General features: G+C 37.8%; 3 protein-coding genes, 1 non-coding gene and 1 pseudogene across 4 annotated transcripts; 1 reads left to right on the forward strand and 4 right to left on the reverse strand.

The window, feature by feature from the left end:
• LOC122356064 overlaps positions 1-3,213 on the reverse strand; it is a 3,796-nt pseudogene extending 583 nt beyond the window's left edge.
• Positions 3,214-5,233: 2,020 nt separating this feature from the next.
• Positions 5,234-11,601, reverse strand: LOC122356122 (potassium voltage-gated channel subfamily G member 3-like). The gene is given in 3 exon segments (XM_043254600.1): positions 5,234-7,365; positions 10,461-10,910; positions 10,912-11,601. Coding segments are annotated over 3 exon segments (1,251 nt in total). The 5' UTR covers positions 11,067-11,601; the 3' UTR covers positions 5,234-6,719.
• Positions 11,602-41,943: 30,342 nt separating this feature from the next.
• On the reverse strand, positions 41,944-44,614 carry hcar1-3 (hydroxycarboxylic acid receptor 1-3). The gene is given in 6 exon segments (XM_043255866.1): positions 41,944-42,144; positions 42,146-42,339; positions 42,342-42,656; positions 42,659-42,713; positions 42,715-42,935; positions 44,507-44,614. Coding segments are annotated over 5 exon segments (984 nt in total). The 5' UTR covers positions 42,934-42,935; positions 44,507-44,614.
• A 7,058-nt stretch (positions 44,615-51,672) lies between these two features.
• Positions 51,673-56,807, reverse strand: haao (3-hydroxyanthranilate 3,4-dioxygenase). Its single transcript, XM_043256321.1, is given in 13 exon segments — positions 51,673-51,922; positions 52,087-52,169; positions 52,269-52,337; positions 52,720-52,865; positions 53,125-53,168; positions 53,334-53,401; positions 53,403-53,424; positions 53,661-53,725; positions 53,727-53,768; positions 54,407-54,477; positions 54,480-54,489; positions 56,430-56,508; positions 56,596-56,807. Coding segments are annotated over 13 exon segments (864 nt in total). The 5' UTR covers positions 56,685-56,807; the 3' UTR covers positions 51,673-51,846.
• A 4,199-nt stretch (positions 56,808-61,006) lies between these two features.
• trnai-uau lies at positions 61,007-61,100 on the forward strand. The gene is made up of 2 exons: positions 61,007-61,044; positions 61,065-61,100. It is a non-coding gene; the product is annotated as a tRNA-Ile (tRNA).
• The last annotated feature ends 10,989 nt before the right edge of the window (positions 61,101-72,089 follow it).

Below are 72,089 nucleotides of genomic sequence, written 5' to 3' on the forward strand. Positions count from 1 at the left end.
GAGAAAGAAAGAAGTATATACACATATAGCAGTCCATGTTGCAGCAAATACATAAAATGTTTAAAAACAAATCTATCTATGAGGAACAAGTCCTGCAGAAATCCAGAAGCAGACTAGATAAGAAATTTGATTTATTTCAGTCTAGGACTGGGCTGATAATAACGATTAATCAATTGTGATTGAGCTTCTTTTAATGAACAAAAGTCCCTAAACATCACTTGTAGTCTGCCTATTATCCAATAATTGAAGTAAAGTTTGTACTTTTTGATTATGAATGAATTATGGTTCATTTGAAGAATATGAAGAATAACTTCAAGCATTAAATAAGTAAAAAAATATATAATTTTGACAGTCTTTTCATATAGTTTTACAGATCTCCGTTTGATTAGGAGTATGAAGATGAATCAATCATCTTTTCCTGTTTATGACTAGTTATAGTAAAAAAATGAAAGAACACGAAGGTTTATTGAAATGGTACAAATACTGAATGTGTGTTGCATCCATTTCAATCTTGGAAAAACATCAGTAAACTATAGGTAAAAATGTCAAAATGCTACATTTTCCTCAGATGAGGATCTTGCTAAATATATGCACTATATCACATTTATTACACTTTAATTTGATAGTCCACTTTAGACTACTAACGATGAGTAACTACATATCTACTAACTCTCAGACTGTTAGGGTAGGTTTAGGTTTAGTATAATAAGTTGACGTGTTATATGTTGAAGACCCATTCAAATAAAGTATCAGATGTTATTAATTAGACTCATACTCTACAGCTCCATGTCAACTAACAGTCATTAAAGTTAAGGTTAGTAGAATATCTGAAGTATCACCGATATCCATTACGAACACAACCTATGACAACCACCTTTTATTGTTTATACAACAGAATAGAACACAAACAATTGCCATTGTTAATATCAAAATTAATTTGTAAGTTTTCCTACAACTCACTATGAGTTGAGTCGATTTTTCAAATAATAAATATCAGTTGAATCTGAATGTTAATTTTAATATTATTGTAACATGCCAGCTGTATAGTTCTCAGCATTAGATTGGAAATCTAATTAAATCAAATCAAATGATGGAATAAAATTGTAAACAGTGTTAATACTCAACTTTAAATGAACAATATACATTTAGTTCAAATTAATTTATTTTAATTGTTTTTAATTCTAGAGAATCAGTTAAGGACTATGCATCTGCTAATGATCTGTGATGCTAGAAATTTAGGGTAACACTTATTTTATGTTGCACTTGTTACAGACACATTACATAATACTTGCATCATACATTAATACAGGCAAGTAACCTCAAGTCAAACTCTAATTCTATCCCTAATAGGATTGTAAGTGAAAGTAGTTAGTTAACATTGGAGTGTCTATTTACACATTACACAACGTATTGCGATCATGTTTTTACACCATCGACGTAGGTTTGAATCTGCCTTCGACATCATAAAAGCATTTACGCTCAATAATAGCAAATGATCAAAAAGTTGAAAAAGTATTGGGTAGGTGTAGGGAGGGCTTTATTGTCCCAATAAGGGCGTCAACCATAGCATTATTTAATCATTTGAATCAAAATTAACATTTACACTCAAGTTGCATTCTGTTTTATGATGCACTTCAATACTAAGGTGCAGATAATGTGCACCAAGCACTTAAATAATGATGCTCTTTTCAATTGGTCTAAACAGAATCCATTGCTATTTTTACTTGGTGTAAATAACATCTAATTGCTATGTATATAGGGGCAAATAGCCTCGGCGATTTAATATTACGGAGTATTTAAATGTATAATAGCAAGGGCGCCTTAAAACCTGAACGTTTTTCCAATTATAATTTAGAGTTTGCATTTATAACACTGCTTTCAGCCTTTTGTTTTTCTCAGGTGTTGCAACATGTGAAGCCGTTTTAGGACTGATGCCAAAAAACCGTTTTGGTTTGCGTCCAATTCCAAAAAAAAAAAAAAAGTAGACCTTTTCTGTTATGAAACATCTAAATCGCTGACTTGAAAACAAAACAAGAACCAATACCTGGAAAAGCTTCTGCAGATCAGGGATTTTGTTGATTCCCATGTAGTGAACCACTGACTCGGTCTCAGATACGAGCTTGGTCGGTAAAGCAAAGACCATAGGAGGAGCTTGAGAGGGAACCGTGGGCCTCAGCCCCTGTCAGGACAAACACAATGACATAGATGACATTAGGGCACACACAAATGACTACCACCATTATTTATGCATTTTAATAATAATCCAGACCCCTATGCTGGCACTGTCCTCTTCTGAACTCAAAAGGACACAAATACCTAACAAAGGTCACTCGTACCGTATCTCACCGAAAATCACCATAACACTAAATCATCTAAACATGGATACACTAAAACCAGACATCCAAAAAATCATTCTCTTGTAGTGGGTCGTCCTCTTTGGAGGTTGAGATATGGTCAGAGTGAATTGTTTTATTACGGAAAAGTGCTGCATGAAGATTTGCTCAATGTTTCCTTGTCTGTTTGATGGAAGAACAGCCGAATGTAAGGCATCAATGAACGACAAGAGTTCTTTGAGGCAAGTCACAGACTGAATAGACAAGGTCACGGCGGAAGACTGAAGGTAAACATAACCTCTCAGTCATGCTCAGTCTAAAAGAACGGAACGGGAATAAATACAGCTGTCCTTGACATTAAACACACACACACCTTAACTTATCTGGTACATTTTTTTTGCTTCGTTATGCTTCCTTTCAACATCTGGCTTTCGGGAGCTCAGATGAATTGTGATTATCAAGCTATACAACACGGCTGAGGCCATATTACAACTCTAGCGTCGGTTTTAAATCAGTCGGATTCATTACGGTTAATGACGAACTAGCCCGCGTTGCGCTAGTTATAAACAAAGGCCACCTTGATAGTAAATCAAGGGTAGCTGAGAGTTTATCAGCGCAATAAAAGGCAGCCTCGCGCAACGGCTGAGGTGTCTGAAGCGCTTCCTGTGAAGGTCACTTCAGTTTCTCGCTTCTCGTAAAACAGCAACACAAGGCTGAGTACCTGCGGGCTGTAAGCGGACGCTGCTGTGGCTCCCGTTAATTTTCCGGTTACTCCGCTGACCTTATAGTACATTTTTGTTGATAATACCGTCAGTCACACCGCAGACAGGATCGTGTCCCACCACCTGCTCTCTGTGCCCGAGACTGAGAGGACCCCGGCGGAAATTACGTCACTTAGCAGCCCGATTCTTGCCCGATTAAAAAACCCGTCACAACCTACTAACTTCAGGTTTTTGTTCAGTATAATATAACATTTCTCCACAATATCGTTTTATTTCAGAAAACGACCTTTCTTTTTCTTATTCTACACTTGTTTGAGATTTATAACTATAATAAGGTCCGATTAACATTATTTAGAAACACAAAAAAGGACTATGATTTAGACATTTTTGTCTTGTAATATATGGCTGCTGAAGAAATGATCAAAAAAAATGTCAGGTTTACATAGCATATGAAATAATGTTTTATGTAATTATTTGGAAGAGCAGTAAATAAGACCACAAAACAGGCATTTATTTTGTACTATTTATTAATATCCAGTGTTCGTGAACTTCAAGACCCGCTTTAGCTAACACAGAGGCAGATTCTAGTTTATTCAAAATAGACTTCTATTTAAAAAATACATTGAAAGCTTACAGTAGCCCTACCAGTGAATGCAGAGAAAAGAGGAAGGAAAAAATTGCCTAACTGTAGTTTACAGCAGGATTTCAAACACTTGTCTATAACTAAACATTACTGGGCTATAAAAATCCCTACAAAAAGCTCAAGTCATGTGTAATAAGCCCAAGCTATTATATCAGTGATACGCAACATATGATCATAATGCACAATTGTTGTTACAGCAATAATAAAATGTTCAATAATAACAATAAAAATCCTAACAGGTTTAAATGGGTTGTGTTAGCGTACAACACAGAGCCATTATTAAAACAGAGAAATATTAAAATAAATACAGTAAGTAAACAAAATATGTCCATTGAGACCACTTTTGTGTCACATGAAGTTGAAGAAGTCATATGATGGTGTATAGTGTCAAATGTGAATTTTCAGTGCGCACATTAAAAATGATAATAATAATAATAAAAAAACTGTTACACATTCCTCCAGGACATCGCTTGCTGCTGTTCTGAGATTTTAGTAGTGAAACGGATCACATCCTACTGACAAACTGAAAGATCTATTGGTTTAAGAGATGTTATAATCCATATGTTAATGGCTGTTAGCTGTCATGAGCTTTTCATTAGAGCACTGATGTATTTGCATGTAAAGCAAACCGGTTCCCTTATGCTTATCATGATTAATGAAGCAGTGGGATGAAAGTGTATTAAGAACAAATGAGTGGCAGCTGACATCTGCGGTCTGCAATTAATTTCAGGGATTTCGCTTATTTTCACTTTCACATTAATTTCGGGGTGTTGTTGTGCGCATATGTGAGCCCAGGGAGCCTGTGTCTGGAGTGATCTGAAGGCACACTGGAGAACACCTCAGCGTGATCTCTTCAGGAGGTTTAATTAATGAGGAGGGAAATCTTAGCACATTTTGGTCTGACACATTTTGCTTCCTGTAACCCAAAACGGAATGCATCTATTTCCAATCACACAAACTTCCGTTTATAAATTCACAAAAGCCATTGCTGCAGTGGGTGACTGCTGGTTTCCATCCATAAACTGCTGTGAGGAATATGAATAAAGATGATGATGATTAGTGAGAATGTGGTAATTACCGAGGAGAGAGGCACTGCACCTTGCACAAGAGGAACTATTCTTAGAAAAGGTGAAAGTTTGATGCTTGCTTTTCTAGTCTGTATTTGGCGATCCTGATTTCAATATTAAGAACTGACATATGTAGCAGATATTTTGGCCAAAAAACCCTAAAAAACGTTTTGCTAATGGGAAGATATTTTGTACACACACACACACAAAAAATAAATAAAATAAATAAATAGATAAAAAAAAAAAAAATAATAATAATAATAATAATAAAAAAAAAAAAAACATATATATATATATTTTTTTTTTTTTAATTATACTGATCCAAACAAAACGAATGACATTATTATTGCACTGTTAAATAGTGTACCATATCATAGTTATAATTTTATTATGTATTATGAGATGTATACATTGACAATAAAATGTTTATCGTAATAAAACGAATCATGTACTCATAACAAAAGTATAAAAATGATGCAGATTTCTAAAATGCAAAATGTTTCAACATGAATCTGTTTTACTTCTGTGCTCTGAATATTTACACGTGTAAAACAACAGCATATTCAGTGAGGAAAATCTAGCATAGGACCTTTTTATATCTGATATTGGGAACCATAATGGACTAGGTGGTTGAAAGGGAGGATTTGAAAGCAAAAGCAAACAAAAAAATCAAATTGGTGGATCAAATTGTTAAGACTTTTTGGGAATCTGGAATAATATGCACAGATGAATGTGCCCCAAGAAAATAAACAGGGTCGATATTCCTAATGACTTTTCCCTAACTACTGGCCTCCATTTAAAAATGTAAACAGGCCAACATTATTTACATGCTTTTTTGACATCAAATAACTCTTTTGTCACAATTTTACACACAGTTTTTTCATTTCCTTTAGCAGCGGCCCTCCCATGATGCACATAAAGAAATGCGTTGAGACAAAAAACCCAGATAACGGCACATTCTCTCTATGTTCCCTTAAGAGCATTAAGGAACATAAGAGCCACAACAACATAGAGACAGCAGTGAGTCGGGGAGAAGTGGGTGTCATGGGTGACTCCATGGGAGGAGATGGCCTTGAGGTAGCTGTGTCACTAAAGATCTCCAGAACCTTGCTTTCTGAGCAGCTCCAAGGGTGCACAAGCCTCAAGGCATCTCAATCCCGTGTGAAAACTGGCAGAGCGGTAGAGGACATTCATAGGTAGAAGATTGGGGAGAACTCTACGCGCTCTGCTTGGTGTCATCCAAAACACCCGACTCTCCATGACAGCACTCTCTCTCCATGGCATGTTATGTTCCTCTCAGCATAGCTGCCCACACAGCTCTCACTTTATCCTTGTAATTCTCAGTCTATTCCGCTCATTATGTCCCACTACCTCTGGAGGTTTGCTGTCACACTGAATTGAGTCTACACAACAATTTAGCCTGGAAAGAGTATGCAGAAAGTGGAACAGATTGATTAAAATTCATGTTTTTGTAATCTATTGTCCTTTAAAAAAAAAAAAAAGAAAAGAAAAAAGAGGCTCTCAATATTTTAAATGCTGGAAAAGTGGTACTGCTTTAAAACTTCATTGCTTATAAATGAAGGCATCATCAAAGAGAAAGGTTCCTGGGCGACAAGATGATTCAATTATTTCTCTCGTATCTTCTTGCCAACACTGTGGGCTGCCTAAGTGGCATTCAAAAGCGAAATCCTTTGGAGGAACGCCACACGTATAAGGTAATGAACAGATCTCTGAGAGAGCCGGGGCTTGAGTCTTTTCAAGGCCTCTGAAAGTTTCCCTCCTGTCAAGGACACCTGGCCTTAGTGATACCGTCACCATGGCAGCCTCCTCCAGCCCCTTGAGTAACAGATACAGCGCATACTGGAGCTCGGCGGCGCTGATCTGGAGACGAACACGGCAGATGGAGACCTTTGCGCCAACCGTTGATTTCTTTAGCGGGAAGCTAGAGAAAGAGTCAGTTGAGGAACTCTGCGGACAGGCTTCGGGTGCAGCGAGCCGAGCGGAACTTGAGTTCGTGGTAGCACTGCACAAAGCTGTGGTAGATGAAGGTGATGGGAAGAGCCAGCAGCACTATTCCGCTCACGACGCACAGGCCACCAAGCACACGTCCCGGCACAGTGATGGGGTACATGTCTCCATAGCCGACAGTGGTCATGGAGATAATAACCCACCAGCAGGCGGCAGGAATGCTAGCGTATTCCTCATTCCCGGACTCCAGATCCAGACCGTGCTCTAGAAGTTGCGCCAGCGCTCCGAATATGGCCATGGCCACGCAAATGAAGACCAGGAGCATGACCATCTCACGGTAGCAGCGCTTCAGCGTTAACCCTAAAGTCTGGAGCCCTAGGAAGTGTCGCGCTAGCTTGATGACCCAGAAGATTCGCATCATGCGTAGCACTCTCAGCGTCACGCCGGCCCTCTGCAGCTGAGAGTTTTCTCCGGTCAGAACCGTCATGGTGACAGAGATGTAATAGGGGGTAATGGCCAGCAGGTCTATGATGTTCAGCGGGCGTCGCACAAACTCACACTTGTCTCGAGACACAATGAAGCGCACGATGCACTCTGCCGTGAACCATCCGATGCACACCGCCTCAATGATCCTGGACAGGTGCGCAGTGATGGGGAAAGAACAGAAAGACAGTTTGAGAGAGAAAGAACGGGATAAGGAACACATTCTCATTAACAGCATCAGATGTTTCATTCAAGGTGCCAAAGTTGGAAATAATTCAAAGCCATTTTAAAGTTTTCACTGAGATTCGTCATCTTGAATGATTTACACATCACTCCTTTGAAAAGCTGACTAAAAATTTCTGAGGCTACGAGGTCAAAAAGCCAGAAATCGCTTTGGGAATGAGCTGGCTTCGTTTAGAATTGCACCTCTGTTCAATAACGCAAGGTTGCGCCTATAACTTTAATGATGGCTTAGAATTCACGAACTGATGAAATTACACAAATAAATAAATGAACAGCTCTTTCGTTGACTTGTGATCCAAACGAGCATTAACTAATTGCTAACTGAAACAAAAGCAGAGTAAATAAGAATTTGTATTATGTGAAACTGAAATACTACTGTCTTGAAGCATTTTGAAGTGCACTCTGCTATTTAATCCATGCAGCCGCTTGGAATCCCATAAGGCCTAGCAACACCGTTTATGGAGTAATGCCAATATTGATCACGGTATTTGTATTCTTCTCAGAGTCTAATGATGACAGTAATGATGTCTGATGAAAGCCAGACAGGAAAAATGGATTGAAGTGCATTCACAGAACGCTAGTAATTGTTGTGACTGAGTAAAAAAAACAAAAGTACACTAATATTAAGAAGATGCGTCAACGCTTATTGTCTTCACGAGTTTTGGCATTTTGTTCAAACGGTTGCTGGGGCTTAAAGGGTTGGATAAATAACTAAAATAAATAAATAAAGGCAAACCATTCCAGTTCAGAGCCCTGTCGATTTCGCTCTGTTTCAAAAACCAAATAAGTGTAATTACAAATTTGATTTTGAAGATTAGAATTTTGAGCTGAGAACTGGTGGAACAGATCTGGCAACAGAGAGCGGAGTTTATTTCTCTTTGGTTCTCTGAAAGAGAAACAAGTTGCTGTTTCAATACCACTTGACAAGTTGGACATAAAAACTGTTTTTCCATTTTAGACGCATTCAGATTTCATTTCTTTAAAAACACGGAAACGACTGGTGTAGCCTATTTCTGTTCCAGCGTTTCATACCCCAAAATAGAAGCGCAAAATGTCCCATTTTACATCAAGTGGAATGAAACCTAGTTTATATTCAACAAAATTGCCTGACGATTTTTTCACGCCAGACGTGTTTTTCTGACAGAAGTCAACTTTGAGCTGGAATAGAAGCGCAGCGGAGGGAAAATGGAGACGTTGAAAGTTGTCCCCAAAGACATAATCACTCATACTAATGACAGCTGAAAAACAAACCTGATTTTTCAGCAACATAGACCATGTTATATTTTGTACACACAAACACACACAGTATGGAAGTTTGCTCCTCAGGTACCAGTACCTTCAGAACAGTCCACGTGGCAGTTATGGATACTGGAACAGACAAACACAGGTTAAAAGGATATTAAAAACAAAGAAATTTGCTAACATTCTAGTTCTTCTAGTGGTTCTTCATAAAACCGTTTCTTGCAGGTTTCTAACCACCGGTATTCGACTCACCTTTTGCTCATTTTTTTTCATTAATTAGCTTTTTGTTTAAAGCGGCTTTAAAGAGGGTCAGAAACAACGGCTTAAATCATTTCAAACAGCTGACATTTTTTGCCGTTTAAGAATCCGTTTCTCCACGTGACCTACAAAACCGCTGCCTCTCAACCTTCGTTCAGCGCCTCGGGAGAGAGACAGCTCTATCTTCCTCAGAATAGTGCGCTTTCCAGCTTCGCTTCGGTTTTAGCTACGCACACTACTACCGAGCTCACAATCAGTGAAAATCGAGGAGCTTTGAGACGCTCGAGTAGGCTATTTGTCGACTAGACTATGAAACCTTATGACTTCTTTTCATGCTGAAAGATAAAAGACAGACATTTAGGAAATATGACAACATGACAAGTATGCACATGATACAGAAGACCGTAGACAAGTGTGGCTGTGGACGTGGGTTTTATATTTACAGGCGTTGCTTTGAGGAATAGGGGCACGTACACGCTCGATGTGTTCTTGTATTAAAACGGCTGGACGAACAGCTTGGATTAAAGCGACTGAGATGTGTTTTTAAAAGCTGAATCGTTTTTGACCGCACATGGCACGAGACACCACGCAACAGACATCGCCCGGCTCCTTTTTAGCCTAGAACAACTAGTGCAACCGACCACATGACAAACTCAATGAAATAAAAGGAATTATATTGTTTTTTTAATAAAATGGAAGAAATTGCACACTGCGTATCATCTCAGCACACAACTAACCACATTTTTATGCAGATTAACTTATGAGAAAACCATATTTGTCAGGTAAATATTAATTATATCCATACAAAGCATAATAGCCTATATAAAACTTCAAATATTTTTTAAATAATAGTTTAGTCGGGGATGTGAGAGCACAAAGTTATAATGAAATTCATGGCATTGTGATGGAAAATAAGAAGGATGAAATGTCCAGGTGCTTAATGGATTATTATAAACAGGTTAGACGGCCATCTCTGGCCTCTTTATTTTCAGTATCTTAACATTTTCAATGCGCTATGTTAGAGTTACAGACACCATCTGTTAATGTATATGCATTGTATTGGTTTATATACAAGACTCCTTTATTTCAGGATCCTTTTCCTCCTTATGAGCTAAAGTAGGCCTATTCAGTAGTAAAGTTATTAGAGGAGATGAGAAGCATTGGGCTGGTCGTGCGGTTTTTAACACGGAGGCACGCGTAAAACAAAACAGCTGTCCGTATGCGCGCGTGAATATTACATTATAATGCCTCGCGTTTTATTAAGAGTTCTAATTGTCAATTGCTCTTTAAAAGACATTCAAAATTTGTGAACTATTCAAGACACCCCACGCAACGTTTCGTCTGCTATGCGCGGCGTCTAGCTGTTTTTGAACACAAGAACGCATCCAGCGTACACGACCCCTGTGAGATGTATCTATTTTTTATATATATAAAAGTTAGGAAGTTTAATCAAGAAAGAAAACATAAATACCCGGATGGATGCTCTAATGAGTCTGTGTACCTGTGCTCTTCCACCATGTTGCTCTCGGCAGTTTTCCAGTCAGGAAGAGTGCTCGCGCAAAGTATCACCATGGACACAATGACAAAAATCACCGACACGGACGCCAAAATTTGCGCGGCCAGGGAGGAGGTGGGCTCCTCGAAAGTCCTGCGCATTCGCTCCAGCCACTTCGAGTCCCGCTTCCCGTTCGAGGACGCGTCCGTCCTCGAGTCGTCGGCCGCTCTGTGGTGCTCCTCGGTGAAGTGAGTGTACGTGTCGGACATACGGTCGTCGAGCCTCCGCTGGCAGCAGAACTCCAGATGAGAGCTCTCCAGCCCCCAGTAGATCATCTCGTTGTAAAACGACAGCTCGCACATATGCGGGACGAAGCGCAGCTTGCCGTACTTCACGTACAGCATGATGAAGCCGAACGCTTCTGAATGCCTGTCAAAGAAGAACTCGTTCCTCTCTATCGTAATCATCGCACACTTCCAGCACTTCTCTCTCCGAGGCGCAACTGTGGAGACGACTCACTCTCCTCAAAGGGAAATCCTTGATTACGTCCTTTGGAAAAGCGTACTTGGTGCCACCCACGTTTAAGATACAGACGCTTTTGCCGAACTTCATTTTTGCGAACTTTGAAATCCTGGAGCGCAGATGAAAGTCATGTTCGGCGGGTCGCGGCAAACGCTCCCCGGCTTCGGCGCTCAAAGTTCACGCTTCCCCCTTCTTCAAGTGTCCACCACGCGGCGTGGGAAGCGGCCGGAGATAACGCCGTTCCTCTCGGCGTCTTCGGTTTGGAGAGAACTCGCGCGCTCGCGGTGCGCCTGTACCTGCGCGTCGGCTGCGCCCCGCCGATCTCCACTCAACGCACGCGGCATCGCGAGGGCACTTTGGTTTCCGCGACGCACCGAATCAATCCCGACCTGCGAGCGATGCACCAGGCGCGAACGGTGATGTTATGCGTGCGCGCACACGCACGCACGCACGGCTCCAGAAGTACTCTCAGGTCTCTCCTCTCGATGTTCTGCCGTCTACCCACAGATTACAGGAGACGCTTGTGATGAGAGTCCACTTTAGCATCTCGCGCAATCTTCATAACGCCACAGCTCTTTAGCAATTATTATTTTTAATACATTTTTGCATTATAAAATACAGTTAATGCATTATGAAAATGTAGATACTTGAAGCGTCACTGGAAAGACCGAACCGTCTGGAGAACTTCAAAGCAAGTCGCCTTAAATAGTGTAACCCTATCGCACTCAACGAACTTCATAATTCATATTTCAAGTGCATTACCAGATTTCACTTATGATACAGTTCCTAGAACTGTTGACAGTCTTTCAGCATGACTCACCATATAATTTATAAGAGTTCCCGCGCGCATCACTCACTCCTGTTACTTTTCTCATCGCTGTTTTTTTTCGCAATGGAACGCTTGCGATGGATTTAACCGCAGTTTATCTACAATTTAATTCTTGCGCATCACGCACAAAACACGGGACGAGTTCTATTTTGCCTTCATGCACGTGCTTTAACTCTTAACTGCCAATTCTAAATGGTTAGGTTTATAGTTGGGTGAAAAAAGGTGAAAAGCCACAGTTGCTAAAGTAACAAAAGTGATCAGAAATCATATTTTCACTAGTACTTGACGTCAGTTTTGTAAGGTTACTTATAGTATAGCATAGTTCATATTTAATATAATCTAGTATGCTGCTCTTTGAGAAAGGAATAAGTTCTAGTGAAGAATGAAAAGGTACAATGGCAGCTAGAGGGCGCCTGTTCACTTTATTTATTGAGTTAGTCCCCCCTTGCATTGTGAGTGACATTTACTCTTGAAGGCCTCAGACCTGTGCGTGAACATGATTATAAGGGATATCATCCCCGACTCGGTTCAGTATTTTGATACAGACATCGGATTATGAACTATGTGCAGAACCCTGTTCAATTTGAAGCAATGATTAAAGACTGATAATTACAGCTCCTGCCACGGGCTTTAATTACCCACAGCAAATAGAAAGTCCTGATTATAAATCTACTTTAATTAAAAAGCGATTTAGTGGGAGAGAGCTTTGAAAAACAGGTTTTAGTACAGTCTTGTGCTAAATGAGGACCTCATCCAAACAGAATAAAGTATCGTGAGAACAATCGACGCCCGGGCAGAAAAAACAACAACAGCATCATCATTGTTTTATTTTCCATAACCCACACGTTACGTAAAAGCTCCTTCCCGGCAACATGAAAAAGGAGTCGGGCTCAAAGCTGAAAATATAATGCATTTTAAAGTTAATTCAAATTCATTCAATCAGCCAAACTGTAATGAAGAAAATAAAAACGTCTGGGGCATAAATAACTCCTTTTACGGAGCGAAATATTTAAGCGAGAGGAGAAAGGCCACAATTCCTCTGAGAGAGAACAAGAGTGGCTTTATAACCTACAAACAGACAAGCTAATTAAGAAATGATAAATCGCCGTCAATCAGAACGGCCACATAATGCTTTAATAAAAAGGCAGAGGAAGATTATTTTAATTATAACTAGAAGCATTACATTTCCTTCAGTAATTGAAATGAAGCTGAAAAACAATTGTGTAAATGTTAACTTAAAAACAAATAATAAAATATAATAAATAATAAATAAAATAAAATATATAAATGTCATCAAGACACACACCTAAATGTTTTCTTATAATCATTTTTGCAAACACGCTCTCTTAATTTAACTAAGGCCTATAGTCCTGGCGTAAGCTTAGCCCTGTTGCGTAATTAATGACATATTTAATAACAACAACAACAAGATACCAGAGGAAGCCAAAATATAAGATTTTTTTGAAATATGACACAAAGCCTTTTCGCCACAGGGAATGTTTTCAGCTCTAAAAATGTTGGTTCCGTCCATGAGAAATCTACTGCAGATGCATGCAATAAAATCAGAGAGCAACTGTGCACAATATGAGAGGATAAGATCAATGAGCCTTCCTTAATTAAAATACCCTTGTATTTTTTTTTTTGTTTATGTCTCTTTCACAGATTGAACGTAATGAAAACAGATCTGGACAGCAGAACTAATGCTTTCACTGCTCACTGTTCTCTGTGTGTCATGTTAGGCCGAGAGAGGGAAAAAAAAAATCCAAGCACACAAACAAATACATCTGGAATAATCACTCTTTTCTATATTAAAGTCCTTTGGTTTCTCAGACCATTGCATCAAAAAGGAATATTCCTTTAGAACAATAAAAGGGTGAGTAAATGATATCAGAAGAGGCGTAGTTGTCCTTTTAAGCCGCCTTTCGTTTTATACAAGCACTTATAGAAGGTCTGTTCTTGAGAGCAGAAGGGTTTGGTTTCCTCCTCATGCATAAATTCTCATAATACAGCAATTATGCTCATGGATGTTCTACACGAATAACCAAAAATATTAAACAACAACAACTAAATACGCCAAGTAAGACCCTGACTGTGTTGTCAGATTTCACAGCTGTATAAAGACAGAAGAAATAGTTACAATTTTCACCCCAATGCTTTTCATACATTTTTGTTGATTTCATCATACAGTAATGCCGATATTACTAATTACCGCTATCATGCGCTCATTAGATTCGAAAAGCGGTTTGGCACGCTCAGCCTGGCCCTCCAGATTACTCTCGGCATGCTCATACCATTTCATAATTAATATTCCAGCCTCATTTATTCACATACGTCTGGGCTTCTCGTGATGAAAGCACTTCGTAATTATTCACGCTGAGTTTCGAAATGGACTTTTTCCTCCAAATCCCTTTTGTGGCTGAGAGAAAAGCGCAGGTCGTCCTGCAGGGGTGTAACCTCCTACAAGTCTGAGCATGGCTTCAAAGCGGAGAGCTCCTCTTCATCTTAGCAATCGGTACCAGGTTTGATAAAAGTGCGAAGTTCGTGCGTATATAAAAACAAAAAAACTTCAGATGTAAGTTTTTATTCAGCGTTTAAACACAGCTGGTGCCAGCAAATACATCAAAACAAGCAGAAGTTAAAACCGTTTCCTCTTCGAGTGCGCGTTAGTTGCATGCCGCGATGGCGTCTCCCGTGTCTTCCACGGATTGTTAGCGGCGGGGTTAAGGGTCTGGCCCTCTCTAGATAACTGCGTGTCCGTCTCCGCAGGGGCAGCTGGAGTGGTGGCGTGTGGTCAGTCAGACCCGGTGCCCTGAACGCTAATTAGACTCGTGGCAGAAATCCGCGAGGATTCGTCATGCCTCTAATTACCTCCTCGCCTGGTGGGTCCATGTCGCGTGCTGTCGCATTAATGAGCTACGCCTCTGTACGAGCTCGCTCCAGATCGAAATAATTAAGACGGTTATACACGATTGCGTCTACTCATCTCTGCCCTGTCTCTAGCCAGGTTGCGTAGGTGGTTGAGAGTCAACCTGACCTGATGGCTCGCCAAAAATATTAACTTGGTTCACGCCCTTCGCTGCTGCTTTGATCACTCGGTTCTTCATTTTTATTTTATGCTTTATTGAGTCAAAGACGTCTCGGTTGCCTGGGGGGAGATTTAAAATGGATGATCCTTAAGCCTTGATTTTTAGGATCAGCGATCAGCATAATACTAGTCCATTTATGGTCATTAAATATACAATATGAAACTGCCATTTTGAGGAAGCCCTGCAGGCACAGGACCCCCTCCTTTGCTAATGTCAAAACCATACACTCACATTGACAAAATATTTCATGACATGCTGAAAGTGAGTTCCAAACTAGTAAATATATTGAGCTGTATAGAATTGTGTGTGTGTGTGTGTGTATATATATATATATATATCAACAGATACCAACAGATCCTCAAAAGGCCACTTTTTAAAATGAATGTCAAAGCAGAAAGCAAATGGTGTTTATGACTTTAAATGCTGGTTATATGCTGTTTGGTTCTTTGCCAACATAAGTTGCAGTAAGGACCTTAAAATAAGATATCTTAAATGTAGGTCTTAGCATGACTTTTTGTTTAAAGTTTATAACTGTGTAAAAACTGTGTATATTAAGTCACAGGGATAAATAATGTCAGTCCGCATTGTAACGTGGCTGTATAACCAATGGATGAAGAGGAGAGAGAACTAGAGACAAACTGCTGGGCCACTAACAACCAAACTCTACTATAACACCACCCAACGTCTAGTTTTCATCTCTTCTGTCATAATTGCTTTTTGATTGAAAGTGTTTTCCAGTTTTTCCCCTCAGTATGTTTGGCTCTCTCCTCTTCCATTCCCTTCCTTTATCTGCTGCTTCTTTAGTTTAAATGCCTCCTCCATCACTTAGGCCCACAAGCAAGCTGCTGCCTCAACTGAAAGTGCAGAGTGCTGAATATGCTCTGGAAAGTCATCAGATAGCACAGAACACAAATAGATGCACTTCCACTAGCTCAACCCATCCTACAAGACTGTGCTGTTTCAATGGTGGAATTATATAAATACGCTCAAGTACTTTCAGCAATTTCAGACATAAAATCACGAATGCAGTTAAATGCACAAACCTAAAGAGAAACATTTTCCGGACAGATGAAGGTCTGACTTACAAGGAATCATTAACACAAACGGAACTTAAGCTCATAAAACATTCAATCAAACACACTACCTTAACTATGAATTTTCCTCAATAAATTTGTGGTATTGCAGGAATAAGGTTAATATTCTAAGTCCAATATGGCTAACATTCTAGTAATACGCATGCTAACAAGCAAATTCATTAATCTTAAAGACCTTTGACTACCCGGAGCAGGTGCAGTGTTACCAATTTCTGCCTCTTTTGAGACTTTCCTTCTTTAAAAGTTCATGACAACAATGAATTTCTTGGACAAATCCTCAAAGTTATCATCTGCTCACTGATTCATCAGCACTTTCAGTGTTTATCTATTTCACCCCAAATACGGATCTAAATAAACATGTAGTTCTTCTTATTGATCATTTAACAGTGTATAGTGCATACCCAGAATCTTCTGTCTAAAAACACATTTGTAAATGAAGCGCGCCAAGAGATGTTGACATGCAAGCCTGGCGTGATCAATTCATTGCAGTTCCTTAAAGAATAAAATCTAGAGTGTGGTAATATTCCACTGTACCCTCTGAAACCTCTTCTCAACCTTTCATTTCTGCTTTCGAGCTATTATGGACAGTCACTAAATCTGTACTTTCTGCAGGAAACTCTCAGTCTGTCTTATGGGCATTGCATCAACTCGCATCTTAACTGTAAACTTGATTCAAAGTCCAAGTCATTTTAGACGATCCGGCTTTTTTCAGAACTGCTGAATAACTTCTAAAATTGGTTGTGCACAAGTGTGGAAATGAATCTTTATGAGGGCCATTTCCATGAATCTTTTTTCTCACTAGGGTGAGCATTTTCTGATTGCTCCTGATTCTACTCTGGAGCAGATTTCAAGCCATCTGGCTAAGGGTATTTCAATCTTCTCGAGGTTGTTCAGAAGCATTTTTATATTTATACTCTAAAATTCTTCTCGATATAGTTCTCAGTTTTATGCTGCTCTTAGATTTTGCCCAGACATCTTAAAAGGCTACTAAAAAGCTGTCTTGCCATCCTATTACAGAGTTGTTGAGATCATCCTAAAAGGGGAGACAAAAGAATTTTGCTTTTGACAAAGGGACTGTGAAATGTATAAAGAACAAAGCTGGCTTCATTTAGTTTGAGATGCCAGAAGCACTTTACTTAGATTCGTGGTGATTTCTTTTCTCATTATAGCGTTTTAATGTTTTTAATGTTCTTACTGCTGTGTTCATTATACAGGCCAAAGCAAATTCATGTTTTCAAAGAGTTTGATCTATAGCTTAATGCACTCTATTTTTCTATTCTGCTTTCTCATTCAGCATGAACCTCTATTTTTGTTCAGTTTGGATACACTGTAAAAATTTTAATTTTCTACTGACTCATTGAATTTACTAGAACATTTTGAGTTGGGAGAGATCAAAAATTACAGTGTATAGGTGCTTCTCAAAAAACAATTAGAATATTGTGAATTTCTTTCTTTTTTCCTCTTTCCTTTAATGTATTCTATATTCAATAAAAGTAAAGAAATATTGCTGCAATCAGCAATTACGAGTGCAAGCGTAACGAAGAAAGCTTCAGATCAACAGGGAAATCAGTTGCCAGAAGCCAATTAAGGCCTCTGGTATGAATTTGTTGCTGATCACGTTTTGGCCAATAGAGTGGCGATGCTAACAAATCGATGTGGTGTATGTGAGTTGACAATGGTACGCGCAAATTTTGATGTCAACGTGCCAAGCCGTTGCAGGGATAGCCTCGAGTGTCTTTTTGGCATCACGCCTCAAATTAATTTTCTGTAATCAACACAAAATCCATAATTTTTACGTCAGTATGATCTAAGATGATATGATTTGATTTTAGTCATATGATGTTATTTTAAAGATAATTAGGTAACACTTTATTTTGATAGTTTCATATGAACATTCTGTTGACAATAAGTAACTTTACACCCACATATCAACTTCTTTCATTGAAGTATAAAGTAGACTGTCTAGTTATTATCTGATAACACTTCTCTCAACAGTCATTCTACTGGCTATAGACAGCTTTTCAAAACATGTCAACATTCTAATCCTAACCCCTACCAGTCTACTAATACTCTCTGTACCACACTTAGAAAATTGACATATGGTGCAAGTACTTATTGTCAACAGAGATGCTCAAATAAAAATTAGCCGTTAATTGAAGTCCAGATGTAACTGCTGACAGGTGCACTGTGACTAGGCAGACCCCATAAGCATAGGAGTTGGTTTAGCATCAGTTCAGAAGCCAGAAAGACATAAACAGAGTTACAGACTTACAGTGCTCTCATATGTATTTGCAGTATATAAGCCACGATTGAAGCTCACTGTGGTATGACCCAGTCTCTCTCACATGCACACACACAACAAAGGTAAAGTCAATGCGAAATCCCTGAAAAGGATTTTGGCTTTTAGTATCAATATATTAATCTTAAGGTTATCTATAGGCCAATGCTCCAAAACAGTGATAAAATTTGATCGATACGCTGAATTGGTCACTTGTTCACACTGTAGTATTATTTTTCAGTCACGTTGAATGACATGTGGTGCCATTTAGGCAGCCAGGCGATTCAGGCAGTAATAAATATACTTTTATTTTCTAGCAAATTGCATTGTATCCTCAAACATTTGAACAACCAATAGTAAATGCTCCAGCAAAAACAACACATACTTATAGTCGGCTGTGTCAGAAATTGCCAGATTGTCAGAGCAATGTCAGGAATTGACTCTTTTCTTTAGAAATAGCCTTTGCTCTCCTGGTTAATATAGGAACATTATTCTCAGTATGACCAAAAAAATCTATTAATACCAGTTTAGTTACAATAGGCAAAAATTCACAGAAACTATTGCTTGTTTATGTACTTTCCAAGTCATGAGTGTCGATGGTACATGAAGGATTCGTAATAGTACACCAATGCATCTGTAAATATAGCGTTCTAAGTTACACAAACCATATAGCAAAACCTGACATTTTTGGTATCACTGGAGCCTCAAAAGGTGACTTCATGTGAAAAATCGACCACATCCACCAGGCCTGAATATTGGATTTTACCGCAGGTAGCTCAAACCATATCAGACTCCTTCAGGACAATCTTTGCTGATGACCGTAGCAAGGTTCATATTGATCGTTACCTATGATATGCGTACCTAAAATATGGCATTTTACTAAATTCAAAATGGCAGGCAGTTTTTGTTTTTTGCCAATGTTTTAGCCTTTCTCATATCTCCCTGACCACTAGGTAGCACCAGCACTGAATCCTGCATGTAGTCTCAGGTCACACGTTTGTTGCTACACACCAGGATTTTGGAATTCATCGCCAAACCATTTTGGAATACAGGCTCAGATCCATTTTAGGGCTGTTCTTTAAATTTGTTCACGCATTATTCAAACGGTTTGAATTATCTTCAATTCCGCAACTTTTTGCAGCAAGATGGCTGAGCCAATTTGTTAAATCAGACAAATCCCTTCCCTTTCAAACATACGGTTCAAGAGATTATGAGTTAGAGACTGTTATAGTTAAATTAAAATTGTGAGACTGCTCTATCAGTGTGCAAAATTTCTAACTTTCACAAGCAGTTCTATGAGCTGCCATAGTCTTAAGAGTAAGAAGAAGCGGAAGAGAGAAAAGAATATCAACAGAATAAATAGTTGCTAATGCACCTTCAATTACTTGACCCCTAAAAATATTTCAAGATATACAAATTAATAAAGAATAGTATTTTTATAAATGAAAAGGACCTAATTATAAATGCCACTGTAAATGTAATGCATTAAATAATGCTAATGAATTGAATCTTTTTGTGTAATGTTACCCAACAATTTCTTTAAAAAATTGATAGTTTCGTATAGAAACTGTAAAAGTTCACTGTTTGTTCCAGTTACTTTGTAGTAGGATATTATTCACGGAGAGATCTTCTGTGTACCGCCTCCCTCCGCACCACCAGAGGATCAAATCAACGAGTTTGAACCTTTTCATTCGATCCTCAGTTTCCCCATCATGCCATATACCTGAGACTGATCGCTTTGGACTGATTAATTATTCGCCCCCTTACTTCCAGCATAAAATGAACTTCCACAGATACTCTTTCTGAAGTCTTGGTTACCTAGGCCATCATTCCTGAGCATTTGATTACTCGTGTTTGATTTCCTTTGTACCAATCTTGGTGACCCTCTCTTTATTCTGAACGTTGCTGCCTGCATTGATTTGCCTTACCCGTGTACGGCTCCGACTCTATTTTAGCCACCAAGTAGCCTGTCTCCCGGTGATTTGACCTGTCCATCATATCATATTTATTAAGATTTATTATCAGCTATATGAATCCAACATCGATATTTCGTAACAGATATGATCTCTCATTCACAGTAATACTATAATACTTCAGCTGATGTATCCCCCTTGCACAATTGTACTAATTTCACACCTATATGAGCTTGAAAGTAGGATTCTTGATTTACTGGTTCTGCCATTTGGTTAGTGCTGTAAATCTCTAACTTCTGAATTTTGGCAGTTCTGCGAGTATTTTCATTGTTGCTTTCAAGGTTACATTTTCGATTATTGTTTTCGAGGAGTTTACATTCCCAGCAAATTATTACCTAAACCAAAAGAAGCCCAAAAAGGCTCTCATGTCTACAAGCGCTTTCATTCATTTCTCAAGTAATTAGGCTTGAAACAAAAGTACATTTTAAGAGAGTTTCAATAGAAAGAAGTACAATATAAAACAACTTCAAAAAAATAGTGATAGCATGCTGCATTATCTGCTAGCACCAGTAGGCAGTCAGGTAAGTGCTTTGGATGGAAGTAAGGTTCAATCGCCCGAGCCCCTCTGGCATTTTCTGAGATGTGCTTCTTCTTTTAATACATATTTTATGTCTTGATAAGCCTTTATTATGTCAGTTGGCTCATGTACAGTATGACTGATGTGATGTGATTTTAGATTAAGGAAGAGACAAAACAAGGAGGGTGAAATGTTATAAATTAGGTTGAGCTTAAGAATTGGCAATTGATCAGTAAGAGTAAGCGATACCTTAACAATATCATTTTTAAAAATATTCACACCATATATTTGTTTCAATCAAGCTAGCGTGGATCAGAGTACAATAGCAAAGTAAGATGAGAATTTTCATAAAGTTAGCTTTAAGATATAAATCTATTCCAATATTGTAGTGAGCTTACAGGTGTTGGGGTCAAGTATTTGGCCGTATTTTATCAAATGAGTGAACATATCAGAGCTGAGAGGAAATGAGATTATACTTTATTGCTCTGTCCACTTTGCTCACCTCTCCACAGAGTAATGAACTTTAAATAGAAAAATACCTGATGTTTTAGTTGCATGAGTGAAAGCATTAATATGATACAAACAGTCTGTTCCTTGCAGTCAAACCTCTCAAGTGTTCATCCTGCTTTACATGAGCACTCTTTGGCATGCAATGCGATGAAGATCCTTTCAGATAGATGATTTTCATGATGGCTTTTTCCAGAATTGACAACTCCCAGTTACTGGAAATTATGTACATACTGATTGCATCATCTCCCGGATTTGGTTTATTGGCACAAATTATACAAGAAAAGACCTAGCTTTCCATATGGTATAAAAAGCAATATGTTGTGGTGGCAAATCCAATTTGTAGTATTCATAAGATAGCTGATCAAAGAAAATCTAGTAAAGATTTTCATAGTTCAAGAATTTATGAATGATGCATGCACTTAATATGGTAAGAGGATGCCATTAGAAATAGGTCAAATGACACATTTGGGTGTTTTATTAAGTCATAATTTCCTGAACAAATTGTGGCCAGTGAGAATTGCTGAGTAGCTAGTAAATTTGGAAAACCACTGGCATACGGTAGTTGATGAGCAAAAAGTTAGTCAAACCCTGCCTGCAGCTTGATGAAGAACATCTATGAGAACAGCACACATTTCATATAAATCACTGAACAATTATAGTGAGATAGTTAGAAAAAAATTTATTCTGTCGCTAATAACTCACCCTCACACTGTTTCACACCTGCTTACGACTTTATTCATCTTGGAACACAAATAAGATATTTTTGATTAACACAAAATCTGTCTTATCACCATCTTCAACGTCTGGAAATAAAGATTTAGCGACACTAAACGTGATGCTGAATGGGAATAACTGTGATTGGTTGTCGATTAAACAGCCTCATAGGGAAGCTATAATAGATTCCAATTCCTGACTATGTGTCAGTCTGTAGAAACAAAGACTAACACCGCTGTCACTGCAATCTATGTCATTCTGCCAGGGATGGATTTATTGTTTTATCTGCATAATTGAATAACTCACTCATTCACATACTCAATCAACTACTCTTATTTAATTACTAATTGTGGTATCAGATGCAGTTGTGGCTCATCAGTAAACACAAATGTCTGAAACTATGGCAGCATCTACGTATTCTACACCAGGTAAAAAAGGTTGTTCGCGTGTGTTTCATCTTTGCGCCACTGACCACTGCGCCTCTAAATTGCACGATAACACTGAAGGACGCTTTGTTGCCAAATGTGGCAATTTTTAGAGGATAGACTAAAGGATCATAAGATCAAAGCTCCCATTTTATAGTAATAAAAAGAACAAGTGTTTTTTTTTTTGTGAAGGCAAATCTACCCTGAAAGCTGAGACTTAAAATAGGCTATTCCAACTCAGTCTAGGCTACCATCTCAGCCAGAAATGAAAATGAAGCTGTGAGGATAGAAGCACCAGTATGTTCGATGTATTGTGCTGTTCAAACAATATACCAGTTGTTCATAAAACATCTTTCCAAAAACATTTCAGCAGACAACACAAAGTTCAAAACAGCTTGAATCTTTTGTAGAACGATCTATTCATCACAGAATCAAAATAGCCACACGAAATTCAATACTGTGTGCACTACAACTTAGTCTCTTTTTGATTTCTGGGTCCAGTAAGCCAATGGCCGAGTGTCACGAGAAATAACCTCCAAGCTAGCAACACCCCCTTAGCTACCTCATTAACCTACCATGTTTCAGCAGAATAAAATACACAGAGAAAATGCATTTATTAACTGTATGCTTACTGTAACTAAACAGTAACAATTGCTATACATAATAAATGGAGAATAGCAGAATGTAGTATTGTTTTTCAGATAACCAAGTATATTAAGTTAGCATATTTCTTAAGTATCTGCATATGATATTTTTATGCTTTAATATTGCATTGCATTTTTCTTTTTCAACTGTAAAACACTAATCATGTCAGAAATGTTACTACTCACATATGCTGGTAGTGTAGAGAAGTGTTTTGTTGTAAAAGTCGCATGCAAATGTCTTGATGTTATGATATCACTATATAGAGGAAGTGGTATTTTTTTATTCCATTTATGTGTCAGAAGAGCAACAGAATATTAGATAGATCATGTCATGGCCTCTTTTGGGTTATAAGGCACTGTGAGTTATTTAAGTCAGGGACTATAGGAAGTTAGAGTTTCGCTACACCTGCTGTTTCTCGTTTACCTTTTATATATTCTTAGGCATGGATCACAGGAGTAATGGCCACTTTACTAGGTGACATCTGCAGCTTTCATATACATGACTCTCTGCAGTAAATCTTCAAGCGACCCTTAGCACTCCACGCACACTCTCTTCACGATACCATTTTATCTTCATTTCACAATTTTCAAACACACTATTCTAAATGAAACCATCTGCTGGAGTCTCTCCAGGCTCTGCGTCATCAGAGGATGATTTGGGTTTGTGGATTTTATTATCTCATCTTTTGAGCACTGTACAGAAGAAGGGTTTGATAGACGATGAAGTGCAAATGGCTTCCATTATCCTGCACTTTCAACTGATAACTCACCTAATGAAGCAGTGCACATACTTGCTTCAGTTCATTGACTCTACGGGTTGATTAAAAACTACAGCCATCTTAAAGGGTCATTTTTAATCTTTTGGAGTGGCAGAGGTCTGCAGCATTGACCACACCTGAAGTATCATTTTTGTTGCTTTATTTGTAATTTCTTTAAATGTATATCATATTCATTAATGAATTGGCACGCGCTTCTACTTCATGGCAACACTTTATCGTGTTTAGTTTGTGACTTACACTTGCGCGGCACTCTCTTTCCCAGGAGTGAGTGTAAGCAAAACTCACTTCCTGGATGGCCACAGCTCTGCAGATTGTAGCTCCACCTGGCAAATCACACCTGCTTAGAATTTCAAGTCATCCTGAAGGCAGAAGTTAGCTGGATCAGTGTGTTTGATTAGGGATGGGATAAAACTGCAAGATCTCTAACCATCTAGGAATTAAGGTTTGAGAACAATGGTTTTAGAGGAAAGATGGAAATGAGGATGTATAAATCTTTGTATAAATATTGGTATAAGTATTTCTTTAAATAATAATATTGAAACTAAATATGTAAAATTGGCATATTAAGTCATATTTTTAAGATGAATTATCATTAATCTGGATCTGGGACAAGGGGTAATACAATAACACTTATATACAGTGGTTCCCAACCACGTTTCCTGAGACCCCAAACTGCATGTTTTCCATGTCTCCTTAATCCAAACACAGCTGATTCAGATCATCAGCTTATTAGTAGAACTTCCAGGACCTAAAATGGAAGTATCAGACAAAGTAGAAGATGCAAAACGTGCAGTGTTGAGTATTCAATTAACTATACAGCCAACTCGTCAATAAGAATTAGTACAGAGTAGAATTCTTGGAAGCATGAGCCAAATTTGGCATCTAATATACAGCTCAGACAGCTAAACAATACGCTACGCCAGACTAAACCACAGCATAGTTGCTCTTTAGTGTAGATGTATGTTTTATTTTTCCAGACAATGTCACGATTAAAGAGCCTGGAAATTTTATGTATGAAATCTGAAAAAATGTAGATGTTCAAAGTAAAGGTCTTTGGGTCCACTTTGATCCAAAACATCTGAGGTCAGCAGGTTCAAGTTTAAAAGCTACTAGTGCCTCAAGCACACAGGTTCTGGAGGTCAAACGCAATGGGTGTGTGGAGGCAGAGATAACTCTGCAGAATCCCACCTTCATGCAGGCATGCCTTCGCTTTTGTTATTAGCAGCCTTGCAGGTCTCGAGTTATTAAAATAAATGTGCTGTTACCAAATGGAGCGCAATTAGGTAGAATTCTTTACGCTTTCGGATCGTAGCCTAAGCATTTGTTCATGTTAAGTTCATTTTCAGAAATCAAATCTTACATAAGATCATCTGGATATCCACTCACTTACACTGCGTGTTAATGCAAAACTTTCTTTTTATGTGCACCAGAAGCCATCGAAGATTTGTTAAAATATTTTGCAGACAAATTTATGATCCACTGAAATCTTAGATTAATGTAGATTTGGGTAAGAAGTGATTTGGTTGCTTTGGCTCAGGATTTTAGAGCCACTCCTAGATTAACATTTATATTGGAAATTCAGTTGTATTTAATGTTTGTGAGAGTGTTAGAGACCAGAACAGGTCACTGCAAAACTTGTCTGAATGCAAACTCAATGCAATGACAATAAAATATACTAATTATTGTTGGTCATAACCTGCCATACAGTCTCACAAAGTGTTGATAACACAATGCACAAATATCACAAATCTACATCCAAGCCTGCTTACAGAAATAGGTTTACTCCCCACCTGAACTCTTCATCTATGGCAAATTTCCGTCTCCTAGCGTCTGGTTTCTAGGAATGTTTGCGCTTATGTTGCATGTTGCCTAACATGCATTAATCTCTCTTAGTATTGTTCATTACCTTGGCTTTCATTTATTATAAATTTTTTATTTTTGTCTCCTGTACTGTCTAGTTTATATTGCTTATCAAGTGATAGCTGGTATGGGGCCTCTGTCTTCTCAGTTAAAGTACATGCAAAGCCAATATTAAATGTGTGTTCTGAGTTTGTCACATCACAGAAAAACATTATTAACCACCCAGCCAAATGTGAATGCTAAAAAAAAACATTAACTCATGATTAAACAGACGAACCACTGATGCTTTTGACTTTTAGTTATTATGTGTGTGTTCGACTTGAAGCAACCTAAGCAGAGCGATCAGTGTTTGACATCAAGAAGTACTGCGAGAGCAATTAAAGCATAATGAGTGTCTGCTCTCACGCTAGCTGTACCTATTTTTTCTGTTTCTCTATTGGCATTTAAAGCACAGTACTTACAACCCCCATTACAATCCTGGTGCAAATATGAATATTTGCAATGTTTCCCTGGTCTTAAGATTGGGGTTGTGGTTAGCAGCAATAGGAGACAGCCTTCACTCCAGGTGTTATTACGGGTGATCTTGAGCTGTGTTAGAATGGGCAGTCGTTGAGGTGGCTGAGGATGCCAATGCCCTGCTAACTCTCAGCTGGAGCAAGACTGCCTCTGCAACTTTGCGATGAGACACAAGGTGACCTGCGAGCCTGCAGGGCAGGACCATATGCTGATATGCCCGATCTTTGAAAATGAAATGTAGGAATGGCCTGTGGTGTGGAAAGATTTGGAAACATGGAAGAACCACATCCTTCAGATCTATCGCTATAAAGCTAATCTTGGGGGGATGGATGCATCCAAGATGTGTTGAACAGAAGCCTGTAGTGCTCGGTTAAGTAAGGTCTGTTAAAACCCCATCCTGGAAGGACTTGCTCCTATCCCATCATTTGCCAGTAAAACTACGATCTCTGCATGCAAGACAGAGCATCATCACTTTACTGAAGTAGAGTGGATGTCTAGATTTAGGAGGTTGGCGAGGCCAACTGGATAAACAAATAGGCCTAGACAGTTAAAAGTCCAATGGGGCCCGGACTGAGCGCTAGCCAGCTTTAGCTCTGAATGAGTGGCAACCTCATGCAGGCCCAGGAGAGCAGCAGCTTGCCTTGCTAGGTGCAGCACCACAATCAAGAGGTGAGGAGGAAGAGCCACTGGTTCTATTTCTTGCAGTAAAAGATGCCATCTCGGCCTAGTAGACTCTTCATACCTTCTGAGAAAAAGGCAATGGTGTTGGGACCCAAAGAACCAGCCTTGATCCACCCCGAAGCCACAGTCATCCCAACCTCAAGGGTTACGGGGATGCAGGTAGAGTCTCCACTGAGCCTGACCCTTTCAGCAGACCAGGCAAGCATAGCCACCCATCTCCGGGTCGTGTTCAGTACTGGCGAATGCCCAGTGGATGCCAATTCTCCCAGTCTTCATCTCGAGAGCAACTGAACACAGCAACTGAAATCGGCCCTTTCAGTGTGCTGAAAGCGCCTGGGAGGAAGTGGTTGCCAGAGGGAAGTCTGCAGTCTGATGTGTGCAACCAACCGGCACAGGAAGATACCACTCCCGCTGAGCGCCCCGTCACATGCAGCATTAGGCCTCAAATAAGCTAGTAGCTGAGTGGAAATTGAGGCAGAAACGATATTACCGCTCAGCTCCAAGCGAAAAGCTGAATATGCATTTCACACGGTGATTATACTCGCTCTGCTTGTGATCAGCAGCAGCTGGATGCAATCCTTTTATGCTAATATACATTGGCTCATTTAATATACATAAAGTGGATTCATGTCATCTTATTGAGATCCCAATATATTTGGTCATCATCTGACACACAAGAGTATTACACTGAGGAACTTGTTATCTATCTATCTATCTAGCCATTTATTTTCAACACACTGTCTGGGAACTGTTAAGCAGCTTATCAAGTTGTAATCAGTTCTTGTTTGCTAATTATATGAAACATAGCTAAACTGAATGGGTTTTAAATGTTGAAAGCGCGCGACTTTGAGCTTGCGTTAATGCATGATTCACCCATCACTTGATCATACTTTTTAGGGTGGATCACGGTTTTATGATCAATACAACAAACATTACAGTACAAAAAATGTCTCTCTTAAACAAAATGAAGTTGCTCTACTGTAAAATAGTGAATAAAGACCTCTGAATTTGTAGATAAAGTTTCCTTCAAAATAACCTCATTAGAAATGGTAAAGATTTAAAATTTGCTGGTTATTGGATACATGCCTGGATATTTTGGACTTCGATTCGATCCTCTCTCTTTTCACTGTAGAGCTTTGCAAAGGTAGGCGCTGTGGGTGTTGATAAGGATGTATCTGAGTTCAAACAATTCTGAAATTAGTGTCAAAAAACCTGTTAAAAAGTCAAGTACTATGAATGGCTCTAAGCATGTTTTATATATTGTAGGCAGAAACAAATTGAATTGTACAGAGGCGACAAAGAAGAAATCAGTTAGCCAAATACATTTTTATACTTTTGTCATAAACATAAACATATATATATATATATATATATATATATAATGACAGTATAAATAATGATAAATAATAACAATATATTTGTTTGAAAATATTTTTGTCCTACCGAGAGCTCAAGCAGCCTACTGTTCTATAGTTACCTCAAATTTCTGTTTCAAGCAACTACACCGTGGTAAAAACACATGCTGCCCTCTTATAAGTTTGTGCGTTTTATAAATAAATAAACATATTTACTTGTGTAGAAAAAATGTGCATTTATTTAAAACCATAACTTCTTGTGCTTGAATTTCCTGTGATGCTAGAAGTGTTACAGTCAGTCTGTACTGTGAAAATGCATTTGTTTGAATATTTAGCAGCTCTATTTTTATAACATACAGTACAATTACTTATAAGCACTCTCATGTCTGAAGTACGATTATGATTTAGTAATTCTGGTAATGCATTGATATCTTCATGTAATTTCAGAATGTACTATAGAGTGCATCTTCCTGAGGTTTCTGTTTGAAACATGATCACCACAGATCACACTTGCCTGTCTTATCAGCTTCAGCATGCTAGAGGGATTATCTGATTCATGCCACAGACTGTCAGCTCATCTATGTGAGTTTGTTTCCAAACATAGCCTTATTGTGTGTGAGAGTTTGCACCTGTATGTATTGTATTCCATGGGCTAGAGGAGAGAAAGAGAGCTTTTGTTTTGTTTATATTGTATACTTATGAGTCAGAGGCATCTCTGGTAAACACACAGTATGCCTCTGCTGGCATCTCGAACAGTGAGATAAGACCTTATAGATACACAGTGATTTCATTGCCCAGTTAAGCCTTAGCTCCTTCTTGTCCAAAAAGAAATTAAAGTCATCATGTCCACTGCCAAAGAGTTCTGTCACACAGAAACACACATGTGCAAAAGCCAGTATGCATGTGACCAAACCATCTCAGTATGTAAATATTTTTGTAAGAGAAAAAGGAAATTAGAGTGGTTATGGTGTGAAGCTTGAGAGAGCACAAAACATAAAGCTATATATTCTAAATGATTGAATACCATTAGTTAACTCCTGAACTAAACTATAGAGAAGCAATTTTACTTGCATGCTTATTATTTAAAATATAACACGGGTGCAAAAAAATGCAAAAAAAAAACCTGCAACTAAAATGCAAAAAACAAAAAGATTTTAATCTGAATATTAGTGTATTAAGTGCAGAATTAACATACTGTTTTATTTTTGTACCCAACTGCTGTCTTGAGCCTGTTAGAAGTGTATGTTTAGCTGTTTTGTGCAATGTTGGGTGGTTTTTGTGTTGCCCAGCTTTTGGGTTGATGGTTGAGACAATGCACTGACAGCAAGCTATACACACCTCACCTCATCAGCGCTTCAGCTGGTGAGTTACAGCTGAAATGCAGGCTATTCTAGTTGACCTCCCAGGACCAAACCGAGATAGTGTGGAGTTGTGTGACCATGGCCATGGCTGTTAACTCCACAAATGTCCAGTCTTTAAACAATCTGATTTATTCAGATTTCAGACATTTCACTCTCAAAAACCAATTTTATGGTATTTTGTTTCATTTTGTTTAGAGAGATTTGGCAGCTAGTGCCATTTAACTATAGGTATTTCTCATGTCAAAGAAGAAAAGATTTAGAACAACCTTAAGGGTCAGTAAATAACAGTGTTTCTTTTTTGAGTAAACTGTCCCTTTTAAACAGAGCCAGTCTACTTGTACATTGCTGAGTGTATTCTCTCTTCCTTTATAAATGTTGTAGGCTAGTCATGCCACATGATTATCTCCTACTTTCACCTGATCAATGGTGCCATTTAGAAATGGACATTTTCAATTACTGCCACTTGGCTACAGTCTGAAAGCTAAACACCGGGCTACTGGGCGAGCCTCTAATTGATCGTTACTTTCCCTTTCGGGTTTTAAATCTACCACACTTCAAACATTGCTTTCATTTTACTGCTAGAAGAAGAAGAGCAAGGCTGTAAAATGTATGCGAGCATTTCCTCTATTTCATTTGCCAGTTCAGTAGTAGAATCCATCATGGCATGATGCATGGAAATAAGAATCTGTCAGTAGCTGCTACAGACCGAATAAAGACCTAGAGTATCACATAACATGACTGGCGATCGGAAGTGATAAGTGATTATTAAGAAAGACAATGCGCTCTTCTGCCAATGTCTTTGGGCGGCACGTAATCTTAAAAACCAAGCACTCCGATGTCGCCCAGGCTTTCCAAGGCTGTTAATTGACTGGGCATCTTTTTCTGGTTTCTGGTCTTTTGTTTTTCATGTTTTAGAAAAAGTTCACGATAAAATTAGAGCGTGAAAATATGTGAGAGCACACTGGCAGTTTTATACCTGTGGTATGCACGAGTTCACGTGCTGTTTCACCTTGTGTTTTGTCTTCCAGAATCTCATTAATAGCGGAAGGAATTCAAAAATGTACGGATGCATTCACTTTGAACTGGGTTTCTTGAACAGGCCAGTATACGCTGACAGAAAACAAAATCCCACCACCAGTCACATTTTTGCGGACGGTTTCCTCACTGGAAAGCTAGGGTGAGCCTTCAGTGAGCCAGGGGTAGATATGCAGAGACCAGGGGAAGACAGAACAAGCAGCTTTGTCACATTAGCCACTTTCGTATCAGTACTGGTAAATAGAGATTATGTGTGAACGACCTTTTCAACAATGCCATGGAATTCTAAGATACTCTGCTGTTGCTGTGAAAACTTTCACGTGCATCTAACGGATAAACTGCACACTCGTTAGTGGATATTTCATTTAACAGTTTGCCTTGTACATTTAACTCAAGCAACATTACACTCGCATTTCAGTAGTTTCAATGAAACCACATAATCTTTTCCCTGAATTAAGCTAAGCTGGAAGGTTGTGTATCGCGCCAACGATGCGTTATCTTTATGCATATATATAAAGCTAGAGTAAGTCATAGGTGCGCTTTGTCTTTATATTGGTCCTATTTTGTCAAACCTTGCATATGCGTCAAACTTAATTCCTGAAGTAAACTTATGTATAAATTGTTGTGGACTATCTGCCCAGTCTGGGAGCGTTCTAGACAGATCTCGTTCTAACTACAGCCAAGTATAAAAGAGTTAATATGTAGTTTTTAAGATTCAACAAAGGCAGACCAACTCAACCAATTTAAACATACAAATTGTAACATTTCATTAAATCGTCACGATTGCCGTCGTCTCTGCACATTAAACTGGAATGAGAGAATAGATTAAAAATCACGTACTTGACCTTTAAATCTTCCTGTGAGATTTGGTATTGCTTGAAAAATTTAATAGGAGCCAGTGCAATAACATGCTTTCTCAGCTGTAGTTCATTACAGCTGTTGCCTTACCCTTTCATTGAAAGATATCAAGAGAAGCTACTAGGGTGACACATACATAACTCTGTACTAAGCTTGAAAATGGTTACCCGTTGGTACCTCAATCACATATGGTCTCCTATTGGAAAAAAGTCTTAAAAACAAACAGGAACTGAGAGAAATGCAGTGGCATGTCTGATACAGCGAGTGAGTGAATGACATAACTGATTTAGTCACATGCTGATCATATGGGATTGTGAGAAATTGGTGATTGCTAAAGCACAAATGATGTTGAGGATTTTGTTATTAGCAATCAGACTTTCTTAGGATAATAAATATTGTATATAAAATTAAAATTGATAAAATGCCCCATACATAATACATCTATATACATTGTTACATTGTGAAAATTCTGACTTCCCCCCAGCATGAAAAATTTTCATTTCGTGCCACTTATTCTGCGTTTCCTATTGCGTAATTGGGAAAAAAAAAAAAATCAGGTTAGGCACTGAAAAAGTTTGATGTAATGCATTTTTGAATTGACGTTCCTAAAAACGTTTGCAGTTTGTGTTTTAAAATCGAGTGGTTTTCTCACTAGTCAGGATGTAAAGCGTGCCTGTTACTCAGTGTGCGCAATGCTATTTGAAGCTGCGTCAGAATACACTCATCACGCTAACGCACTGTGAATAGCAAGTGAGAAGATGAGCAATTTTGGCCACAGTATGCAGGAATGAATAAAATGCATCATATCCTCTCATGTTCCACTTAACACAAATGCTAAATATGGCAATGATGCGGCTAGGCAGAAGGCAGAGATGAAATCTCAGTTTTGTTCTCTTTTTGCCAAGCTAGATTGATCTTCACCGTTGTGTTGTGGAGTGAGCGTCTAAGCATTTTTACTGGCAGTTACATCCTTAACAACTCAAACTGTAACCACCTTTTACCTTAGCACATAGCAATGCCTTGGCGGCCACCATTTACCCAGCTAGACTCTTTGATAAAATGTGCATGTGGCAACACTTCGGCGAAATGATTCTTCAAGAATTCAAATTGAAATGTTCACACAGTGGTGCTAAAATGACTCTCTATCTAGTTTTATTCAAACGAATTACATCGCGGTTTAGTTTGTTGGTTATTGTATCACTTGATTTCAAAAAATTAAATATTAGTGACACTAAGAGGTTGATGCTTTGCGTTTGAAATAACATATCATACCCTCAAACCCAATTTGATAATTTTAACAAAAGCAATTAAACATGATGAAACACAGCTCTTTTTATGTAATTGGGATTTAACACCTGAGTTCAATGCTTAATAATCAATAATCACTAATTTGTAATCATAATTTATTGATTGTATTTACTTAGGCTTTGTTTTGCAGTTCCTTGTATTATAAGAAGAGGTTTCTTGAGTCAGACATCAGTTTGAAACTATTAAAAATGTAACTGGTTTAGTATTTATGTATGTCAGGCATATCAAAGCAAAAAACAAAAAAAAACCCACACTCGTCTTACCTGGTTTTGCTTTCTTTGAAATATGCACAAATAACTACATAATCCGTAGCACAGAGGAGTTTGCCAAATGTGCTGTATCAATTAACCACAAGGTTACAATTTTCTTCCCTGCCTCTCTATTTTTTTGTTTTTGTTTAGTTTTTGCATTTAGGGGTCAGACTTCCCTCGGCCTCCACACCTGGAAGTCTGCATGCGTTAAATTGAGAGCCAGGTGATAGAAGGGAATGTCTGACCTGAGTTGCACTCGAACATCTTTTCTCTCTCTTTCTCTCTGCTCCACCGATCCAAAAAAGGAAATGTAATATAAAGCTGAATTAAATCTCCTTCTGGCTGTTCTATTTCATATTTAATCCATCAGCCCACATATCTGTATTCAAGGTTTTACACCTGGATTGTCACTTGGCATCTCGTATCCATTTTTGGGTGTATGAGACATCTGGATGTATCCTCGAGAAGATACCACTTCTTTTAGGCCCTGTTTACTACCTGTTTCGATTTAAAAAAAAAGAATTCAGAATAGCCGAAGTTGTGTACACTAGCATTTCATGCTTTTCCAGAATCTCCATTTACAATACACACAACCTAAGCATGTATAGGTAAGATTCCTATTATTTAGGCGCATCTATGTGCCCAGAGATCAGTGAGGAACCTGCCATACACCTCTGGATAGGCAACAAGCTTTGGCTGCGTCAGCCAGCCTCTCGCTGTAAAAAGTTTCTGTAAATCTTGCAGTAACACTGGCAGCTGGATGCCTGTAAATTACTGTAAAATACTTTACAATATTATTTTCTTAATTTATTTGCAGTACAATAAATATCTTCTGTATTTCCATTTCAGTATTTTTTGCCATATAGATTGCACTGTAAAAACATTTAGTGTTTTCAACTAATTTTATTTAAAGTAAGTTCCACAGAAATTTTAACTGAGTCAATTTCTGATTCTAAAGTGATATTTGAATTATCATTTAGTTAAGCTCAACTTTTGTGAAGTAGTTTATATTCCATTAAACTAAAATGATTTATTTAGTCAAACATTTAGAAGACTATGAAGCTGCTTATGCAGTTTACTCTTGTATGTTACCTCCTCAACTAGAACTGATTATTTGGGCATCATAAGAAATTGCTGAGGAACTACGCATGAACATATTTTTATAGTTAAAAAAATGAAAATGATTAACTGGTGTTTATTAATCACTAAAAAGACACTTTACAACACCTAATTAGCCTTTATTTAATAACAATCTCCATTTAAAAAAATTAATAGAAACTAAACATACAGGAATGTAAAATGTCCAGTTGACAAATTTTTTCATTTCTAATTCAACTGAACTAATCAAGCTAAACAAATATTATTGTTCACAATTACTTTTAAAATGAGGCAGAAGTAAATAGTTAAAATAAAAATAATGTAGTAAATAATGATTTATACAATAGAGATTGTGTCAGCGCTGCTTTACAAAGTCAATGCCAGAGGATATAAGTCATTTTTCCAGTTAGTCAGTTAGTTAGGTTTATTCAGTGTTGACATCATCCAGTTTAGTTCTCTTCCAAAACCTCTCTCTAATCAGCCAGAGTCCCCAAATAAGCAGAGAAGGGGTGCAAGGCAAAAACAGAGGGGAAGTTCTTCTCTGGCCAGATGAAACCAGCATGGCGTGGTTTAATTCCAGGCTGCAACACATTTCTGATTGGAGCAAAAGGACACAAATCTACCGTTCTCACGGTCTTTCCCGATCGCCAAAAGGTCTTGGGAGTGAGATCTGTCTCTGGAGCTTATCTAGCTGACATTCAGCGATGTAGAGGTGCTGATCCACCATCTGATCTAGATACAGACTGGATCTGGGTGGCTACATTCACCTCGGAATGAGAATGAAAGAGATTAATATTAGCATATATACCACTGAGAGCGATAAAGCACATTATAAATGCAATAAAAACCACGTGCCAGGGTTTGGTGCCTTGGAGGTTGCATCGAAATCTTGCAATGATGACAAAGCACCAACGTAGTACCTGATACCTTTGGCCACACTTTTAACCTATGTCGATCTTCTCAAAATGCATTGCCATAACCATCTTCACCACTAAAGCTGATATCAAGCGGTCCTGCCTTTTGTTGATGAATAATGACATTTTGCCAATTAATTGATCAGTTGTCCCAGTGTTTACTGAGCCACTTTATTTCCCTGTGCACTATCTAGTGATTCACTACTTGGGGAACTGACTGAGACACTTTGAGCGGCCTTGTGAAACGATTCAGTTAGGAGCGACAAACTTTTTCTTCCAAAGCGCCATTCATGATTCTCTGCTGTTTTTCTCTAGTAATGCCAACACAAGCTAAATATGTCAGGATTACCCATAGCACTTTCTGCTGTACATTATCACAAGAATTTACAATTAGATGTCGCATGTGGTTTTCTGTGCTAAAACTAAATACATTCACAAGCTAAATATGACAAGATTACAGTCACTGATCACTTTCTATTTACCTCATGGACTTACTAAATAGAGAAAATACAATGTACAGTATTTTGTAGTTTTTGTGTATTATTTCCAAAAACGATGAAATATAGTTGGCAGAAATGTAATACAGGTGAGTGCGGTGATTATGTCAAATATACAGTAATGTGTAAAGTCTAATGAACTAATTTTACAATTTAAACAATTGTCTGATATCACTTCATCATAATTGAAAAGTTAATTAAACTGCAATTAATACAGATAGTACATTACAAAATGCTTATTTTATTACCTATTATATTATAGGATGAATGTGTTTATATTGTAACTATAACAGCTATAATGTAAAGACAACATCAATATTTCCGAGATATGAAAGATATATGACTGTATATATGACTGCGCGATGACAACCGTGAACCAAACAGTTTGCACATTCACAATGAAATGTGTGGAAGAAGAATGGGATTTCTCTTGGGATTTAACGTCAGTTGGCCCTCCTAGAGACACCTAAGCTGTCTAAGTTCATTGCAAAAATGACATATTTTTGCTGGTGAGTAGACTGTAATTGCTTCTGCTCACTTGTATGTGCTTAACTGTGTCAAGTATTTGTCAGTTTAATTTTGCATTCTGCGTCGACCACTTTAATCTATTAATGATTGCAATAAGTATATAAAAAATAAATAAAAAACTTACTGTTTTAATAGCTTTTGACAGGTGTGGTAAAATAATTTGTGGTGATATAAATTTTGACAGGTTGACAAGCTCTGCACCCTCTTTACAGAATTCCAGCTAATCTGTGACTTTTACTTTAACTGAATGAACCTGCAAGCTCAGGAAAATTTTTTTATTGCAGTATGCACTTTTGACATAAAAAGAAATACTACATATAATACTAAGACATTAATGCACGCATGCATCAGAACACAGGATACACTTCAAATAAAACAGGATATGCTAAAAGATACATTGGCCAAGTGGCAATTTATTTTATTTTTTAAGATAAAAGTGTCATTAATTATAATTTGCACTTACAAATTGCATATAAAATTACAAAATTAATGTTTTAAATATAAGTATAGAAATATGCAATGATAGAAACTGATGATTCATTCAGGAATTAAGAAACTGTTTTCTTGATTTTTCATAAATGATTCGAATCAGAATCATTCTAGGTGTTCAAAAAATTCTATAATAGATTGGAATGGTTTAAATTAATCTGCAATGGAACACTGCTGTGTGAAGAGATGCCCAACATGGCTTTGTTTAGAACTGTTTTTTTGCCAAAAGGAGCAAAAATATTTAAATGTTAATTTCTTGGTTATTGAATTTGTTGCCCTGACACTTAGTGACTCTGCACCAAGAATCCAAGGGAATGAATACCTTAATCAAATGTGTACTTCAAATACAGTGTACCTTGTTTTAGACGAATGTAAATGCAGTGTAAAACAAAATGTTGTGGTTTACCTAATTCTGCATTTCTGTAAAATGGACAGCTGGCTGTATGATGATTCTGCCCTTCATAGGTATCCTGTTTTGTATCACACAGAAATCAGCAGTTCTTCAAACAGGTTGCTTACAACCACAATCCTGTCGGCCACCCAAAACACTGTGGTAACTGCGTAGAGACACGCTAACAACCACCCCAAACATCCTAGCAACCACATAACAACACTCGAACACTGTGTTGTGATCATGAGCAACAGCCAAGAATGGAACGTCTAATGAATTTAGTCATAAATGGTCGACAAGACTTTTAAGCGGGTACTCCGTTTATTACCTGATTAAAAAATCCTACAAAATCTGAACTATGTTTTAAAGACCGTTTGTGTTTTTACACAATTCTGTATATAAGCTAAACTCTTTCTTGCTGGCCTCAAGTCAAGCCAGAACCATTTTTCTGTCTGTCTTTTCTTCCTTTTGTTTTATTTGTGTGAGGTGGTGGATTTAAAATAAATTAGATCGTGTGGGTTTGTTTGAATTGCTTGTATTGATTTTTAAAGGCAGCGAAAGAGCTCATACTGCTGCTACTTTCTCTCAGGAGGCGGATGATTTCTGAACCCAGGGCCATTAGCTAGGCCTCCCAATGCTGTTCCTGTCAGGAGACATCAGTGCGATTCCTCAACAGGAACAGACAACAAAAAGGTCTTCTTACATCTCGCTTCTCATCACATTAGAAGATAGCGTCCTGAAGAAAAGGAAACCAGTAAGCTGGGCGACATTCATGCTTTGTCTGGTTAATGCAGGTTGCCCGACATACACAAGAGTTTAGAAACAGCCCTGACAGGTACCTATGTATGCGTTCAACAGAGGACTTACTTTATTGTTCTGTTTTAAAATAATGGAGTCTCTATTTCTAAGATTCTATCTCCGTTTCTTTCTCTTAACTTGACAAACCGTAAAGCAGACAATGTATCATGGACCTGGTGTTCGGGTTTAGGAGCTGCTCCTGACAGTTTAGTATGCTTCAGGGCTTTTGTTGCCATTCTGGCTCTGCGCTAAGTCACGAGAGTCTATTGGCTCTGTCTGGGTCTGATAGTGGGGCAATGCGTCACATGATGGAGGATGTGTAGATTTGATCTTGAGGTTATTTTTTACACGCTGACGCTGTTCGCATACAACCGAAGGAGGTAATTGGAGTGTAGCACATCCGGATTAATCTGCTGTGTCAGGAGCGGAGGAAGAAGACACCTAGGCCAGTCTCGTTTTACACCTCATTCCCAATTATCACTTCCCAAACTGTCTGGGAGAGCACGGCCAATTAGAAGTCAAAATATCAGTTATTAACAAGCAAACACTGACGTTGCAGTGACAACTGAGAAAGCGGCATTGGCTGTTTCTGAGGATGTTCACGTTCACATGCGTCTAGCATGGCAGAGAAATGAACAGTATAACGCTGCGGTTTTAAAACTTTGCCTATTAACAGAGATCCGAAAACTGGCATGCACAAGAGTTACATACCAGCATTTATCAGCCTGACCTAGTATGAGCCTGACTTCTCTGTCAGCTTTTATTATCAAAATCAGACGTATACCGAAGAGACAGGCGTGAGGTTCTGTCTGGATTCATTTACATAAGCCCACTGTGAGATGAAATGGTGTCTAAATCTATGCCCCAAAACCATTTTTAGGTCAGTAAAATCGTTGTGTAATGTAGCTGACTAGGCTTAAGTTGTTTATTTAAACAGGTTATTGAGAGTGACTTTTGAGGCAGTGCGTGCACCAGTTCGGAGTCGGACAACAGCAAGGTGTCAGGGAATATTGGTATGAGTTACTAACAATGGTCTAGACAAACCTTTCAGTGTAGGAGATGGACTTAAATTGAACTCCCATATTTTACTGCAAGATTCTTTGAAGATAAATTCTTCAAATAGTGGTATGAGAAAGACCGTCAAAAGTCACTCTCAACCTATATCTCTGTAAGGCCTTTAAAAAAAAAATCTGTCTCTGATGAGAACATGTATTTTACAACAATTCAGCTAGTGGTTCTGATGAGGTAGGGTTTTAATTCTTGGTGAAAACGTGTTTCATGATTTTTTGCCTTATTGGAGCCAATAGCCTCTGTGGTGCTTAGTGTGCCAACAATGGCACAGCGTAGTTCTCAACCACTCCAGGTAGATCGGCATTGCAGTTCGGGAAAATTGGCACTTGGATGTTACTGATGGTTTAATTCTTGGTGAAAACATTAATGTGCTTTAAAAAATACTGTAAAGACATCTGATAATTTCTTGGGCCCCATCAAACCTTTATTCTAAAGTGAAGATCATCCTAGTAACCCACTAACAATAATTTAAATCTAGCGAAGAGTTAATAACAAAATAACTCAATTTACAAAGCTAGTAACAAAAGCTTACAAATGTTACTGAGTTATCACAATCTTCAAAATTCCAACTCTCTCTTAAGTATTTGGTTTATACACTTTAGAATGAATTATACATTATGTATTATTCATATGAATTATGAACCTGTATACTGTAATTCTTAGTAGTTCTTGAGGAGGTATGAAAAATATTAGTTACTGATGTCTTGCTAGTTAGTAGTAGTTGCTAGAGTGCTAATATTGTATTACTCATGTGTTCTTGTGTAGTTATTCATTAATGATGGATTCGTTTTCTAAAGTTTTACCTATTATTTTCTACATGTATAGTGTGCACAAAAATCTGACTCATTACAAAGATCTGTCGGTTGAATTATGTACTCTTGCTTACCAGGCGTAATAATCCTCAATGTTGTAAAGGAAACCGAATGGATTTTCACGCATTGAAACTAGACAACTGAATGCAAATGAAATCTCGATGTGGTTTGTTGACTCGTTCTGTGTCAGTGGAAGGTCATAAAAAAGATTAGTTATTAGCATGCTTGGATGAGCTCTTGGTTATTAATCATCTGAAAGTGATGAAGAAAAGTGTAATTAGTTTCTTATTTTAAGGGAATCATACATTTTATGCATATGACCAGATACTTTTATTATAAAAATGCAGTACATTACATTAAAAGTATACATTTCGATTTATCCTGTGACATTGGAGTTGTGCTTACAAATGCATAAATCACAAGCAGCAGTCACACATATACAAGTAGATCTCAAACCCACTACAAGTGCAAATATAGTGTGCTTACACTGTATGTGTTATTTGCCACAAAACACATGAGCAGGAAGTTACTGTAGGAAATGTATTACGTTGTTGTTGTCATACTGTCTGAATCATCACAAGCAGTTAACAAAATGGTTTATTTTAACTTTAAAATGGAAGTACAGGTGCTATTAAGGCACACTATGGCTGTTGTCACATTATTCAGTTTTGGTAATTGAAGAGTTATCCACTAGATTGACAGCAAACTGCTATGAAATTGAATTAGTATTAGAAATAAATATACTAAACATGTTTTGAGAATAAATTCAGTATGGCTGGAGTGTCAGCTCATTTAAATAATACTAGAGTTGATTCTAGTGTGGTGAAAGTGGAAATCATGCAGGAAGGGTTGTGGTCAGCTTAATTTCCGGTCAGAGGAATAAAAGAAAAGCCACTGGGCAGCAGTGTAAGCCAAGAATGTACTCTTTTAAGGAAGAAAGACAGGAAGTTAAAGCATGATTTTCTATTTAGCAAGATGTTATCTTTACGTGAGTTTGTTAGATCTCGCGCCCTTGCAATCATCATAAAACCACAAACAAGAGTATGTGCTGAGAGGAAATGTCATTTGATAACCCTTGTGTTCCATCACTATTTACAGACTGACTTAACCAAAAAGAAGATGAGACGGTTGTTTTGTTGTTTTTTTGAACATCAATGGTCACCAATGGTTCTATTCATTTTTTTTTTTTTATTTAACTCTGGCTTGAAGGCTCTTAACTCCAACAAATGTAATTTCATCAAATTATTCACAGAATTGCAGTTTGAAAACATACAAGAACATATTTATATCGATCCGACATCGAGAGAGAGTTTCCAAAAATACATCAACCCTCGTGGTTTTCACAGAAAACGATTAGCTTTTCAGGGTTATAACTGAGGATAGAAGTGCATCCTGCCTGCTTGAGAGTGTGTGGGAGCCTTTGAAGTGCAATCTCCCCTGGCAGTTAAGAGACCCTCTTCTGCATCCACTCTAGCCTTCTGTTCCAGTTATGACAACATGACTGGAGCCAGATTTATTCTGTGTCTGCATTTCTAACAACCTGTATATGCGCATGTGTGCCTGCATTTGCCTGAATGCAGCATCACGAGGTATCGACAGCTGATTATTGCCGTTACAGCTCCGGATGCTATGTGAACCATTAGTAAATACACTTACAGTTTAAATTAAGCATGAACAAGAAAAGAGAAACATAAACTGCTGTTAGTATGCTACTTAATATTGATGTTTCTAATTAATACAATTAATGGCAATGTAAAAGTTGTCTTTTAGTTGGCAAAGCTCAAAGGACTTAATTACGGGAAGAAAACCAGGAGGTTTGTTCGTACACCTTGAGCTTCTCCGATATTCCAGTCAGCATGTATGAGTTTGCTCAGCCAGAATTCATTTGGTTGACGGCTGTTCTGCAGATTGATTGATGGATGGATGGAAATGGCTGATTAATTGATTGGTTGCTTGAGTCATTTTACTTCTAGAGCTCCAGAAAAGTGTTACTGCAATACATTATGGAAGTAAATTAAGACACTGTAATAAAAAATTAGGAATGTCATGTTCAAACAGCTGGTACTTTCTGGTCCTTTTGCACTAATAATATTAAAAATAACTATATATCAGTTTTACCATACAAATAAAAAAACAATTAATGATTTATTATACACCTCTCTATGCATCAGTATAAAAATATATGAAGAAGAAAAAAATACAATAGTGCGTATATGTATCAAAACGAAAACTTGACGAATAAAAATATAACGGAAAAAAAAAGAATATTAAGCGCTATGCACACTGGTATGACCCTCAGTCACTTCCCGCTGGGCATACTGCCCGTCGGCTCATCTGTAGCTCCATGATTCCAGTTCGGTTGACAATACTTCTCAGATAATTGCGGAAAATAGAGCTGGAGAAGCAGTAGATGACCGGGTCCAGAGCACTGTTTAGGTAGGTGAAGGCTATGGATGTAGAAAACAACTGACTGGTGAATGTGTAAGCCTCACAGAATGCGTAGGTCCGAGTTTTTCAAATAGAGTGCCGTCAATCCTGTGCCAATGCTGGGAAAGAAGCAGAAGACAAACACCCCAACAATTACCAGGACAGTCCGAATAGCCCTTTTCCCTTTCTTGTCCTTGTCCATCTGCGCGTCATTTAGGATACATGCAATACTCACGGAGCAGAAGACCAGGAGTAATAAAGGCAAAAGAACTCTAAAATAAACACTGTATAATGCAGTTTGATACCTAGCGATGGATTTTGATAGTTGCTAAAGCTCCTGCAAAGGGAGATGTTGTTTTTCTCGTCTAGAAGATTGTTGGCCAGCAAAGGGATTCTTAGGAATATCACAACAGCCCAGATGAAGCAGGCAATGCCGCCTGCTTGCTTTGTGCTTATGTAGTTTATCTTGTGATGCGGATGGGCCACTTTAAAGTAGCGGTCAACAGCCACGGTCATGAAGGCGATGCTAGCTGAGCGGTTGACCGAGAGCATGAATAGGTTGATCCGACACCAGGCGTCTCGAATATCCAACTCTCACCACGCATGAAGTTGTCGATGCGGAAGGGGAGGCTGATGAGGAAGCAGAAAGTCAGACATAACCAGGTTGAAGAGGAACATGACATTGGCCCTCCAAGTCCTAAGGGTTTTGCTGAAGACAAACAGTGCCATGAAATTGCCAGGAAGACCCAGTAGCAGCTCAATGATGAGTACAGGAGGAAGGATGGATGCCACCAGGTTTTGAGTTGAAGCACCGCAGTAACTGTTATTGGACGTCATGGTTGCAGAAGTGCTGTGCATTGCTGAAAATAGAGTTCAGTTCACACGTTAGAAATTCTGCAATGGAAACAACATTGTGATATCACTGCTGGAATGTGGTCATCCTGTATAGCAGGGCTTTCACTTTGGCCACACATTTCTGTTCACTAAAACGAGCTGATGTTACAAAACCCACCCCTTTACTAGAAGTGGGAGAAGTATAAACTTGTTGCAACAGTGTTTGCATTGTACAAGGAAGTCTGCCTTCCTGTGTAGTGTAAAATGCTGAAGCAACTGTTTTAGAGTAACAACGGTTTCATAATATGGTAGAAGCAAAAGTTTTTGTTGCATGAGTATCTGCAGTGGAAATAATATGACACCAAAAGCAGGCATTTGAATGATTTGTGACATCCATTTAAGTTGAGGTTTTTAAAATGCATTTATAACCATTCAAGAATGGTTGTCTAAAAACACCATGCATGATTTCCTTAAAAGGATAGTTCAGCCAAAAAGGCACGTTTTTCCATTATTTACTCATTCTCATGTTTGTTTAGAAAACTTTTTTTTTCCTATGGAACACCAAAAATATTTGGAAAAATATTGGTAGTCAGCCAATGACTTCCATTAATTTTTTTTCTTTCAATGTCTGCCACCACTTTCAACATTCCAACATTCTTCAGAATATTTTCTTTTGTATTTAACAGAATAAAAAAAGAAAAAAAAGATCAACTTCAGTATTAACTATTTATTTTAATTGTGGCGTGAACTTTCCCTGTTAACCAACTGTTCTCTTTGCGTTCCTTTTAGTATTTTCCCAACTTTACGGTTTCATGATTCATATATCAAAGGGTTAAAATGTGTACTAAGAAAAATAATCCAATCTAATATTGACTACTGAAAAATAATCTAAATGATTTATGGGGTTCTGGATTCTTGGAGCAATGAAACTGAAAATATGTGTGTACCCATGAATAGCATGCAAATATCTGCACAGCTGGACCATTTTTAACCATGAAACCGAAGCAATCTTTATTTCTTTAGAGGATTTTGAAATATCAATATGTAAAGGAGAAGTAGTGTTTTACATATGGTTTACACAGTCAGCTTGCATATCTACATACTGAAATAAATGTATCTGAAATTAGGATTTTAATTAAAAAAACATTTTTGGTAATGAATAGACATTGTTTTCCTTTTTTAATCAAAATGAAGTTATGTTGGCGCCCAACAAGGTCAGGGTTGTTCCTCTTTGCAGAGAACAGAGTAACAGCAGGTTTCAGCTTGGTCTGTCATCTGTTGACCATAGAGTTCTATGTAGAAAGATGAATGGAAACGGTAATACACATTTCCCATCTCTCTTCAGGTACATGTTTTACCTTTGGTTAAATATGAGAAAAACATATTTGCTCTATGCGGTTTTAATGTGATTTTGTTGTTCACCTAACCTTTAACATCGATGCATAAAACCAACTTCAGTGTTAATTTATCATTTGCAAATACAGCCCTGGTTTCATGAGCTACGTTTCACCATTAAATATGACCCAGCTTAAAGTGGAGTTCTTAATTTAGATAAAAGGTAATCGTTTTTCTGTAAGAAAAGTTTCTCGTGACTTACCAGAGTTGACAACTGACTATTTGGCAGATTGTGTCTTGAGAGAGTGTGAAACAAGTTCTCGTCTGAGCGAAGCTCGCGCTCAGTAGTTGTGTCAAAGCGAGCTTCCTCTGTCTGAGTCATAATGACGCAAAGGAACGTGTCTTACCCAATTTTGGTGCAGTTTTAACGTTACCTTACATTACCCTGTTTTAATACATTTAGTTTATTTCAATAATGTAATATATAGATATGCAATAATGTTTAAAGCATAAGAAAGTGATGTTGTTGCACAGCAACACTGCTGAACAAACTGGTTGCATGCAAATATGCAGCTTGGCATAAATTCAAAAGGCATATAGTGTGGTCTAATGATGAGATCCATCTGTTTTAGTCCAGCTAGAATTTCCTGTGCATCCTGTAAGTAAACCAAACTCTTCAAGAGAATAAAAACTCTACTGAATGACAGGTTTCCAAGCCCCATTTTAAACTTAAGTAAGGTAACATGTAACGAATGTATTCCTTAAAATCTCGTAGTGACATCAAGATGGAAAGTGAAGTTGAGGCCAATACTGATGCTTCTTTTGCTCTTTCTGACACTTCAACAGTTTGATGTCTGCAGAGATAATATCCTTGCTGTTCAGTGCATAAGCAACGATTCTAAACTAACAGTGGTTACATGTGAAGGAAATACCATGCATATCAATATGCCCCACATTTATGGCATTTGGCTGAGCCAGCGTTTCTTTATTGTGCTAGTCATAACACTCAAACAGAGATGTTTTGTGCCTCAGTCTTTCACTTTTTACGGTGTACGACTGTGGATATGTATGCTTTTTTTCATATAAAAGATAAATAATTAAGACCACCTTTTTTTATCTTTTGTTTATTGTGTGCAAATTTGCATTGGACTCTGTTCCCCACTAATCAGTCATTTGACTTTTTTATTACGCAGCAGAGAAAAGCAAACATGAGAGATATAATAATGGTGCCATGGCAGCTTTTGTATGTCCTGAGAAAAGTTCTTCCTTTGCATGAACTAGGGCTATTATTTATAGCGATGTGTTTGACTTCCTCTTATTTTAGGTTAAAGCCTCTTGTGTCATTAGCCCAGCTCACAGAATTGTTTATCTCGACTGTGGAAACTAGAAATTGGATGTGACATGGAGCAGAGAACACATTTTAATTGCTAATGTATCATTGTCATATTCTGTATAATGAGTGTTTTGGTCAGCTACATATTTACCTGAAATATCACCTTATGTCTACGGGCGCTGCTCCAAAACACGTTGAGCTGCCTTCTGATCTACTGTCTTCACAGGAAGCTGTGTTTTAAAGCATTATCACTAAAATAAAACAAAGCTGTGCATAGCGTGGAGCGTACAGCAGAACAGACTAAAATTTATTTCAATAACATTTTGGCAAGTTGCAATGCCAATGCATATATGAATTATAATTATAATAATAATAATTACTATTATTTGTATATTTGTTTTATAAATATGTATGTTTATAATGGACATGTCCTCACTTTGTTGCATTCTGGGATTGCCTTAGAATGTAGGCAAACAGATATTTTGGAACAATTTTGAGTACATTTTGCATCAGAAATGCACGTAACAGTGCAACCAGAAATCCTCTCAAAAATGTCAAGATAAATCTTGGAGACTTTTGAGATGGCTTTAAGTTGACCACAGTCTTTATTTTGACCGTGTATTCAAAAGTTGCAAAGTTTTAATAACAGCTACATCTGCTTAAAGCCACAAAACCCATTTTCAATAACATCAAGTGATAACATGCAAAACTTCTGCTAGTATGAAGAATGATCAACGGGCCTATCACAGCTCCCCCAGAAAGCCTTGTACCAGTATATTTGTTTGCATCTCTTGATCCCATAGTATGCCTAGGTCCCCGCCTTTAGACTCTTTTATTTCTGTACAGCCCAAGTGGGGATGTCACTGATAGCGCTGGCTTAATATTTAGCCATTGTGCTCTCAGGACTAGAGAACTTGGGCAGTAACAGGAAATGGTATAGATTCAAGAAGCCGCTCTGTGCTGTTGAGTCGGACGAACGGGAGATGGAGTCTAGAACGTTACTGGTGAGAAGGCAGGGCCCTAAGAGTGATGGTGAGTTTTAGGTGGTTTATCGCTTGAAATGAACAGTTGATTTCAGTGATTTCAGGTAATCATTCACGCATGGCTGATATCTGAATGGATGATGGCGCTTCTCCTGTAATGATTTCTAATGGCGGAGAAAACATCTCTATTTAACTGGGCACGGCTCAAATACATGGCGTCCAAACAAGAAGTCAGACACGTTTAATTACGGTTGGAACTATCACTGCGTTAGTTGGAAGTAAAATACCATTGGATAGGCTAAGGCTTTGCTTGCACCAAATGTAAAAAAGAAATGCAACAAGTATCACAAGAAAACTGCATTCAGTATGATGGAAACAGGGTATGAAAACCCAATGACTCCTGTACAATTAGTGGCAGCAATTGCCAGATTTTTCTCAGATACAACAGATGATAGGCACATCGTTTATCTTGGTGCTGACAGCATGACTTACATTTACATTAATGCGTTTAGCAGATGCTTTTATCCATAGGGACTTACAAAAGAGGAACAAATTAGTCATCAGTTATCCAACGACCCAAAGGCATAACCCTAATGTATATACTTCTATTAGACTGTTCAGAAATAGTCATATCTTTTGGCCATAATGCTTTTGTGTATCAAAAAGAAAAAAGTTATTACTTCTATTTTATAATTGTATTGCATATATTTTTCTGTAAGTATTATTTGAATGCCAGGTTTGAATAGGTTTATTTGATTGCCAAGTAATGAACACTGTCAAGGTCCAGGAAAGTATGAAAGACGTCATCGAAACCATCCGCCATCATCAGCATGACCCCTTTAAGTTAGGCCTTAATGTCGTTGCTTTGTTTGATCTCTGTTTCTATGATCTCAGAAGAGGTTTGGGGCTTTTTCAAGGGGTCACAAAAAAGTCCAGCTAGGAAGCCAGCTTAAATCTAAAACCAGCGAGCGAGGAGGTGAACCTATAACATAACGTCAGAAGGAACACTGACACACAAACTACTTGGTTGAAATGTTCTGATGCGTCATACTCAGAATGAAAGCTGAAAGATCCTTATTTGCCTTTCATGTGTGATTTCGAGCCTGTATCTGAGAGTGACCTATTTTTGGGCATCTTATCTCGGCAATATCTGTACTATGGTTCAACTCTACAAGTTTACTCTATATCAGTAAGGTTTTCCTTTTAACACGTGTTTACACCTCAACTACGGTGAGCAGCTGATTCATATATTCAGTATGTCCGGGGATGACATTTAGTAAATAAATAGCAAAAGTGCATCAAGGAGATTTTTTTGAATTTGTAAGAAAATTGAATTAAATGGGAGCAAATACAATTTGTTGTCTGGTTATTAAACAATTAGACGGGCAACAGTGAGCAACTGACTATTTTAAATAAATTAGCTTTAAATGCCACATTTTGACATTAGAATGTCGCTAAACTACATGTTTTTTAGGTTTCCAAGGGAAGGATTTTTCTATTTTTCTCAGCAATATTGCTCTTTATTTATTACCGATAAAATGATAGCAGCAACAGATCCAAAAGCAGACGTCTGTCAGTAAATAAATGTAGTGTGTCCAGTTGTTCTGCATTAAATGGGTCACAAAATGTCTTTTGTAGAGCATTTGGAAAGGAAAATATTGCAATAGTGGCAGATGCCACCGCACATTGTCAAGCTAAGCATTTCTCATTGCCCATATCCTGTACAATAAAATCCACAAATACCCTTTTCATTCTGCTTCTTGAAAATGAAATTAGATTATAAAAAAATCTCTGTACTTGTTTGATACATGCTTGGAGCACTCAAAGATACTTTTATCTACTAATACGTTTTCTCGGTCCTGGTTATATTTGCTTAAGTTATAATATAAGCTATATTATTAGTTACTTTAATAGTAAATTGTTTAGATTTATTATTAGTTTACAACTATTAAAAAAAAATAAAAAAATAAATGATAAATATTTTTTTTTTTTTTTTTTTTTTTTTACAAAACTCACAATTCTGAGAAATCAGGACTGAGCTAATATAAACTAAAAGATTATCTCACAGTTCTAATGTGGTGACATGCAATTGCAGAATTGTGAAACTTTTTTCTTCAGAACTAGACATTTTGTAACCCTGCATGATTTGGAAAATTAAATAAAATAATAAAAGCAAACGATTAAAGAATCATACAGCAAAATAGTAAACTAACCAGAAGAGAGTAAAAGAATGTAAGGAAATGTACTCATTTAAGTTAAATGTATTTCAGTGTGATGATTGACATTTTAACGACTGTCCAATTAGACAAAGTCTTCTGAACTGTTTATTTGGCCTTGTGTTTAACACTAAGGAGTTAATTTTGACTTCAAAATGGAACTGTCAAAACTATTAACTGTAAACTTTTTGACTTAAAACTTAAATTTGTCGTATACTAGATCCTTTGATTTATTTTAATTGAGAGAGAGAGAAAGAGAGAGAAACCACAGTACAATACAAACATTTATTCTAAATCTATTTGTTTAATTTACATTCTCCCTAGCCTAACCTACTGGCCTATAAGATTATCAATAAGTGCATATTAATTGACACATGCTACAATTATAACATTATAACATATGCAATTCATTCAGACTTTGAGGTGGCTAACTCATATGAACTCGTACGACCCCCACTTGTAAAAATGTCTGATTTATTTCTAAATTATACATATTTTCAAGTCCCCCAATTCATATAAATTCGCAATTGTGAAAAAGTGAACCTGACTGTGACTCCCACAAAGGAAATCGGATCGAAGATTTTCACCTTAGACAAAACCAGGGCTCTTTCACTTACCTTTTAGTATCCAGAGCACAGATACAATGACTTAAAAGGCAATAATAAACACTATTTATAAGTGACCAAGTGAGAGATTTCAGAAGCGTGCTTCACTAATATATCTTTAACATGCAGATAATGAAGCCAAATAACAAACAGTATTTGTCTTTCCACTGAAGAACGCGTAATGCCTTCTGGATTGTTTTGCACATCCTCCAAGCCTTTATCGCATCAAACGTTTGCTTGCTAGTTAATCATATAAAGTATAATCAACAAAGGCAAGTACGTACACTTGTGCTAACAAAACCTTCTGTTGTTGCAGACACTGACGGCTCTGGTCAAATCACAACCACACCCCTCTCACCTCTCGCCCGACTGTACATTTACGCCTGCACGGGTGTCTCTGTGAGGTGGCGTTCACCGCAGCTTGGGATTGGTATTACACCCGTGACCACAGACTCGCAGGCCACACAAGCCTATGGGCACTTCTTATTTACAGCTCTGCCATTTTCGTCATGGAGAGCCTAAGCGCGAGGCTGAAGCAGAAACACCGCCCCCTACCAGTCAGACTGACTGTTTACACTCTCTTTATCTATCTGTGGGAGTTCAGCTGGGGCTTTCTGCTCAGGCTGTTCGGGGCCTGTCCTTGGGACTATTCAGAATTCAGGTATAACTTCATAGGGCTGGTGACGCTTTCGATGCCGCTCCATGGGCGTTAGCGGCACTTATAGCTGAAAAACACGTTATCGGGAACACTTTGAAGATACGACTAGATAAGCAGTCAAAATAAACCTATACCTCGTTGCACATCTTTACTGTTTAACAAACAATACCAAAATGATATGCCTTTGTGCTGGGATAAAGGGTTACTCCACTCCAAAGTGAATTTGATCATTAAACACTTACTGTACCCCCATGTCATTCCAAACCCGTAAAAGCTTTGACTTCGGAAAACACAATTTAGGATATTTTGGATGCAAACCAATAGGCTTGAGATATGGTGGAATGAAACATTACAGATGGAATATTCTAATGATGTCTTCCATACTTTTCTGGACCATGAGAGTGTTCATTACTAGGCGGTCAATGGGACAGTCACAAGCCTCTCGGATTTCATCCAAAATATCTTAAATTGAATTTAAATGAAGCTTTTACTGGCCTTTTTTTGTTCTTCAGAGTTAGACATTACAACTCGCAAATGTGAATTTATATCTAATTTTTAAAGACAGACTCACAGTGAGCTACAAGGTTATTAATCAGCGGTGTGTTCTTTTATCGAAGCCGTCAGTCTTCATTTATTCGTTTGTTCATTTGCATGTTTTAATATTCGTGTTGAACTGCAAAATTCCTGGCAAAAACTACTTTTAACCATGATTCTGCAAAGAAATAATTTTCTAACAGAGAACTAAAGAAAGCACAATAGGCGTTCTGACATAATGGTTTCATATTTATCTGTCATTTTTCATTTAATTATGTATTTTGCATTCATCGTATGATTGTGTCTCTTGTGATGTGATTCACCTTGTAGCTGACTGCTTTGACTACTTCAGATGTTTTAAAAATCCCTATGGGAAAAACGAATGGAAAATTTATTTTCAAAACCAAGGCTGCAGAAAAAAAGCGAACGGCACTGTTGCTTTGTTCTGCAAAAGTGAAGATAAAACTCGGTCTGAATGTTAGGAAAACATTGCACATAACGATAACAGAAAAACTGTTTATATGTTAATACCTGGCACTGCAGGCAAGAATGGTTGGCACAATACCGAGATTCTGGCTTTGGTATGAAACCAGCACTTTTTCCTTTTTCCAGTGTTACCTTAGGCAGCAAATTACCAGCCTTACACAAGTGCTGGAATAAAACTGTCAGGTCTACAGGTTCACCTTTTCCGTTTGCTCTGTTTGTTATGCCATGTTTCACTTCTACGGTCCTGCTTTTCAATGAATCGAGGGCAGTGAACCGCATCTCACATGTTTACCACCATTTCTATCACAGTGCGGCCAAGTGTGTTGGATAGCTGCCAAATGTGCTAGCTTTAACCACACATTATCTAACGCTACCTTAGCTTTTCTGCTTTATAAAACTGCTGAGTAGCAGCACATTTTTGTCAGGTACCAAAATTGGACAGCACCATACTATTTTATATTTTTGGTACCAACACTGTAGCCAGATGGTTATGTCGAAACCGTTTTATAAAATCAATTTAGGATTGATGAAGTACGAAATATATAATGCATTACATATTTAAAGGCATTAAATTAAATCAAACAATAAATTATAATGTAGACCGTTATATTAATTGTATTTAAATACCTTTTTAATAAAAAAATTTTTTATCGACTAAGGCTTTTTATTATTTAAGGCCTAATACAAGAAACTTATGTGTTGTGTAATAATGTTTGAATATTGTGATTATTGTATACATGATACTGCACTTGAACGGCGTTGATTGTCGTTATTAAAAACCATTGTCTCAGAAGGGTCTTTTCCTTTCTGGGTCTTGGGCAACATACAAAGCGACACAATCTTGTGATCGTTTCCACTGATACCTAAAGAAGCCCACACACAAACACAGTGTTGTCATTCGCACACAGTAATATAAATACTTGCTCAGTTTTCTGTCACTGAGATTTCTTATTCATCACAAAACGTTCAGTCACTTAGCAGTTATTAGACTATTAGCACAACATGCTTGTATGAATAGCACACTCACTCTGTCTCTCCAAATATAAGAAGACAATCTCCTATGGACAGGTTGTACTCCTTGCCATTCATGAAGATGCTGGAGGACCCCTCCTAAAAGAAAATTCAGTAAAAAGTGGTAAAAAAGCAAAGTTTAAGAGTAAACCTGAAGGTCAGAAGGAATATAAAAAACGATTATGAAGAATGTGTTACCAGTTGCCAGATCCAGCCATCAGTTTTTCTCCTAGATGTTCCGGATGTCCCGGCACCAAAGAGAAACGTCTATTAGGCAGAAGGTCTAAGTCAGCAAATGCATTATTGCCTAAGCTTCATCCATCATCTACAAAGTCCCATTTCTCAATACTCGGCACAACTGTAAATCAGTAGCTCACTGTCTTGCTACTCTTTCATGAGTTAAACAAAATTTCACAGGACACAGTTAGAAAGGAATGAGGTCCAAGCTGCAGAAGTTCGGTTTCCTGTTCTTGTAATGGTTGACTCCATTTGACAGACAGGCTCGGTGTTCCTCCACCTTATGCATACGTCAATACTTTGCTGATGAGAAACTGCTCACAGTCAGACCTCTGATTAATGACCTGAATCTCATCTGACTGACTCCTGCAGGAAGTAGGACGGATTGGTTAACTAAGCTTCTTCTCCTCACCTCAGTCTCAAACTGTGCTCCGAACATATCCACCGGCTGACCCCTGGTCAGGGCGGGCTTCTGCTTTTCCACCCACTCTCTGAAGCAGAACGGTTCCATCACCTTCATTGCGTTGAGTGGGTATGGGGTTGGCTTGATGGGTTCAGCTGCAAAGATTAAACAGTTACTGAATGAACAGAGTGATTAAATATATAAGAACTATGTACAAGTAAGCATTACAAGTGTTCAATTAGAGCAAACTTGTTATTACACAAAACCTTCAGATATAGAGAAGAACAAATCATTTATATCAAAACCCTGGTATTACGACCCCAGAACTACAGGCCTATACAGTAATGGCATTTAAATATAAGGGTATTTCACCTTGTTTCATCATGCAACAGTAAAGTGAACAATTGCATTTACCTGGATCAGGCTTTCCTGTTTTATTCTGTTTGGAATCCATAAACCTGACATATACAAATGTAGCTCATTATTTTTATGTACATGCATACGCACACAAAATTGGGAAGACTAAGATACCTCAGGTAAAATACTGTATATGTATTTTTGTATAACTGTATTTTTGATTAAACATTAAAGAATCAACCTTAACAGAAGCAAATAATACTTACTCTTTGATGACGGGAACAAGTTGGGTTCCCAGGTTCTCACAATAGAACCAACGTTCAAACAAGACATCCATTATTATTATCCACAAAATACCTAGCAGAAGAGAAATGACACATCCTTTGTCACCCATATTTTATGTTTTATTCCACAATAGTAGCATTACAGCATTGCGGTTCAGGTAAATGTACAGTAACATCAACAGGCAAGTGTGATCTTAAGGTGACAAATAATTGATCCCAGTGTGTGTTGGGGTTGACTTGAGAGTATGGTTAGCTCAAAGGCAGACAAAATGTAGGATGGATGTGTCTAGGAGAAGTATCCCATGGTACCTGAGGCCATCTGTCTCTGAGCGAAGCCTCCTTCTCTCCACCACCAATCCTACTGTGTTTATGCGATCTCTGAGGAGAATGGGGAATCCGTGCAGGAAGAAGGAACATCTGAGAATAGCAGCAACATATAAAACGTTAGTAACTCTTTATTTAAAGATAATTACCTAGTACTTAGTAGAAGCTGTTGCACTTCCATAAAACAAAATGTACTTACAATGCAACTAAGTTATGAAACAATTTGTAATTATGTAGATGTAATAGTCAGCTACTGTTACAAATATGTTACAGAGCGAGTCTGTTACACAGCTGCTTGTGTAACCAAAAGATTGTCACATATGTGTTTCAGGCTTTATACAACATAATTATAAAATCGAGTACACAGACATAAGCTACTTAAAATAAAGTGTATCAGAATTGTACTTGATGTGTATCTATACTGTAAACCTTATCTAGCTGCACCTTAGTTTGATCGATCCCATTAGTACATGTAATACCTTTATAATTACATTGAAATTATAGAATATCACACAGGCATAAGCTACTTAAAATAAAGGTGTACCGAGATTGTACTTAAGTGTAATTGTACATATGTGTAACAGCAGCTGCCTGCTATATAATAACAAGCTGTTAATGAGTTAATATTTCAAGTACAATGGCTACTACTAAGTAGCTAATAAAGTGTTACCAAAACATCATTGTGGTTTGACAGAAAACAGCCTTTTCAGACAAATCCAGATGATTCTCACCTCTCCTTCACGAATGTGTATGTCTTTATGCTTGCCGTTCTCTATCACTTTTAAAACCATGTCACCCTGACCTGGTAAAAGAGCTACGACACAAAGGCAAATAAAACAGGAAGTCAGTCAGAGGAATATTAGTGTTCTGTGAACTAGACAACGCTTATAGCTTTCCTTGTTTGCCTTTGTTTAAAACCATCAGCCTCGTAACTGTGACCTGTATTACAAATGCAGTGTCAGAAACTCTTTTTCTGCAAGTGTGATTTCATTTATAGCCTCGCAATAAAACTTCACGCTTCATGCTTTTCTTCAGAGAAAATCTATATCATTCCGCCCTGTGAACTGTATCTGATTTAACAGTTTTACTGTTAAACCTTCACGTAGCCTAAATTACACTCAACAGAAGACTTATGTAAGATATCGTGCCTCGAAAGTAGACTTTCCTCACGCATGGAATATCTAGAGCAAACATAGCCTTCTCGAATGGCTTGCACTGACCTCTAGTGACCAAGATTAAAACATTAACCAATGAACAGAGTCCTGACTGGCTCACTAAACTAATCTAGGTCATTTTTGAAGGTGTGATATTGTGAGATGCTCAGCAAGAGTCAGTTCTATTCATTTTCTGCTGTTGTACGACTTGGAAATTTGCCACTGTAAAGGCGCTGTATGAAGTGTTTTAATGCCCTGGTGCATACTCTGTTTTTCAGCCACTGAAATAGGTTTCATTTACGTATTTAAATTTATTCAGTAAAGTGACTTACAAATAAGAAATGCAACTTATCCCAGGAGACTTGAGAAATGATGCAATTTAAAATTGCTCACAGAAGTACAGAGCAGAGATGAAAGGGACAATAGTGGAGAGAAAAAAGAAAAAGCAGTAGTTAAAAATGTTTTATTTTCGGGAGTCCCAAACAACAGGTTGACATTTACTGCTTATGAACTTTTAACGCTCGAAAAAAAGGCACCTAGTGGCAAAGAATGAATTTACATTGTTCAAGTTTCAAATTTTCCCAGGTGGGCAATATGCTAATGTTTCATATCGATGTCAATGTGAAATGGCTCTGGACTCCTTTTAAAATGATTCAGAGTCAACTCTTTCTTTCAATTATACATGTATGAAACTTTGCAGGGTGTTTTCATTCACATAGAGCTGCGTTAAAACACTGCATGAAAGCTCATTGTCATGAATCCATAATAGTGGCACTTCAAAGAAATAAGTTACTATTATCTTTATTTATTTTCTTAAATTAAAGCCAATCAGAAACGCATTCAGTTTTAAAATCATTTTGACATTGGATTGGCTGACATGTCATAAGAGGGAGGGGCTTTGGAGAAATGAAGTCTAAAAGTTAGCAAAATGACTGACACCTTTAATTACCATAATATTACACATAGTGATATCATAATCAGCGTCTTAATGTTGATATTGTGTGGGTTGTTATGTATCTGACTTTTATTGGTGGCATTATCTCTCCAGTTGCCACGCTTGCTGTTCTTGGCAAATGAGCGTCAAAGTCTACCGCTTGTTTTTACTGTTGTAAAGGTATTCCAAAACTTAGCATGCAGCTAAAAAAACGTAGTTTTTCAGCCAAACACTATAAAATTGTGTTTTACTCAACCTCTCTCAGAGAAAGGACAGGGAATTGCATCATCACAAAGACTTTGTCCCCATTAAAAATGCAAAGTGTATTTGGAAAACCGCTGCAATGGAAGCTTTTCGGTTTGTGGAGCAAATCCTAAAGAATAATTCACGAGATGAGAGCAGAAAACCACACTGCAAATATCAACATCTTTAATTATTAGTTATGTGCTCTTTTCCTCTTCTTTTCCTGGACAATCTAATCCCCCTAAAGCACTAACCTTTGAGGATCGTGGCTAACTCTGTTCTTATCACCTGTTAGCCTTCTCAGGTCTGATTCCCAGAATACAGTGCAGTTAATCAAAATAAAAAGCAAGTTGGCTGTTCTTAAATGAACACATCATGTTAATTTGTAATATTATCTCACTTGTTGCATGAATAGCACCTCACCTCTTCTCCTTCCTCAATGTGATAATCCTTCCTTACATTTGGACCACCAACATACATAATATTCAGCTGATAAAAGAACCTAAAACACAATAGACAAGGCTTATTTTTTTATATATATATATGAATATACATAAGTCATTGCTCGCCTATGAAAGATTTAACTCACATTAATTTGTTGCATACAGGTGGTAGAAACGAACTCTCATTTTCAGCAATCCACTTGTCAATGTTGACATGAAGAGACTGGTTGGTCATTTTCTCTAATTTCAGAATGCAGCAAGATGCTTGCAATAATCTGTCTGGGTAGGCAACAACTTTTTTCAGCTGTGGTTTATTCCATCAGGGAATCCGTGACAAACTACCTCAGAGTTATTGAATAATGGGGGCGGTGCTCATACATACGTGTGTGACCGCGAGGTTAAAATCCATGTTTACGCAGCAGTAACCTATCAGTGCTGACACCGCAGCATAAACTCGCTTTTTAATATAGAGAGCATTGATTTACAGGGTTTTGTTTGGAATAAGTTCTGCATTTGCATGTAAATGACCATCTTAAGTTGAATACACTGTAACGCTGAAATAAACTAAATAATAGTGCTGTCGAACAATTAATCGTGATTAATCGCTTTCATAATAAAGCTAGTTGTTTACATAATGTGTAAACTGTGTATATTTATATATAAATTATCTACATGTATATGTAAATGCAACAACGTGAATGTATATATTTTAGAACAATATGTTATATATAATGTTTATATAGGAAATATAAAAATTCATACTATATGTGTGTATTTATATATACATAATAAATATGTAGTACACGATACAAATATATCATGTAAACTTTTTTTTGTATGCACTACTAAATAATAAAATTTTGATTTTGGTCCTAAGATTTTAAAGGTTGCGTGGGGATTTTGATGTAATTTTGTGACATAAAAGCTATATTTTGTGAATGAATTAACATATTAATAGCTTTATGAAATTTTTGCAGAAAGAAGGTGGAATTTAATGAATCATAATCTAATAAAACAGTGGCTCATAAACCAGAAGAGACAAAGTGAAAGTGAAACCTTAGTAACCTTACATATTAACCATTTGTAAACCAGAAACAGAAACTTTATTAAAATCAATACAATGAACACCAGTACCACACAGACCTTATTAATTCTTTAACACGTACTTAATTATTCAGAACCGCTAAGTCTTTCTGTTCCTTGTTAGACGTGATGTTGTCATAATTTGACAGCAATTCAGTCCATTTTCAGTGAAATCCAAGCAAATCATATAAATACAATAATATTGTAATTGTGACCGCAGTGACAAAATTACATATCTGAAATGTTAACATTTTAAAAACTTACCAGACTGAAGGTAAAGTTATAGCGCTTGATACTAATAGGAAGTGTTATGATCCCAGTGATACACTCCGATACTTAATTCCTCATTTATCATTAATCATTTGCAGGATTGCTTAATGTTTGTTAGTCATCTTACATAAAACCGAACATGCGCCTTGCTGGAAGACAATGAGTTAAAGCAGAAACGCAAAATACAGATCTTAGATAAAAGATTTAATGCTGGTGGTAGGCAGAGAGTACGTCAGCCAGGATCTTCATAACCAATGTCAAGGCAAAAAAACCTGGAGAACTACAGAAGAACTACTCTGCCTCTGTGAGATCTTATGTATCCATTGACCAGAAACCATCAGTGGCAGCGGACTGTGGCAGAAAACAGACCGACTGTCAGCAGAGGACGAAATCAAGAAACGGGCGTTGGAGATGGATAGGGCACAACTTAAGGCTGAGATACACTAAAATCTGAACATTTTTAAAACGCTAGGCATCATACACTTACAGACGGAAAACTGAGCATCATACAATGCACGCCCGAGGATCGTACACTACCAGACTTTAAAGTTGTTCGGGCCACAAGAAAGTCAAGCATGAAATGTGCACTTTGTTGATTTGAAATTGTTGGAAACGTTTGACAAATAGCAACAAATGTGTTCTAAAATCGTCTGAAATATGTTTTGATATTCTCCGACCGGATAGGATCAAAGTCTGAAGCATCATACACTACCTTTTTTTTTTTTTTTTGGAATCTGTCAGCTCTGGCTTTCCTCAACTAGCGTCAACTTGTTCAGACTGTAAAATCTGTTGGAAATTTGGGGGAAAAGTGGTGCATGGTGTGTTCCAGGCTTTACGTAATCACAAGACAAGCCCTAACATGGAACCTGCAGGGCAAAAGAGGCAGACCAGGAAACACACGGTGCCAAGAACCATATAAAGACCGTCAATATGACCTGGAACCATCTAGAGAAGACCCTTGGAGATCTGTTGTCGGTGGTACTGAATAAGTATGCAGAGAGTGAAAGTGTTGAAGAGCAACACAAACAAATGGAGATTTATATAGCTTGATTTAGTCATTTATTTATATGCTCTGCATACAAGCACTCCCAAAAACACGGTTCTGTCATTTTCACTTCAGTGTAGGCATCCCACATGGATCTTGCGGTTGTAGTTAAAACAGATGTTGTATATTCAAAAAGATTTGACAGCCTTTTCACTGTGATTGCCGGTAAATGGAAAGTATAACTACTTCCTTTACCACAAGTAGGTGTCTATATAGCTTCCTGGGATCTCTAAACGGCCGTCTCAATTTATTCAGATGCATAACTTTATTTCAGTGCCCCAAAACGCTTACAGAATTATTAAGATCCGTGACACCTGAGGATGTACAAATATGGCAAAGCGAAGCGAAACAAAAATAGAGAGTCTGGGAACGCACAAAATGTGTTCGTATTAGCAAAATTGAGGAAGAAGCATGTTAAAATGGGAAGAGAGCATAAAGGACGCAAAAATAAATATGCATGCCATATAAATGGGGCATTTATTCAGAGCTCAGAACAATAGCTGCAGTTTCGGAATGCAGGGTGTCTGGTGGAAGAGGAGAAGCGACATAAAGAGCGTGCGTCAGTAGACATCGAAGAGTCAAAACTGGAAGGCATCCTGAAAAATAGCTTAAACTGAAATGAACCCACAGCCTACCAGTTATTTCTGTTGTCATGTTATTTCATCACTGCGGCTTATTTGCAATGCACCATCACCCTGACAGCTCCTCTACCCCATTATTTGCTGGCTGCATCTTTCACTTTTATATATAAAAGACTTCATTTTTGAAGTAGAATTAAAGAGGTGTGTTTCGGGAAAGGTTGCACTTTGAGCTGTGAATTTCATCTCAATTTCATCTTAATTTTATTCATTTTGAAGTAACTGACACTGTCTGGTGAAGATCTCTTTCTCTTGGGAAATGGGGATGTTTTATCAGCGTAGATATGTGGCTCTGGACCAAATGATTTGTTCGAAAGGCCAATGTAATTACAAGACATTTAGCAACACCAGATGACCTTTCTCAGAAGTTCATATAATTTAGCATATTTTTAGGTTTGGGTGACCTGATGGGCAGATTATTCGCTCTTAGTTAAAACAGTTAAAAAAAATAGTTCAACCCAAATTTTTTATTCTGTCATCATTTACTCACCCTCGAGTAATTTCAGACCTGTATGAATTTCTTTGTTCTGCCGAACACAAAGGAGGATATTTTAATGAAAGTTTGTAAGCAGGCGGTTTTGGGTCACCATCGTTTTTTAGTATTTTTTTATCTTTATATTTTTATTTTGCTACTATGGAAGTCAATGGTGACCCAAAACAGCCTGGTTACAAACCTTCTTAAAAATATTATTCACGCAGGTTTGAAACTATTCGAGGGTGAGTAAATGATGACAGTATTTAAATTTTTGGGTGAACCATTCCTTTAAGAAACAATTACCTATAGAGGAGTTATAGAGTATTTATAATAATTTCTGCCTGTTTACAGCGTACTAAACGAAACGTGAGTGCTCTGAACGGTACCGTAGCACAGAGCAGTTTTGCTAAAATTGTCCGTGAGTTACTAATGAAATAATATGCAAGTAGAATATGTGAGGAAAGTAGAATTTGTAATTGTCGGGACAGGGTAACAGAGGTGCATCGTAAAACCCCGTTGTTTAGTATTAACGTTCGTAAGACGAATTTATTTTTTACCGAAGCATAAACGTATGTATTACAAATGTGAAATAGAAGAAAAGCAGCTTGTTTCATATTATAATGGTGGAAGAACAATGCCATGTTGACAATCTGCTGTTACGCTAGCTCTCTTGCTAACTAATCACTATAACGCTAGCGTCAAATAGTACAAACTGCTATATTGACAGAGCATTGCTATCGTTCAAAACATCGCATTTAAGGGTTAAAAGCAATGCACATGATGTACGCTACCCTACGAAATACGATAAAGCGTATTACTGCATGTCTTCACTAACTTACACAGCAAGCTAAAACACGTGAGGCTTCAAACAACTGGCTGTGGGAAAAACGAAGCGTTCAGTATATAGCCAGCAGAATATAAGTCTCGATCAATAAACGAATACCGAAGTCACAGCGGGAAAAAAATGCATTTAGAAGTATTTGGGATATGTTGCAGGGATGATAAAGCTCGTGGTCATATACACGATTGCAGCCAATGTGAGCGAAGCTCCAGTGGCGCAATCGGTTAGCGCGCGGTACTTATACAGCAGTACATTGCAGAGCCATGCCGAGGTTGTGAGTTCGAGCCTCACCTGGAGCAGTGTTTTTGTGTTGCTTAAAATGCTACTTGCTGCTATTACAGTTTGCACAATAGGCCTGTGTTTTTAAACAGCACGTAAAATATTGGCGTCATGGGGAGTTTGATAACGAATAGGCTATGTAAGTACAATTACGTAAAATAATGACTTAAAAATAATACATGTTTATGTCGTTTAATTACTTGTATATTTATTTTTAATAAATGCATTTTAAATAAACTGATCCGCGCTTTTTGTAACACGGTATTGGTATTAATGTACTAATGTCTTTGTATGTTTGATATTAGCTTGATTTGAGGGTTTCAATCCCTCCGTCTAACAGCAGGCAGCAGTCTAAGATAATCTAAAAGGCCTCGCACGCGTCTTGTTAATGAAAACTCCGACCAGTTGATGGCAGCGTTGTTCGTGAATTTTGTGAAATATTTCTCTCGCTCCTTCCGTTCATGCAATTCGTTTCCCTCATGTTTACTTTTCTTGGATGTTAAAAATCACATTTCATCTCTGAAACATGCTATCTGCACATTACAAACACAATATTTAAATTTTGCGATCGACAAGAGATGCCAAGCGAATTACATTTTTAAGTAGTTTGGAATCAAGGGCATTCGACTAAAAACAAAGTTTTGACACACATTTGAAAAATGAAGTACTTTCATGCGTATAGCTAACTATATAGCTAGCTAGGCCTACACACGCCTCAGTAATGCTGTACTGACCTGAAAACGTTTAAAACGTAAACTCTGCGAAAATGTCCATGCATGTGGATTAGTAAACTGAAGTTTCATCATCTATTATTAACACCTCAAGTGATCCGGTCAGAGCCGATCGGGCGCTAAATGCAGTGTAAACGGTCCCCACATTCAAAAACTGTCAAAAGCCAGATCACATAAACATTAATTAATCTCAAACAGATTTTCCAGACAGATGTCTAATACCAGGTGGAGATTTTATGCTGCTAGTCAAAATCATTGCCCTCAGTATCGGTTTCTTTACCTTTGTCTACACATCACGGTCAAATGACAAGGCCCTTCTTCGTAAGATGTTTTCAAGACAAACCAAACATCAGATGTATCAGCCTGGCTTCATTCCACACTTGATCTTGACAGTACGGATAAGATCTCTGGCCTGAATATAACATTTATCTTGGAAGGATCAACAACATGTTATTATATACCAACATCTGGGAACCGAGCCAGATCTGATGCTTTCTGTGGGAAGATTCTTACTCGCAGCTGGCTGGTCTCGTACGGTGAATTCTGATTAGTTCATTTTCGATAACAGAAATAGATAATGTGATTCAAACGCAACTGGTGCCAGTGAATAAGCCGAGAGAGCCTGGCGGGTTTACCGCTATGAATCTGATAAGACACCCTGACTGTGAGTGAATGAGTCAGCAGATCTAGCCTGGAGAGACAGCGGCAGACGGCTGACCATCAGCCTGCTATCCTTAACTAACCTCTCTCTTAAGCGCTCGGATTTGGTATCGCTGCGCTGTTAAATGACTAAAATTCATACAGTTGACTTGGAAAGGACAGACCCTTGCTGATACATAATGACATAGCCTGCTGAGGGATTTAGCCTCCCTTTGTTTAGCGGCCCGCTAAGCAGCACTGGAGGACTAGAGGCAATTAGCATGAGATCAGATGAAAACAAGGTCAACTCGGGGAAAGAAGCAGCCTCTTGGAGGAGACACCGCATTAAGACGTGGCTTGTCCAGTGCGATGACCTTCCTCCCTGGAATGAGCCGTTTCCACGGGCTTTAGTTCCATAGATTATCAGGAAGGGCTGTGACAGAACATTTTACGCGAGAAAGACAGATCGTTCATAGCTAAAGGTCATTCGGCTGCATTTTTACCGGCTGTTAGTCTTAACAAAGTTACGTTTAATGCCATCATGAAGAACAGATAATTTGATCTTTGGTTATTTTCAGCAACTCTCAAAAGCTGAAGTTCATCAAGGAAAAAGAAGAGTTATCCCAGTTATCTGGGTCATAGACACGTTAGATTACGTAGGACGCTCGAGGCGTTTTTGTCAGAAAACTGTTCTTTGCTTGTACATGCCCTCTGTCAGTCAGCTGGAATTGTCATAGACACGCTCTGTCTGCAATTGCAGCGTTTTTTTTTCGCGGAAGCGTACACCAACTACTTGTAGAAACAGTGAGAAGACACGATCATCACCATAATGCACTCGACCGTCCAAACATTGCCAGGAATGTTTTTCTTATACAGTTTCTTTTTTTTTTGAACACGGCTTCTGGAACGGGTTGATTTTGTGAGAAGCTGTTGCTATACGATTCAACATACACAGTTGTGGTCATAAGTTTACATACCCCTTGCAGAATGCGCAAAATGTTAATAATTATAACAAATGAGAGGGATCGTGAAAATTGCATATTACTTTTTATTTAGTGCCGTCCTGAGTAAGCTATTTCACATATAGCAGATTTGCACGTAAGACAAAATAATAACTGAATTTATAAAAATGGCCTAATTTTATATAAACCGTTATAATGTTATAATAAACAGTTTTTATATTTTGCGATAGTTGTCGCTTTGGTGGTCCTGAGCAGTTCAACTGCCCGCTGTTCTTTAAAAAAATCTCCCACCTCCTGCACATTCTTTTGTTTTCTAGCATCTTCTGCATATCTGAACCATTCCCAAAAGTGACTTTGAGATTCATATTTTCACACTGAGGACAAGTGAGGGACTCATGCGCAACTATTATGAGTGAAAACATTTACTGATGCTCAAGAAGGAAAACATAATGCATTGAAGATCTGGTGTAAACCTTTGAACTGTATGATGTTTAAATTATTTTCATTTTGTTAATGATCATACTTTTTTCATTTAGTACTGTTCTTTAGAAGATAAAAATACCTACATGTTTCCCAGAAGTTAAAATAAGTAAAATTTACCCCATGAATTTAAACATTTTACACTCCCTGTCTGTTAATGAATTGTGTTGCCTTTTTAAATATCAGTACATTTTCACTTTTTGAAAAAAAAAAATTAAAAAAAATAATTGTGAGAGTTATTGAAATGTTTATTTATTTAGACAAAAGTAGTTGTTATATTGGCCATTATTAGCCAAAACATATATTTATTTATTCATGCAGCCATTCTATTATTGATTTGTATTCTTTAAACTTTTACTTGAAAGTTCTTAGTAAGGTTCTAGGTCAATGCCTTCTCTTACCTTAAGCGCAATGTAGCAATTACTTATAATTTAAAATACCTTTATGAAGTCTCCAAAACTCACATGCAGCGGAATATACTGTTAATGCAATGATATATTGTTTTTCAGCGTGTGACTGTGAATTGACCCAGAATCTAGACTGCAGACATATTTAAGATATTGTATATGACCCAAGCTGGTCATGTTCGTCTGCATGTAATTTTATTTGCTCAATAACCAGAAATCTTTGGAAATCCTACTTGAGTATATATGTTCTGAAAGGTCTGAAATGTACCGTTACTTAAATAAATCTCACCTCTGTGTAGGGCTAAGGGCAGAGCAATGTATCTTGGGTTAAAAACCCACATATGTCTCTGGTTAGGCATGAGCTGTGAATTGTGACAGGTCATTGGTTCAGTTCAATGTACTGCGAGCCGTAGGCAATGCTTGTTATAGTAGAAGACATACTTATTATCATTACTGTGGCTGTTTTTTTTCCTACACGCCGTTTTCCTTCAGGCAGGTTGATGATTAAGTGTTTGTAAGCCTGCCAAGGGGAAGTGATGTCACCTTATTTGGCATGTAAGAAAACAGATCAAGTTACATTACTTTTCTAATGAATACAGTTTTTTTTTTTTATCTTAGAGTGGTTTGTCAGGATTTATAACCAAAATTATTCAACCATCATTAGAGTTTGTTTCAGTGGAGGTTTTTCTCTGTTTTAGAAAATACCAAGGACTGCAACTTACATTCTTGAAGTGTGCTTGATTTCTGAAGGACTAAAAGTACTGCAGGAGAGTATTAAACCAGGGTGGAGTGCGAGAGGAATTGATTTCTTTCGCAGAATAATGATGATGCCTGTCCACGGATCTTTAGCAGTAACTAAATATTTGCTGAAGATGGATGAGCCAAGTGAGCTCTGGTGGTTGGGGGTAAAGGTCCGGTCTGGTATCGGCTCTTGTCCCCCCTACATCTTTTTAGTCTTATTAAACGTGTCTCCGACAGACTGTTCCTCAGCCAGTTTTCTAGACATATTTCTCCTCTCTGCTGGAAATCTGACTTGATTTACAGAACTCCAAATGAACCCTATTCACACTCCCCCAAGTTCAGATGATTTTCAGAGCACGGTTAGCTGTATAAATCTTCCAAACGGCTTCACAAAGACATTGCAAAGATAGATTTTTTTTAACTTTTCTGAAATTCACAGCTGAAAATGTCCATTGCAGAAATAGCCTAGCTTCTGTGGTATTGCCATTTGAAAATTATGCTAATGATGCTATCTGAATATTCCTCATGTCCATAAGCTATGTTTTTTGTCTGATAGTCTTTTTTTATTGGGGATTGTTTATGACTGGCTAATATGTGCCTACATTCAGGCCCATTTATCGATAAAAAAGTCTGCGCGTTCAATTTCCTTTGTTTTATCAGCCAGACCAAAGATTGTATTCTCCTTCCTCTTTCTGCCCCATCTCGAATGCCTCCTGACCACATCCACTGGATCTACTGCCCATCCAGATGCAAGTCATGAAAAATGAGTGCTCACCAGAGGTGATGTTTGATTTATGGAAATTCAGAGTACCCAACATTTGGGAAGTATCCATGTGGTGGGCCAAAAATTATTGTTATTTTTGTTCTTTCCAGAGAACATCCTTGAAGAATTGTTCTCCTTATCTAAAACTAAGTGTGAGCATATGTAAAGGCATTTTTTCACCTTTGGTGCAGCCAAACTATTCAGTCATATGTATTTGCTCAAAATATTACTAATTTACAAATATGCCTATTGCATATCTTCTATACAAACGTACCACAACATCCTGATAACAGGTATTATAATACTTGAAGAACCTGCTTGGATGACTCATAGCATACCATGCTCTCCTCTCATTCTTAAAGTAGTGGTGTTCCTAACAATAAAAGGGCATAGGAGTAGACGGTGGTCTACAGCGAATATGGCTCTGATACTACTTAAAGTTAGACCAACAGGGGGTTGACTTATGGGCTAAGCAGCTTGGATTTTTCAGAGTCCTGGTTATCTCTCCCTGTGGATATGTCAAGGCCAGTATGCCTGATCTCCTAGGAGGTGATGACAGTACCCCTCAGTTCAAAGACGTCTTTCGGGAGTTCCTGGCAATGAAAGATTTTTAGAGCAAAGAGAGCAAATTCCATTTTTAGACCAAAGACTTTGAGAATAAGTCTTTGCTGTGAATGTGGCGCATCCTTTGCTTCTTTGACTTAAAGTCTCTGCCATATATTGTAATTCACTGAATGAAAAACTTCAGTTCAAATGGTTTGAGATGTTTATTCTTCCACTAGTTCTGAACTACTGCTAGTTAAACATTTTTCCGTTTTGCTTTTGATTGGCTCCCCGCAATGACATGTTGCATATGTCAGTCCACGCAAATCTATGTTAGTACTCTCATCACTGTCAGAATCTGGTAATACAACTGTACGTCGTTTCCTCTGGATGTTATGAAACCCTTCATATTAGCTTGCATGTAGCTCTCTTCAGCCTGGTGTAGTTTCATCAGCGTCCATTTTTTCGAACATAAACCATGTTGTTTTTTAATGGTGTGCTAAAGGGAAAAGGCATGAATGGCCCATTCAGTCGTTTCTCTTATGCTGTAACATTGCAGGGGAGCTAGCCAACTGTATGTAATTTTGACAGTGGGTGAAGCTGCCCCCCTCCCCTTGGTCCCTCGATCCGTGCCAGGCTCTGATCCAGAACTAGGGGGTTGACATCATTCCCTCCAGACATCCAGGCTTGTTATTGCTGCCATTCCAGAACTCTTTGCTTGGGCTGAGCAAACAACTTGGACGACTTCACAAGGGCCCTGTCATTCAGAAAGCAAAGCACTGCAATAGGGCCACACTCGCAAGCTGTTGAGTGAGGGGACTTGCTACTTTTTTAATTATAAAGAATGGAGTTTGGCTGTTCGAAATAATGCATTTGATCCCCATGAGAAGCTATTAATTATAAGCACCGTGAGAGCTGTAAACCTGCACATCCCAAAGGGAGCTGTTGAATTGGCAAAATGGGGGGAAAAAGACTTTTGAAAAAGTATAAAGGTTATCCATATAACTTATACAAACATAGAGACTATAGTACAGTAAATGTTTGTTCAGGTGCGACCTTGCCCAGTGGCGCTTTTCATTTCAGTAGTTAGGGCCAAGTTTGCTTTGAGGCTCTCAAATGTCTATATTAAAGCATAAGTTTCTTTTAGTATTTGTCTCACTGTGCAAAATGCTGCTATACACAATGAAGGTACATAAGGCATCATTTGGGGTTATTTAGATAAGCGCTTACTAACCTTGTTCCTGGAGCCATACCAACAGCACATATTTTCAAACTCTTTCTAAACAAACACACCTAATTCAGCTCCTCAGCTCTTTTCTAGATATACCAAGACCTATATAGATGGGTTAGATAAGTGGACACCAAAAATGTATACTTTTAGCTTGCCTCAAGGAACAAGGTTTGGAAACTGCAATAGATCACCACACCTCTGGATCCTTTTGGAGAACCTAAGGTCCGATTCTGATGGTGTCTCAAATATGTGTACTCAACAAGTGCCTCAAAGCCCCCAGTATGATGAAGTTTCTGTACTGTTTCTCTTTCTGTTTCTTTTAGAACTTCAAAGTCAAAAGATTTGTTTAAGGTAAATGACTAAAGCATAAGAAAGTATTAATTACTCATCCTCTTGTCATTCTAAACCTGCAAAACCTTTATTCATCTTTGAAACACAAATGTTTTTGGTGAAATTCAATAGCTTTTTGACCCTGCATAGACAGCAATGGAAGTACTGCGTTCAAGGCCCAGAAAGGACATTGTTAAAGTAGTCCAACTGACATGAGTGCACTGAAAAAAAAGATTTTTGTGTCTAGCCACATTATAAAAAAATATAAAAAAAAAGTTTTCTAGACAAAAAAAATGTCACATGTTTGCTAAGAACAAGAGAAATAATCCTCTAAAGGGGTAAGCAAAATAATATTGTTTTCTTTCTTAATTTTGACATTTTTCTGTCATTCTAGAAAATCCTTCATTTAAGAATTTTTTGATATTTTGGCTGAAAACAAGACTCGAAAAGCATTTTTTTTGCAATGTAGTTTAACCTTTAATTTTACTAAGCTCTGAGAATGCTTTTTGTGTTCTAAGAAAACAAAAATAACAACTATTTTTTTCTTGTCAGTTGATGTTCTGATGTATCACGCAGAATGCACTTTCATTTGTTGTGTTACAGTTGAAAAGTGACACAGAAGAGAAGAAATTGTTGAATAAAATTTTTTTTTTCAGGCACAATGGATTCATGTAGCTTCATAAAATGAAGGTAGAACCGCTGATGACATAGACTATTTTAACATTGACTGTCCTTACTTTGCTTCCGAGGCTTTGAACGTGTCAGTTCTTTTGCTTTCTATATCGGAAAGCTCTCAGATTATATTCAATATTTTGTGTTCCGAAGATGACAGTCTAAATCCCCAAATAGTGTCTTTTTCATTCTTTCTCTGGGTTACTCCACCACAAAATGAAATAAATTGTTATTAATAACTTACCCTCATGTTGTTATAAACTAGTCAAGGCTTTGTTCGTCTTTGGAACACAATTTACGATTGCTTTTCTGGGCCTTGACACTGGTATTTACTTGGCAGTCAATGGGACAGTCACATCTAAAATATCTTAATTTGTATTCAGAGAATGAGCTAAGCTTTTACGGGTTTGGAACGACACTGAAGCAAGTGATTAATGATAACATTTTCATCTTAAAGTAAACTGGCCTACCAGTGGAAAGGTAGTCGGATCAATTAAAAGCAGAAGGGATGACTGAAAACCAGTGTAACATGTACACATTGCTTAGTGATGCAGGAACGATGTGCCAGTGTGCGCCCCCATCTCTTCAAACTGCTCCAGCGTTGTCTGTCTCGAGCTCTGTGTACTCAGTACTCGCGGCCAAGATTAGCAGAGAGCTTTATAGGGGCTGCTCGCACCTCTGGCCCCATCTCTCACATTCCTTTGTCCATGTACACACGCAGCTCAGTCTGTTAACACAAGCCAGTCTTTGAGTTCTTCTGTAGCCACATCTTGTTAAGGAAAGCCATGATGGTAACCTTTGCACCCAAAAGCTTAATGGTTCTGCCCTTGTGGGGTGTTTTTTTGTAGCTGAAGGTCGCTCGGGGAACCACTACCCGTGTGTTGTCTTCAGAGCAGCAAAACCAACACGCACCGGTACCCATTGTGCTACGGCTTGGGTGCGAGGTTGACTCTTGGTTTGGCTCAGCTGGTTGGTTTGTACAGCATTTGATCCTGTTTAATCCCAGCAAGCGAGACTCATTTGAACTCATGTGCCTTTCTTTGCTATAGCCACTCTCAACACATGGCTTTACACCTGCCAATGCATATACACATACATAGCCACACACACAAACTATATGAGCATTCAGTGCAAGCCAAACTGCTCGGAGTGGATTGAAAATCAACCACAACGGAAAGAGGACTGACGTTTATTCAGCGTCCCAGTTTCGGCCTCTTCTGTTGGGTCGCTTCAGTCACTTGTTTCTCTTATTCCGTCTCAAGGCGTTTTCCTCTTAGACAAGACGTCGTGTTATACTTCGGTGCAGAGCATGCAGTGCCCAACAGAGCCACAGAGCTTAGACTCTCTGTAAAGCAGTCAGTGGACACAGTTTAAATGCATTCAGCACTTTGTGGAAATGAAGAGGTAACAAAACCATAACCCACTAGGCTGTTTTGATTTATGCAAATAAAGCCACATTTGATATTCATTTCCGAAACCGTAGCCAGCTAAAAACCACCACAAATAGAAACGTATGGTGTAGTGACGCTCCATATGCGTGAGTCTGTCTTATTTTAGGAATGTTTGGCCTTTTTGTTTTATGTAGCGTTAATATTTGGCAGCTGCTTTTGCTTTGACAGATGTAAATGTCCGTAATTATTTAAAACACCTTTTGGTTATGCAGTTTCGCCCCGAGGAAGAACGATCCAGAAAGTTATCGAAAACAACCAAATCAGCTACAGAGCTGAAGTTTCCTGTGGGAGAGCCTAGAATATACAGTAAGTCTGATTTTACTTAGTGCTGAGAATGGTATAAATGAGGAGACAGATGAACGGTTGATGAAAGCTAGTTATAGTAATATAATCTTATGTAAAGCAGAAATGTCTCATGGGAGCTCCAGAAAGCACAGAAGTGCACTTGGTTTGATTGTTGGTTCTGAGAATTCCAAATGTTTTTTTTCTTTGTGAAACAACTGTGTATTTGAACAAAAAATGTAAGTAAACCAATCTCTCTAGTTTCTTTCCATGTGCTGAATCATATTGCGTTCACTGTATTTAGGACTGGCGCGAATACATGAAGTAGACGGAGTCCTAGGGCGACAGCATATTCAGAGCGTCAGTTATTACCCCTTGGTGATTCTAAATCTAAATTAAATTTGCTTCATAGTAATGCATCTCCCGCGCCGCCCCCTCCACCTGAGGCAGCAGCAGCAAGTTGATCATAATCAGTGTTTGAATAATTTAGCCTTCTCAAATCATCACAACTTGCCTAAAAATCTATAGATATAAAAATCATATTTATTCAATCATATTGTAACGTCATTGTTTAACCTAGCTGAAGCACACTCTGCAGGAAGACAGTTCAATTCAATATGAGCTCCAGTGGTGCAGGTGAGAAAATGCATGGTGGTCTTGTTTTCACGCGATCGACCTGGGTTCGAATCCGCCTTCTGACGATTTTTTTCTCTCCCTTTTTAAGTTTCAAATCACCTCCGAAAAAGTCATTTATTTTCAATGAAAATTAAGGAAATAGTCAAAAAGTTGTTTTGGGTAGGGTTAGGGTAGGTGTAGGAAGGGCATCAACCATGGCATCTAAATAATAATTTGAATTAAAATTAACATTTACACTCAATAAGTTGCAGTATGTTTGAGTATGCTTTTACACTCAATAAGCTGCATTATGTTTTATGTGCTTCAAAACTTGCAATACGTAGTATAAATAAAAATCTTGCAATACTTAAAAATTGTTTAACTGTTAATTCTTTTAGTAGTCAAATTTTATTTAGACTGGCTTAGGCTATGAATGAAGAAGAGTTTCAGAAGAGATCTCTCATAACACACAAAAAGACACTGTTGCCACTCGCCACCTACTGGTGTAATAATGTGACATACAAATGAGATAACTGATGGAATCAGTGAATGAATTTAAAAGGTTTCTCCTTCTTACTAAACATATTCAAAAGATTTGAGTCAATGATCCAATGCGGTGGATCAAAATCTCCTCCACTATTCCCAGATCACGTTCTCAAAACTTTACAATTTAATGAGTAATGAATGCTTTGTTGGAAAAATATTAATTTCTGTATTAATTTAGTTTCCTGTTTACGATGCTAAGACATACATCACAATTACACAGTAGTATAACGAGAATAATTCCATAGAGTTTACTTTAAAGATAAATGTGTGTGTTACAGTACACACATGTGGAGTGGGTTGTCAGACTGGATCTGATTACTAGTAGGGATGGCTTGGAGGCTTTTGCGGTGAAACGCTTTCTCAATCGTGCATTCCAGTGTTGAAACAAAGCACAACTGCTCTGCTTGCTGGGACAGGCTGAGTTCTCTTGTGTTTGTGTGTGTGTTAGATAGAGGTGAATTGAGCAAGTATGCCTGCGGGAGATGTGCTGCATGTAAGACTCTGTCATTCTGGGCTGGGCTGTTCAGTCTGAGGCGGTTCATGGCTACCACCCCCCCCGGCACAAGAAATCTGTGCCAGAGCTTTCTACTGAATACAGTTTTGTTGAAAGAAAAAG

The sequence above is a fragment of the Puntigrus tetrazona genome, chromosome 13 (assembly GCF_018831695.1).
Source record: "Puntigrus tetrazona isolate hp1 chromosome 13, ASM1883169v1, whole genome shotgun sequence".
NCBI classification, from domain to species: domain Eukaryota; kingdom Metazoa; phylum Chordata; class Actinopteri; order Cypriniformes; family Cyprinidae; genus Puntigrus; species Puntigrus tetrazona.